General features: G+C 37.7%; 2 protein-coding genes across 4 annotated transcripts in view; both read right to left on the bottom strand.

Annotated features, from left to right (window-relative positions):
• The window catches only part of LOC122047421, a 3223-nt gene extending 2172 nt beyond the window's left edge, over window positions 1-1051 (bottom strand). The window contains exons 1-2 of the mRNA XM_042608709.1: window positions 703-1051; window positions 566-631 (exon numbers count right to left, since the gene is read on the bottom strand). Of these exons, the coding sequence (XP_042464643.1) occupies window positions 566-631; window positions 703-988 (352 nt within the window). The 5' untranslated portion in view covers window positions 989-1051. The remainder of the gene's footprint in view (window positions 1-565; window positions 632-702) is intronic.
• Window positions 1052-3284: 2233 nt separating this feature from the next.
• LOC122049593 (probable transcription factor KAN2) lies at window positions 3285-35748 on the bottom strand. Of its 3 annotated transcripts, none has more exons than XM_042610963.1 (6): window positions 35051-35748; window positions 34813-34889; window positions 34465-34510; window positions 34346-34391; window positions 4226-4310; window positions 3285-4150 (listed from the first exon to the last, which is right to left on the bottom strand). In XM_042610963.1, the coding sequence occupies exons 1-6, from the start codon at window positions 35517-35519 to the stop codon at window positions 4043-4045; spliced, it is 831 nt and encodes a 276-aa protein (XP_042466897.1). In that variant the 5' UTR covers window positions 35520-35748; the 3' UTR covers window positions 3285-4042. The 3 variants fall into 3 exon arrangements, with proteins under 3 accessions (XP_042466897.1, XP_042466898.1, XP_042466899.1); XM_042610964.1 differs by having other exon boundaries at window positions 4226-4307; XM_042610965.1 differs by lacking the exons at window positions 3285-4150; window positions 4226-4310 and adding an exon at window positions 32545-32955.
• Between the last annotated feature and the right edge of the window lie 28226 nt (window positions 35749-63974).

Below are 63974 nucleotides of genomic sequence, written 5' to 3'. Positions count from 1 at the left end.
ATTTTTATTCCATCTAAGAACTAACATATAGTGAAAAATAAGTATTAGATATGTAACCTAGTGAGGAAGATTAACTGAACCATTGTGCTTAGGCAATTCTATATTTTAAGCACAATGGCACAAAGAAATAAATGATACGCAATAATGTTCTAGAATAAATGCATTACTTGACATTTTAGGTTAACTCAGCATTTGTGGAAGTTCAAATATATCTCCAACTGATGTTTCCAGCATAATTGTATTTAATTCTATGAACTTGTTGATGGGAAAACAAAATAAAAGGACAAAATGCATCTTGTATGTACTTAATTATTCCGCATTAGGTCTAAATATTTTCTGGTTATCTTTCAGATGTATTTATAAGTCGCCAATAAAGCGTCAAATGGCAGACAAAATATGTAAAAATGAAAATTTCTCGACATCAGAATTCTGAGCTAAATTGACCGTGAAAGTGAATCCTCTTCTTCTGTTCAGGAGTGTGCTTTAAGTTAAGCGATCTAGACAACTTGTGGAACTCGAGATCAAAATTTAGCCGAAGGAAAAGCAGAGCTGAAGCCCCACAAACCTGATCTACCCCGTAGCATCCCAATCCAGTTGGCAAATCCCAAATCGTCACCATCGTCGCTCAAATCTGCAACCATAGGGGAAAGCGTCAACAAGGAAACCGAATAGCTTAATCATCCAGGCAAGAGTTCCAAATACCCGAAGGAACCAACGGGTTGGACTGCGATCCGGCAAGGCCGGCCTTGAGAAGGGCGTAGAAGATGCAGAGCCTGCCGACCCAGATCACAGGGGCTTCGAGCAAGGAAGAGGTCACCCTCAGGCAACTCCCTCCGCGCAATGACTTGAGCTTGGGCACCCTGAAAGAGGAGGGGATGGGAGGCAGGGGTATGACTTTGGACGACGAGGCGAGGCGCCTGACATGGTGGGAGAAAGGATGGAAAGGAGAAGATGCGTTGAGATGGGAATGGAGGAGACAGTGAAGCATGGCAACAGGTCAAAGACGCACGCACGATTGCTGCTTGGAGGAGTCGATAGTTATCGGAACTGGCACAGGCAACCTAAAGGAGTATTTTATACCATTATTATTATTTTAATGTTGTTGTAGTAATTATGGAATAATTATTACAATTTGTTGAAATAAACTAGTTAAGCTGATTATAAAATACTAAATGTAAAGTATTTTTATATAAAATCGGAATTAAGTAAACTTTATCAAAATTATTTTAAAACTATTAAACAACAATATAATGTCTAGTCTACTTAACTTACTTGATACATCATCTCCAGCATATTCTTACACATTACTCAAATATCAAAACACCAAACCTTGGTCAATCTAATAAGGGTCTAGTTATACCAATAATTAGCTAAATTGTTTTATTTTTGTTTTTCTAAGGAGCCAAAAAATGAAAGAGTATAAATAACTAAGTTGAGGTCCCTAGTCTAAATATCCTATTACCATTGACTGGTTTTATGACTCTCTATATACAAAGTTCAGTTATTGAAAGCTATTTTTGGATTTCTTATTGTAGAATCAATCAATTATAATTTACCATTAGTCAAATAATTTGAATCAATAAACTACCAGCTGACTCAATTATGAACAAAAATTTATTCATTGGCTAATCAACTTAAGTCGACTCATTAGTTAATTCAAGTTACTGCTTGACTAGAATCACCTCCAATTGACTAGATCCATGACTACGATCATCATAATGATCGAGTCTTTACTTTACTCTCTAAAGGATATAAGTCTCTCAACTCACACATGAGTTTCCCTCCTACAACTTGACTTTGTCACTAAGGCCATCTCTCACTAGGTCCTTAAGTCTCTCAAATGCATCAAACTCATTACTCACTACACATGTCATCCTTCACTCTTCCTCTATGTCTTCCAACAACTATCAATGATGCATCTTGATATTTCTTATCATGTGGTCCCTTGGATGCCCGATACTATCCTTCTTCAATGTCCAACATACTTCAAGTTATTAAGCCAACTAACTTGGTAGCGCCAAGGTGCTTGGCATGACCGTGTCACGCAAGGTACAAAAGGGAAGACCAGTTCGTTGAGAACAGGGCCGGCCCTGAGGCATGTCACTGGAGGCGATGGCCAAGGGACCCTTGATTTTTAAGGGCCCCCAAATTTAATATGTATATATAATATATATTATATATACTTATTATTTTAATAAAAACCTAAAAAATATATTTGATTGGATTATTTTAATAAAGGCCCAAAAATATATATATTGTTGAATTGCTTTAATAAAGGTCAAAAAAAAAGAAAAGAAAGGTAAACGATCTTTTTTTCTCTTTCCAATTAGATTTTATTTCTTGTACAATTCTTTCTTCATTAATTTGTTTACAGAAGTCATAAGACTCTAAACAGTAAAGTATGAATCTTGAACGTTAATTTCCTCCCTTCTTCTCCTTTGAATCTCTTCTAATTAAATTAGAAAAGTTTATTAATTTTAGTTTCATCAACATCATCATTCATCAATATATAAACTTACAACGTAAGTTACCTATTTATCTATATTTTTTCTTATTGTCAATATTCAATATTGATTTTTAATATTGTATTGGAGTCAATATTTTATGATTTTTCTTACGGATTTGAAAGAGTATAAATAAATCATCCCAATTTTAATCATCATAGAATAAATTATATTGATTGCTTCAGCACAAACCAAACTTTATTATTCTTTGACTATTATTTTCACTGCTTGTATTTGTTTCATTGTTAGCTTTGTTGCTGGTTTTGTGTATTTTATTTTTACACTTAAAATTTGTAATACAAACATGTTTCTAAAAAAATATCAATCTTAGAGTTAGAAAATAAACAAAAGAAAAAGAGTGAAACAGATTATTAAAACTTACAAAGGTGTTCTTCGTAAGTTTTTTAAAGCTAGCTCTTTAATTGAAGATTTAGTTGATGAATTCCAAGAAGAAAGTCAAGAAGAACTAAATGATCATGCAATAAATGAGCAACAATCGAGTAATCAAGAATAATTAAATAATCATGCAATCAATGAGCGGAAAGAATTGAGAGAAAATGATGATCATAATCATGCAACGAATAAGCAGGAAGAATTGAGAGAAAATGATGATAATGATTTGAATGTAAATGGCTTGACAATTTTATGTATAAAAAAATGAGGTGTTAGAAAAACTTGATTTTGAAGACCTTATTGATGATTTTGCTTCTCAAAATGCTAAAAGATATAGATTTTTTCAATGATTATTTATACTTTTTTTTTATTTGTAGGTATTACACTCTTTGGAGAACTTAGGAAATATATTTTGTATGGTGTTGCACTTTTTGAAGAATCTTGAGAAATAAATTTTGTATATAGTTTATTATATTTTAAATGAAATATATTGATTTTCAAAATTTTGTATTAAATTATATTCAAACGGTACGTTAGTAAATTTTTTTTATAGAGGTCATTTTACTTTTTTTCGCCCAGGGGCCTCCAAAAGTCAGGGCGGCCCTGTCTATGGATACAAGATAACATTTAGACCAATCTAAAAATATTTCTTCCCAAAACTGATGATTTTGTAATGAGGGTGACATGATTGTTCATATCTGAAAGAGGTTATTGTAGATTCTTGTCCCCCTAGAGGAGTGAGGTGAAAGGATCTTCTAAAGAACAATATGAGAAAATCATCAGAGTTGGGTCATCCCTTGTGGCTTGTTTAGGTGTAACAAGGATAATAAATATGCTTCTTAGTCTAGGCTCTTGCACCTGCAACATGTGTTTTTGTCATGGCAATTCATTGCCAGCTCTTTCTTTGTCATGAGTTCTGCTTTCATATGCAAAATATTCTGCTCTTTCTTTAGCTTCTATTGGAACTTCTTCACCGATCATGTTGGCCGATAGTATTTGTTTCACACATGAAATCAATTGCTAAAGATAAGAAAGTTGTGTGCATGTTCTTCAACTTCTCAGATCATAGGAACTAAGTCACTCTATTTATACAAACACCTTGAAGAATAAAATGCTGGTACCACTCTAACACCGATTACTTGATCCTACTTGAAGTTCCAATCTGGTCTTCCCAAGCAAAACTCCAAGCTAGGACTTCTATCATCGCAACGAGAAGAACTTGTGTCATTCGATCTGGAAGGATTATCAGAATCCTGTTTTGAAATCCAAGTTAATGAGCACACCAACCGTAGTCCGATTCATGTAACCATCCAAGTTGAAAAGTATACCTCGATCTGTGATGAGAGAGTCGAGGATAACGATCCAAGTTCATCTGTTGAAATCCTCTTTTGTTTTGTGTCTGTCTGAACTCTGCTGAATGTAGGAACTAATTTCAACAAACATAGAATATAGAAAAGGTACAATTTGGACAAGCTCAAACAATTTTAAGCGAGTTACGAGCAATCTATTATGGAAGTATTCCTTATCGATGATGGCCTTTTGGCAATGTCGATGTCATTTTAGATACGGTTAATGGGCATAATTATCCTAGTTACCATGTTTCTACACAACTCTGATCGAAGCTTTTCTCTCTTCTAGCGTTTTCTTTGTTGGAATCCTCCTCCTAATGATCATATAACGACTCGATTTTAGTTGAGACAAGGTATGACTCCTAGAAGACAAGCAAGATGAAGTCAATATGAATGAACAAAAATATACACTAAAGTGGAGAAAGTGATTTTGGGCTATGAATGCAACTGTCTCTAAATGAAATGATTAGACACTCTGCCCCTGCCATGGTGCAGCAGAGCAGCGTTCATATAGTCTCTTAAATATTTATAGTTCGATTTCTAGTTACAGTACATTATAAGATATTTTTCTCTATGGGATGATAAATTTGGGATGTTGGACTACTGGATCACTCATTATGAATATTTTTGAATTTACTTTGATATTAAGTAGAAAATTTTTATAGGATTGAACCGGTTATTTACAGAATTAATCGGTCCAAATAACTAGATACCTATCTAAAGAAATGATTACACACTCTAAATAGTAGGAAAGTTTTTGATGAAAATGACTTGGCTCTCTCTAACAACAATGGCATTAAGTGTGTTTAAGATGGAATAATAGTGTAGCAACTTTTAACCTTTTATTTTCTTCACTTGCAATGTAAGGATTAAACACACAAAATCAGAAGTATTTTTGAATTAAGATCATTCTTTGTGAAAGTCATTAACATGAGGACGGCCAACACATACATCATCCAATTTAAGTATATAAGTTTTTGATTGACCTTTAAAAAGACACGAGACTATTGAACATTCTAGAAGTGGCAGATTTTATAAAAAGTCTTTTTGCAACGACCATAATTGTGTAATAAAATCTTCTAATTAACTTATAACATGATATGCCATGAATTGGATTAGTGTCTCTCTTTAGATAATATATCTTAAATTATTTGATGTAGTTGTGATCCACTGAGAAAGAAAGCCGACTTGAGAAACTTTCTCATTTAGCTTTCACTATGCATAATTGTTTTAATTGTGATCTATTTTATTGATTACTCACTCATCTAAGTATAGCAACATGCCCCAACAACAAAAGAACATGCAAATTTTTAAGGGTCCAACCTACAAGTGTCAAAGTAGATTAGTTCTTAATGAGGATTTGAGATTTGACCTGTCATAATTTTTGATTCAGATATCAAAATGTGACGTATTATACATCAACTTAAAGTTCATTTAAAGATTTGCAATTAGTTATCGAATGAAACCTATAATAGCTCAGTCTAAGGTCAAAAAAAAAATCATTTAAGTCATTTTCAAAGGCTCTAAAATTTTGTTCCCTTTCGGTTAAGATTTTTTTTTTCCATTTTTAATCTTAAGATTTTAGATCTATTTAAATAATTATTTAATTGATGTAAGAGATTATCTTTTATTTTGAATCAAATTTATTTCTGTTAAATCTAAAGACTCTTCATGTATCAATTTCTTATGTTTTATTTTCTTTAAAATTTCTCAATGAAATACGGTCTCTAGAATAATCAATATTTTACTCACTATCAGTTCTCTTATGAAATGACCATATTTATCTCAAATCAAACGATCAATTTCAAACTATCCTTAATAAGAAACCTTATAACTACTAAATAAATTATCAAATGGATTCTTATGACAAGCTAGTTTGGTAGATTATTTCCAATATTTCTTTTATGCACTTGTTTAGATATTGATATAAGTATAGGTGTGAGATTATCTACTACTATCAATAGTAAAAAGATTGAAGGTCATACCATAAAAGTGATATATCTTGTTTTAAAATTGTATAACAAAGGACATTCAATAGTAGATCTTTCATGATTTTCAATCCATTCATATTATAATTGATTTTTCACTAACATAATAGTACTATTAAAAAAAATTATAATCTACCAATTATATGAAGTATAACTTATTGGCACAGGAGTATCATATAATCGAAATTGATGATGATAAAAGTTCAAGTTAAATATAATTATGATCTAAGTTGATCAAATGTGTAAGTAACTCAACCAAAAAAAATCCCAAATAAGTCAAGTTGACTGGATAATAAGTAAGTGAAAGTCATAGTTTGTCAACTAAACTAGTGACTAAGCATGGAAGTCTTAGTAGATCAGGGAGATTAGGTGGCTAAGTCTAGATGGTTCAGCAGATTGAATATCTAATAAGAAGGACTTGATGAGTCAGTATGGACTAGAGGTCAAGTCAGAAATGTAGGATCAAAAAGCGCTAAAGAGGGGGAGGGTGAATAGTGTTCAAGGTTTTTTCACATTTTTCATAAGAACTCAGAGAGAATAACCCAGAGTAATAAATGCAACAAAAAAAAAAAAACTTGACACGGGTTGATTTTACTTGATTCGGAGCTTGTGACGACTCCTACTCCAAGGCCTGCAATCATCGATCGCTTTGGTTGGACAATCCACTAATAGCTTGAAGAAATACAAAAGAGATCTCAATTACAATATAAATGCGAATATAAAATTTATCGACAACTAAAGTGTTGGATCAAGACGCACGTGAGAAGGGAGGTTAATCACGTGATTTTCTAAAAATATATCCTTTTTGCTTTTTGAAATAAGTACGTAATGAAAAAACTAAACATGAAAGTAAAACAGAAAATGCAAACTCGGATGGTTTTGCTTGGTTTGGAGCCTTCGACAACTTCTACTTCAAGACCTAGGTCCTGCGGACCTATCGATAGGTAATCCACTAATAACCTCTTTCGGAACCGCCGGAAGAGGGGATCGAGTACAAACAAAAATCAGGATAACTGTAACATGCTACACTTTCCTTTTCTGCAAAAATTAAGTACAATAATAACCGTTCGTTACCCAACAACTTTAAAGATGCTCAGATCAGGCTCAGTGTTGGACGACTCCTCTGTAGTAGTCGGAGTGCAACAGTGACGTATCATAGCAGCGGTAAGAAGTTAGAGCAGCCAGAACATCAAACGGACGTGTAGAAGCTTGTAGAAAAGTTGTGTATGAGTGATTGGTCGAGATGCTCTTTTATTGAGCGTTGAAGGCGCATTCCATAGCACTAAAGGCACCTTCAAGCCTAAAACTTTATCCCACAACTTTAGCTTCTTATCATTGCCGAAGTCTTCTGCGTTATCCGACTGAAGGCACCTTCTAAGCTCATGAAGGCTCCTTTCATGAATAGTACTAAAAGCGCCTTCTGTCGCATGGAAAGTGCCTCGGGCACTGTTCACCTGAGGTAACTTGTGCTCCTTTGTGTTGGTGCAACCTTAGGTCAAGGTTGACCTGAGTGACCCGACTCGAGTTGACCTGACTCGAGGTATATTTTGATGTTTGACAAGAATAGAGAAGTTGTATTTTGATGTTTGACAAGAATAGGAACTTGGGGGATTGTGGGTGCAACCTTTGGTCAAGGTTGACCTAGTTGACCCGACTTGAGTTGACCTGATTCGGGAAAAGTCCAAGTATGGAGACTTGGCACGGAAAGGTCCAAGCAGGGAGCTTGGCACGGGAAAAGTCCAAGGATGAAGACTTGGCACAGAAAAGTCCAAGCAGGGAGCTTGGCACGAGAAAAGTCCAAGCAGGGAGCTTGGCACGGGGAAAAGTCCAAGTATGGAAGCTTGGCATGGGAAGTCGGAGAGGGCTCGGTAGCTCGTTCTCCGGACTAGGTCAGAGAGGGCTCGGTAGCTCGTTCTCTGGACCGGACGAAGTCGGAGAGGGCTCGGTAGCTCGTTCTCCGGACTAGGTCAGAGAGGGCTCGGTAGCTCATTCTCTGGACTGGACGTGGAAGTCGGAGAGGGCTCGGTAGCTCGTTCTCCGGACTAGGTCAGAGAGGGCTCGGTAGCTCGTTCTCTGGACCAGACGTGGAAGTCGGAGAGGGCTCGGTAGCTCTTTCTCCGGACTAGGTCAGAGATGGCTCGGTAGCTCGTTCTCTATATCATGAAGGCTTTAGGTTTAAGGTTGGGAAATTGGATCGGTCTGCTGACCGATCCAGTGATACACTAGGTCATCTGATCGATCTGGTGACCGATCAGTAACCAAACAGATTGGGAGAAGGAATGGCATGATCGGTCCACAGACCGATCAGGGTTCTGGCAACTAACTCTCTGTGAGAGTTGGGATCGGTCTGGGGACCGATCATCCTAGGGCCTGATCGGTCCACAGACCGATCAGGGATCATAAACCAACTCTCTGTGAGAGTTGGGATCAGTCTGGGGACCGATCAGCCTAGGGCCTGATCGGTCCCCTGACCGATCAGATCCATCCTGGACCGATCAGGGTGGAGCCTGATCGGTCCAGGTCTAGCCGTTGAGACACAACGGCTAGATTTCTTTTCTCCTTTGTCTTCTTCGCAGGTTCAGGATATAAAAGGCCTTTGCATCAACAGTGCTGCTGATTTATTCTTCTTCCTCCTTGCGATCTGAGCTTTGCTGAGCTCTCCCTGAAGCTTCGTGTGAGCTTCCCTCGGCTGGGTTTCCAACTGAACAGTTGCTGTTGTGGTTGGCATCAGTGAAGTTGCTGCTTCATCAACAGTCGACGAGAAGGCAAGCAAACTAGTGTTTTACATTCATATTGTTCTTGACTTATTGCTGTATTTCTTGTACTCTGATCTTGCTGTTGCAAGAGAGATTGTGGCGAGGTTTCTCCACCCAGAAGGAGTCTTTATTAGCCGGTTTTTCGGGGTCTCATCCACCGACGGATTGCTAGGATTCGTCCACCTTACGGACACGCCGAGGAGTAGGAGTATCATCTTCGAACCTCGTTATATCGTCGCGTTTGAGGTTTGATCTTCTCCATTTTCGTTTCTACTTTTTATTTCCGCTGCGCTAACTCAAATTGTAGGAAGAAACGTGAATTTGGGGTCGGCTATTCACACCCCCCCTCTCTAACCGCGTCCGAAGGTCCTAACACTTTGGCCCTACAAGTTTATGTTAATCCAAAACAAATAATAACATGTAAAACAGAGTTAGCATAATAAATATATTATTAAATAAAATTAGATCATGTCTCCCCGAGATCAGAATCTATTCAAGATCTTAATTTAGGTTTTTAAAATAAACCTAAATTAGATCGACGCCTACTGTCCCCTCAATCGGGACGCGTCCTCATTGAGTCACTATTCTCCAGTGACTTACCTCTACTTACCAAGTGTCAAATTACCTTCTTGATGTTCAATCAGACTCACTAGGTCTTCCTGTGTGAATCACACATCCAGACTTCAACCCATCAGGAATAGAACATCTCGACCTCCTGCTAGAATCCCACATCTGAATTTTGCCAATTAGGAATCACAAATCCTGACTGGACTTCCTGCTTGGTGTCTGGTCCTCTTAACCCGTCAAGTTAGTCAACCCTACATACTCGGTAATAAGGTTAGGTCAATAGCACATCTAACTTTAATTCACTTGTCATTTATCAAAACTCAAGTTTGATCATTGGTGTCAAATGCACCAATATAAGATTCAGAAATTCATACTTTCGATCGTCAAAGCAGCGTTACAGTGTCGTTAAGTCATCTTTAAAGTAGTGCGCAAGAGAGTTAATCATTAGAGTTGTTATTCTTGAGGTGCTGGTTGAACCCTCTTTTGATAGCCCTTTTCGGGCCCCTGGACCGGTCGCGGGTGCCCCCACAAGGCTGACGTGGCGTGACTTCAGTGAATCTTTATCTGGCCAACTTTATCCATTTCCGGGCACCTAAACCTGTTCGGGCACCTGGACTATGACGTATGCTGGACAATCTGCGTGTGTCACCTCAGCTCATGCTAGTCATCCATTATGCCCCTTCCCGAGCGCCTGGACCAACTCCGGGCACTCGGACCTTCGAGCGCTTGAACTGTATCTAGGTGCTTGGAGCCCCTTTTTTCAGCCACGTGATTTCTTACATCGCAAAGTTAGCACAAAAAACAATAGTATGGATATAAAATATTTGATAATTTAAAGACTATTCGATCCTGACTTTCGGATTTCCATAAAACTCTAGGTCGAACCTATAGGATCGAGACATGTTGGGGGTGGGTGGGTGGGGTGAATAACACTTATGGCTATCACGTTTTTCACAAAACACAGAATGCACAATGAAAATAAAGAAACAAACACAACAACGACACAAGTTGGTTTTACTAGGTTCGAAGCTTGTGACGACTCTTACTCCAAGGCTCACACTCATTTAGTGTTTAATTTGGGCAATTCACTATCAATTCATAATTTTAAGTATAGAGATGAAGTACAATGATAAATTAGTTAAAATACTATGAACACTTGTACCGACGACTTTAGAATTCAGAGAGGTGTGCTTTCGATCGTCGGGGTTGCGTAGACTTGTCATTGGAGCTGTGCGCAGGAGCAATAGATGTTCAGAAATCATTATATCAAAGTGCTGGTAGAGGCCTCCTTTTAAAGACAAGTTGAACATGATCCGATCCACTGATCTCGGGATCACTATTTATGACTTGACTTTTATCGATCAACCGATCCTCTTGATCGATTGAGCGATCCTTCTGTATAAGCCTGATTTTTTGTCTAGATTCCGCTGCTTCGGGTGAGTTTTAGTTTGGTCAACCAATCCCACCATTAAGTTAACTGATCCCACTATCCTCGTTGGCTTATATGGTCCAATCAACTCACTGTTGATCCACCCTTCGGTCGACTGAACCTCCCTGTTCGGTGGACTGATCCTTCAATCAAAACTTCATCGCGAGTTGAAATCTAATCTTTTTTACTCGGAGGTTCAGTCGTCTGATTTGGAAGTTCAGTCGACCGAATAAGACAAAATCTGACCCTACAAAAATGTTAGTCTTCCTGTAAAATAGAATTAAAATAAAAGATAAAAAATATATAAAAATTAACTTTAACAACCTCCAGATTGTCCGGTCCTAACTTTGAGTTTGCTGAAACTCTAGGTCGGACCGATGTCTACTGTTATTTCTTCAGGAAATACGTCCTCACCTACTCCTCTCAGGAGAAATTATCTTTTGCCAAACCAGTTCTCCAGACCATCTAGAATTTTGCTCAGTGTTCAAGACTTTAGGAATTCATACTGAACGTCCACTCCACGACCCGCCTAATCTTCCACCTAGTGTTTATGACCCCCAAGATTTTTACTTAAAGTCCTAGACTCTAGGATTTTGCCCAAAGTCCTTGACCTGTCAAGACTTTGCCAAACTCCCAGACCAGGACTTCATTGCCTAACCGCAGCTAGGACTTTCCACTTGCCTAATCGCAACCAAGACTTTCCACTTGCCTAGTATCAATTAGGACTTTCTTTTGCCTAAGATCACTTAGGACTTTTTTATAAACTTAGTCAACCTTGTTAGACAACAAGAAACCTTAAGTTTGAACCCTTTTCCATAATCAAAGCTTAGGTTCAATCGTCTGGTGCTTTTTGCACTAACAAACTGATGCCTACTGTTTCCTCTACGGGAAACACTTCCTCACCTACTCCTCTCAGGAGAGTTTACCTAATGTCAAACCGGTCTTCTAGATCATTTAGACCTTTTGCATAGCATCTGAGACTTTAGGATTTTTTGCTGGACGCCTGATCCCCGACCTATCTAGCCTTTCACCTAGTGTCTGCGACCTCCAGGACTTTCACCCACTGTCCTCAACACGTAGGATTTTTTTGCCTGATATCCTCGATCTACTAAAACTTCTGCCCAGTTCCTCGGACCAGGACTTTCTTACCTAGACACAACTAGGGCTTTCCACCTTCCTAGTATTCACTAGGACTTTTACCTTGCCTAAACTCACTTAGGATTTTCTTCCACACTCAATCAGACTTATTAGAATCACAATAATCCTTAACTTTGAACTCTTTATCATTATCAAAACTTGGATTTGATCATCTGGTGCTTCCTGCACTAACAAGAAAGTCATGGGGGTTAAGTGGTCAGATGTTGAGCAAAGAAAGCCAAAACGGGTCTGGAGTGTTGGTGCAGGGAGCACTAGACAATCGAACCTGTATTTTGATAATGGCAAAGGGTTCAAAATTAAAATTACTTGTTGTCTAACAAGTATGAATGAGCTTGCAGGAAAGTCCTAAATATTCTTAGGCAAAAGTCCTAGTGATTCTAGGCATGTGGAAAACCCTAGGAGGAGGTAACTCTAGGTCCTAGGGGGTGATAACCCTAGGTTATGGAAAACCCTAGCTGCGGTTAGGAAATGAAGTTTTGGTCTGGGGGAATGGGCGAAGTCTTAGCAGGATGAGGGCGTCAGGTGAAATCCTAGGATCACGGATTGTAGATGGAAGTCCTGGGGGTTGCGGACACCAGGCGAAAGACTGGATGGGTCAGAGATCGGGCATCCAACAGAAAAGATCTGAAGCCTCGAATGCTAAGCAAAAGTTCAGATGATCTGGAGGACCAGTCTAGCAAAAGATAAACACTCCTAAGAGCAGTAGGTGAGGATGCGTTTCCCGAAGAGGGAACAGTAGGCGTTGGTCTGACCTAAAGTTTCAGCGAAACTTAAAGTCAGGACCGGATAATCTGAAGATTGTCAAAACTTATATTTCATTATATATTATTATTTGGACTAACCTTATTTTGTAGAAAAATGAAGTAGCAAAATAAGGGGGTCCGGGCACCTGGAGTTCGGGCTCCCGAAGTTAGTCCAGATGCCTAGGAAGCTTCCGCTCGGGCGAGGCTCCCCGACAAGCACCTTCTCGGTCCGAGCACTTGGAGCTAGTCCAGGCACCCGGAAAGCCGAAGTCTATCTCATCGCCAAGCTAGAGCGCGTTGATTGGACGGGCCTAAGTCACGGTCCGAGTGCCCAGAGGAGGTCCAAGTGCCCAGAACAACCTATACCAGAGGCTAAAACACAACATTCTGAACGACTTCTGCTCTTGCGCGCTACTAAGAAAATGCTTCCACGACGCCCAAATGTTGATTTGATGACCTTGAACAAGAATATTCAGATATGTAGTTGTCGGTATATTTTACTTTACAATCATTTTAATATTATAATTTCACACTTGTACTTATTCGGAATTGATAGTGAATTGGCCAACGGAAGCTATCAACCATCGCGGACCTTGGGGTAGGAGTTATCACTGGCTTCGAACCAAGTAAAGAAATGTGTTAGCGATTGCTTTGTTTTCTTTCTTTCTTTTTGCTGTATTTTACTCGATTGTTTTTAAACGAACATGAAAGCCACGAGCGCTATTCGCCCTTCTCTAGCGTAATGATCCTATAATTGGTATCAGAGTGGGGCCGCTTCGAATCGGTAAAACCACCATTCAAGCAAGTTTTTCGTGGTTTAGTCGTTGAATTTTCGGAGTCGATGAGAATCAGTATAATTGCCCCTTCCAATCATCTTTCTCACAATTGATTTTTTTCTCAAAGTTGGGCAACACCACTTGAGTTCGTTAGTTATTTTTATCTCCTGCACTACTAATCCAAGATTAAGTCTTAGAACAAGTCTTATTTGTCTATATGCGAGATTTTTTTTTCAATGGCCCACCAAGAAAGTTACAACACCGCACACCCTCCACTGTTCTCCAGTGAGGATTTCAACTACTGTAAGAGTCGAATGGACACCTTGAGACCCAAGTGGAAGTGTGGATCATAATCCAAACCGGATTCATATTTCCTACCGAAGATGGAGTACTCGTCCCCTGCAATAAATGAGACGCACGAACCTGTAAGAAGATCGAAGTTGATGCAAAGGCAAACCAGACCCTCCAGTGTGTCTTAACTAAAGAAGAATTGAATCGGGTCGGTCCCTGAAACAACACAAAGGAGTTGTGGGAAAAGTTGATCGAGCTGCCGACACTAAGGTAAGCAAACGAGACTTAATTTTGAATAAATTATACAATATTAAAACGCAGGATGGTGAGTCAGTAAGTCAACTCCACGCTCGGATCCAAGACCTACTCAACGGTCTCCATGCAATTGGTTAAAAGGTAGAAAATTGTGATATCATAAGGTATGCCCTCAAAGCTTTTCCAAGAAACAATTTGTGGGCATCCATGGTAGATGCTTACAAAATTTCCAAGGATCTCTCCTTAATTAGATTAGATGAATTATTTTCTGAATTCAAACTTCATGAACAGATTAATGCACTGTCAATTGAGAAAGGTATTACTTTGGTCGTAGGTACAAACAGAATGAGGAAACCAAAAGCCAAGTGTCGGACCAAACCCGAGTTCGAAGATGAATAAGACTCAGTAGGCCAATCCTGGGGATTGGTAGAGTACAAGATTTGGTTTCAATTTCCATGGTGATCAATATACCAATCAGGCGGATTGGTAGACCAATTAGGCAGATCGGTAGATCGATCATGTCCTATAAAAGAAGCCCTCTTCCTGAGGCTTCTTTATCAACTTTCAAGTGCCTCCACTCTTTCTTACCTCTGAAATGATGACACTCCGACTAATCGTTGCTCTAACATCTATGCTCATCTTTAGATCATTAGTTGTTGGTATAGTTTGTATTCTTTTCTTGACTTATCGTCTTTCATACTTGAATTTAAAAAGGAATGGTAAACGTGTTACCGTTCCTCGACTTTTGTAAAGATAAGTATCTTTCTCATTATGAGAAAGAGACTATTAGTGGATTATCCATCAAAAGCAATCCAAGATCGTTAACCTTGGACTAGCAACTGCATGCTATGAACCAAGGAAAAATAAATTTGCCTTTTGTGTTGTGTTTTCTTTTTTTATTCCATTGCTTACTTTGAAAATTGTAAAATAAGTTTTTAAATGAGAAAAAGTGAAGAGCGCTATTCAACCCCCCTCCCTCTAGTGCTTTTATGATCCTACATAATTGATAGTAAAATGATAAATTCATTAATATGTATGATTGCATAAATGTGATTCCCTTACAATTAGATTTTTGATACCACTATCATTAGAAATCTCCTATTTGTATTAGAGCCAATTAATAATGTCACATATACCAAAAATGATCAAATAGACATGATTCTCATGTTTTTGTTGTTGGTGCAATCATGCTCCAAGTATGTGTCTTGCATCTCATTTTTTTATGTTTGGTGAAACATTAAGTTAGAAAATAATTATTAATCTTATATGTATGTAGGTGCAAAAAATTTGATATGTGTTGTGGGTGCAATAGTAGAAGCTTAAATAGGTCAATGAAGATTTGATACTTAGTAGGTGAATGCCCAAATGGGTCACTGAAGACTAGAGACTTAGTAAATGAAAGTTCAAGTAGGTCAAGAATTAACATTACTATTTAAGGTCCTCTTGTGCATACAGGACTCATTGTAGATCAAATGGATTTATCACACATACTTGGCTAGAGAAGATATATCAATGTGGCAAGCGAGACATGAATTCCCCATTAATCAAGAAGATGTTGCTGATTTGTGATGGGATTCTAACATCCAGAGGCTCTCCCTTAGCAGCAGTATAGTGCTTGGTAAGATAGTATGCATGATTAGATCGAAGAGGAAGTTCAATATTCAGCCTATTTGCAGTATAAGTAGCACATGGGAGGCTACATTCAAGGGGCCCATGTCATATGTGTTATACAAAGCATGCACATTTTCTGGGAGTAGAGTAGAGAGATAGGAGCATATCTTCTTTAGATGCCCCATGACAACTCAGATATGGAGGAAGGTAAAGGATTGTCTTCTAAGGCACAAAGAGATGGCATCCTACAGGAGAATGTTCCGAGTCTTCAAGCAACATTTCAAAGAGACTCATATTTTGGTAAAGGCTTAGTACTTAGTCATGTCTTTTATGGTCCATCATATTTGGCAGGCTAGGAGCGAAAACCTTTTTAAAAGAGAAAAAATTGATGTAGAGAGTACTTATAGGAAAGTACAAATATATGTGATCATTTTATATCTTTGTAGATCTGACACTTCATCGGATATAAAAAGTTGTTCAAGAACTTCTTTATAAATCATTTTAGTGGTTAGTTACTAATAAAAAAAAAGAGAATTAGATACTTTGAAAATGAGAACAAAGTAGATTGACGAGGACTAGGCATGAGGAAGCCTAAGCAGATTGAGGACTGAATATATGGCATGTGAAGTTCCAGTAGATCAAGAGACAAGATATTAAGCAAAGCGATGAGACCTTAGGGGTGACAAAGTCTCTAAGAATGAAGACTTGTAAGCTTGGAAGATTCTTAGCATGACAAAGTCTTAAAGGCATGGAGAGTCTCTTGGTGCAAAAGTAACCTCCTTAGAGGAGAGTTGAGTGCACTTGTATTTGGGGTATAGGTGGGACTATACTGAACCTTAGAAGTGGTTGGAGTTAAATAACAATTGATTGAAAGAGTTATTTACTCAATTAGTTAGGAGTTGAGGGTTAAACAAAATTTGGAGGTTTATGCCTACTGAAATGTCATTTGGGCACAGGGGGATCATGCTTATAACTCAGCGGATGCCAGAGTCTAGATGTTTTTGTCGACAAGAAGGTTGTTAGAGCACGTGGGGACCACGCTTGTAACTCATAACGAATGTGAGAGTTAGGAGGCTTTTACCAACTGAAAGATCGTTGGGGCACATGGGAACCACGCTTATAACTCACAATGGATGTGAGAGTCTGGAGGTTTTTGCCGATTAGAAGGTCGTTGGAGTACGTGGGGACCACACTTATAACTCGCAGCGAATATGAGAGTCTAGAGGTTTTTGCTAATAGGAAGGTCGTTGGGGTGCATGGGGGCCACACTTATAACTTGTAGCGGATGTGAAAACCTGAAGGTTTTTGCCAATCGAAAGGTCATTTGGGCGCGTGGTGGCCATGCTTATAACTCACATCAGATGTGAGCATCTGGAGGTTTTTGTCAATTGAAAGGTCATTAGGGCACGTGGGGACCACACTTATAAGTCGCAACGGATGCAAGAGTCTAGAGGTTTTTGTCGACCGGAAGGTCATTGGGGCGCATAGGGACTATGCTTATAACTTGCTGTAGATGCGAGAGTCTAGAGGTTTTTATGATGTCGATCGAGCACGTTTTGTGTTTTGATTAAGGAGTGAAAAAGAGTACATGTCTCAGTATATATTTTTCTTAGTAACGCTAAAATATCCTTAAGTTCCGTAGGGCTACAGATAGTTGATTCTCTATAGTCGATCTAGCCTCCTACCACTAGGATCTTGAAGGTAGTAGGCCTCATAAACGAGCTTTTGAACAACTTTATAAGGCTCACTCCATTGGAGTTCCAATTTGCTAACGTTTTCGACTGACTTGACTTTTTTTTTACACTAAATCTCCTTCTTAAAAAAATCAGAGGACAACATGTCTGTTGTAATTTTACCTCATCCTCTATCGGTAGGATGTCAGCCGGGCGGCTGCCCTCTCTTAGATTTCACTGATGAAATCAAGCTTCAATAGACATCAATCAATATTATCTTGATCGTACAACAAATTTTGAGTGGTCTCTTCACCTACCTTGACAGGAATTATTGCCTCCCCACTATAGACTAAGTGAAAATGTGTCATCTCAGTGCTCTCCTGTGGGGTGGTCCGGTATGACCACATAATGCTTGGCAATTCCTCCACCTAGTTGTCATCCATATGATCGAGTTTGGTTTTGAGTCCTCGAATAATTTCACGATTTGTAACTTTCGCTTGACCATTGCTTTGAGGGCACGTCACAGAAGTGAAAACTTGGGAAATGCCAAAACCTTCACACCATTCTCGAATCCTACGCCCTTGGAATTGCTGCCTATTATCTTAGATGAGTTTATTAGGAATTTCAAACTGACATAGGATATTGACCCATAGAAACATGATGATTACATGCTCAGTGATTTAGGCCAAAGCTTCCACCTCTATCCAGTTAGAAAAATAGTCAACCGCCACAAGTATGAACTTCTTCTAAGTGGGGGTGGTTGGGAAGGGACCCACGATATTCATTTCCCATTGATCGAAAGGACAAGAGACCAGAGATGTCTTCAGGGGCTCAGTCGGTCAATGGGGAATATTTTGATGTTTTTGACAGGAAGCACAAGTGGCTACCAGCCAAGTGGCATTAGCCAGCAGAGTAGGCCAGAAATATTCTGCTAATAATATCTTTTGCGCTAACATTTGACCTCCTATATAACTATCACATAACTCTAATAATTTCTTGCAGAATATAGTCAATGTTGTCTGGTCCAATACACTTGAGCATTGGGTGAGAGAAAGCTCGTTTATATAGATGACCTCTAATTAGAGTGAAGTAGCTGACCCTTCTTTCGACGTCTTGAGTTGCCTCAATGTTGATCAGCAAGATTCCTTACTGAAGGTATGAAATTAGCGGGATCCTCCAATCAATTAGTTCTTTTATGTTTGTTTGTAGGTCGATTTGGACTATCAGCAGGGTTTACACCATGAATTTGTCCATAATCCAAATGGATAATGAGCTAGTCATTTTTGCTAGTTCATCTACTTTCTAATTATCCACTTGGGCCATCTAGTGTAAAGTGACCTCTAAGAAACTAGTCTTTAGCTTCTCATATGCTTCTATGTATATCTTGAGCCGCTCACTATTAACTTAAAAATTTCTAGCCAAATGTTGGGCTATCAGTTGAGAGTCTGAGTGAATGGCCACTCGAGTGGCTCCTACGTGTTTTGTTGCTTGAAGTCCAGCTAGTAGTGTTTCATATTCAGCTTCATTATTAGATGCTATAAAATCTAACCGAACAGATAACTGCATCATATCTTCTTGGGGAGATATTAATAAAATTCCTACGTCACTACCTTGTCGAGTAGAAGATCCATTAACGTATATTCTCCAAATTCCCTCCGGTTCTAAATTGTGAACCTCAGTCAAGAAATCGAATAGGGCTTGAGCCTTGATAGTTGTTCGGGGTTGATATTATATGTTATATTCACTTAGCTCTATAGTCCACTTGATAAGTCTCCCTGAGGCTTAAAGATTTATCAACACTCTGTCCAAGGTGCTATTTGTGAGGACTATGATAAGATGAGAGAGAAAATAAAGTCATAGGTGGTGAGCAATCAAAACTAGCCTATAAGCTATTTTTCAAGAGCTACACCGACACTCCGACACCCTTTAATAGATGATTCAAAAAAATATACTGACTGTTGTACATTGTTGTCTTACCTAACCAACACCGATCCCAAAACTTCTTCGGTAGCCAACAAATATAGTTATACTTGCTTTCCGACCACTGGCTTGGAAATGGATCCACTGGCTTGGAAATGGATGGTAGCATTTCCAAGTATTTCTTGAGCTCAGTGAAGGTTTTGTCATGATATTCGCCCCACTAGAATTTGGTAGTCCGACAAAGTATTTTGAAGAAAGGGAGGGTCTGGTCTACTGACCAGGAGATAAACCGGGAAAGTGTATTGATCCGACCTACTAGTCACTGGGCTTCTTTGAGATTTTGTGGAGCATTCATATTTATAAGTTCTTGGACTTTTTCCAGGTTAACCTCAATTCCCGCTTAGTGACAATAAACTCGAGGAACCAGCCTCCCCTTACTCTGAATAAGTACTTGTTTGGATTCATCTTGAGCCCATATTTCCATAGAGTGCTGCAAGTTTCTTCTATGTCTAGAATTAAGTCCGTCGCTGGGAAAATTTGATCAGGATATCATCCACATATACTTCAATATTTCTTCCAATCTGCTATCGAAAGATTTTGTCCATACGTCTTTGATATGTTTCTCATGTATTCTTTAGTCTAAACGGCTTAACAGTGTAGTAGAAGGTATCATCAGAGGTAATGAAGCTAATATTTTCTTGATCTTCCCGAGCGAGGGGGGATCTAGTCGTATCCTTGATAAGCATCCATTATGTAGATCTACTCACTTCCAGAAATAGAATCAACCATCTTATCGATGTGGGGAAGTGGGTAACAGTCCTTCAGACTTGCTTTGTTGAGATCCCTGAAGTCAATATAGACTCACCATTTGTTATTGGGTTTGGCTTCTAGTTGAAAAGCCAAGCTGGAAATTGCACTTCCTTGATATGCCCCGCTTCCATCAGTTTGTTGACCTCCATTCAGATAATCTTGTTCTGATTCGCCCCAAAGTCCCTCTTCTTATGTTTAACTGATCGGGCATCAGGAGGAATGTGAAGTTTGTGTTCCATCAAAGATAGAGTGATACCTATAATTTCTTGTAGCGACTAAGCAAAAATATCTCTATTATGAGATAAGCACGCTATCAGGTTTTCTTTCATCTCTAGAAGAAGATCTACTACAATCCGAGTGACTTCCTCTAGCTGATTGGAGTGGATTTTCCTTCCTCCCGCTCTTTAGTCGGCTAGGATATGAGCTTATTTTTATAGCATGCACTCTTGCTACTTGGGTTTTTGAGCTTTACATGCCTTCGATTCGATCATATCCACATAGCACTTTTATGCCACCAAGTGTTCTTCCTTCACGTCGCCCACTAGACCCTCTATAGAAAATTTTACCTTTTGGTAGAAGGTGGAGATCACCGCTCGAAACTCATGTAGGGAGGGTCTCCCAAGGATGTCATTGTATGCCAATGGAGGATCCACCACTATAAAAGCGCTTCTCCAGATCCTCATTAGGACTCAACTCCCAAGGAGATGGCCAGTTGAATTTAGCTGAGCGGCTGCACCTCATTTCATGTAAATCCATATAAGGCAGTGGTCATGTGCTGGAGCTCACCTTGGTCGATTTGTATTTTGTTGAAGGTTATTTTGAAGAGGACATTGGCAAAGCTTCTTATAACCATGAAAACTCTAGATACTTTAGAGTTGGCGATGATAGCTTTGATAATCAAGGCATCATCATGAGGGAGATCTATCCCTTCATGATCTTAGGGCCCAAAGATGATTTGGAGGTCCTTCGCTTGTTCTCGACTGGAGCCAACCGTATGAATTTTGAGTCACTGATCGTGGGTTTTTCACACCCGATTGAAATCTTCATCAGTGGGGCCTCCAAAAATCATGCCTACCCTTCTTACCACAATATTTCTCTAATTTTCTTCCTACCTAGTCTGAGTAGGATCCGCACCATCATGAGGGGCGGAAGGGTTGCCTGGTAGCGATCGTATATTGGTTAGCCAACTGGCTATACTGGGGCTCGGTGCCGGAGGTCTAATTAGCTGTGGAGTAATTTGGGGAGGCAACCGACCATGTTCAGCTATTTAGCGACTATCTTGGGCATATTTATGGCAGTCTTGATTATTGTGGATTTTGGTGGTAAGTACAAAAAGTGGGTATCCAGCTACGAAGCTCAATAGATGAGATCCGTGCCACTTCCATATGCTGCACTATCCTTCCTTCCCAAGCTACTGGGAGAGGACTCAGACAGGGGCTCTTTGTGTTGCATGGGAGGCGGAGGGGACTTTCACTTGAGTTGGACAGAGGGGCTGAAGCAGGTACTTCTTTTTTCGAGCGGCTTAGGCTTCTTCCACGTTGATGTATTTAACCATTCAACCCAACAAATAGTTAAAGTCCTTAAGGGGCTTTCTCACTAGGGAACAGAAAAAATCCTCATCAATGAGTCCTTAAGAAAAGACACTCACCAATATTTCAGAGGTGGTTGAAGGAATATCCATAGCCACCTAGTTGAACCACTTTATGTATGCCTTCAAGGATTCCCCGTTTGATGGTGAAGAGGCTTAGGTTGGTTTTATGGTACCTTCGGCTACTAGTGAAATGATGCAATAAAGCCCGCTTGAAATCTTTGAAGCACGTAATGGAACCATCAGGGAGCCGGTCGAACCACCTCTATGTTGAGCCGGATAGGGTAATTACAAATGCTCAACACTTAACACCGTCCGTGTACTGTTCCAGCAAGGCAACATTTTTGAATCGCCAAAGGTGGTCTTCAGGATCGATGGAGCCTCTATACTCTCTGACCAAGAGAGGTTAGACATGTTTTGGAAGCTTATCTCCAAGGATCTCTTGAGTGAAGGGCGCACTCAGCTATTCGGGTGAATTACTAGCAATAAGGGCATTCTCGCACTTAGGATCGCGGGGAGGTGAATATCCAACCGAGGATGCTTAGGACTGATTGGCTTTAACTAAATCCTCTACAAGCACTCAGAGCAAGGCCTTGGGGAACTCAACCAACTATCTTGGCTTGGATCTTCTATCAGTAGCTTGTGACCCTTCAGATGATGTTGCAGACACTTTAGAAAGGGGTGGTTCTACTCCTTGTTGCTTTTGTGCCAACGCATGTGCCAACGCTTGTGCTTTGGCCATTACAGCAAGTCAAAATACTCTTATGACAAAGTGACGGTTGTAAATTTTTCAACGTTGTCCATTCTCATGTTCTAAATCAAGCGGAGAGGTTCTCATAGATGACACCAAATTTGATCTTGTCTAGAAGTGATGAATTGTGGACTGTTGATGAGCTAGCTAGGAGTTTGACTGGAATAAGACTTCAATAGGGGAATGTCGGAGAATGCCTACAAACACCAATAGAATGAGGAGAGAAAAGATCGTCAGTAAGCAGGTCAGGTCCTTGGCATAACTACTTCAACGATCAAGTCAGAATCCAAAGAAAAGGAGAACAATGGCGTACTAAGAGAAAGGCAATGGACTTGTATACCTATGCTAGCGGAGAAGGACTCCTTTTATAATTAATACCTCTTGTAATCTCTACATTTATTAAATCATCATATCACTGCTTAATAATCTATCAAATCACCATGTTTCCAATGTATTCTGCAGTTCCATCGTAGGCATGGAGGAGTGTTGCGTATCTATATGAAGATATAATCTTCTAATTTTATGGCATGCCCACATGTTGTATTAATGTTTAAACGGGCTCATGGGTTGGGTGGTCTATTGGGTTGCTAGTCAGGAAATAGGCCATAAACAGGAGGCCCAGTCTTTCATGAGGAATGAATGAGCTATGATAATATCCAAAAAAGGAGCGGGGGTGAGGCTCATAGACAACCGATAGATTAGAGAGCTAGGCCCTGAGAGTGTGTCTGATCGATATTAGCCAATCGAAAGATGATAGGGAACAGAGCCCCGTAGGCATTCAACAAAGTTGGGCAGTTGGACCCCTGTGAGTCTGTCTGATTGACATTAGCCAATCGAGAGATGATGGGGGAGTAGAGCCTCGTAGGTGTTCGATAGAGTTGGGGAGTTGAGCCTCTAAAAGCTTGTCCGATCTGCATTAGCCGATCGGGAGATGATGGGGAGCAAAGCCCCGTAAATGTCCAATAAAGTTGGGGAGCTGGGCTGGATCGATCAAGCCAAGCCGATCGACGTGGGGAGTAAAAGAGATTAAAGAGAATTACCATAATTGACCGGATCAAATCATCAAATCAAATCAAATTAGTATTAAGATTATTCTAATAATTATGTTATAATTATTAGAATAATTCCTAGAATTATTCTTAGAATAATTCTGCTATTTATTAATTGGTCAATTGACCAAGTACTTTTTGAATATTATATACTGTATTGTTTCTAGGACAAATATCAATGAACAATAAGATTTATTATTGCTTTTATATTATTTCTTTCTCTCTTCCTATTCTTTCTCTTTAACATGATATCAGAGCCTTTATTTCTTCTTTTCACTACGCCACCACCACCATATCTTATTTCCTCTAATTATTATCCTTTTCCCTTTCTCAAGACAAAGTTTCCGTTTATTAATCTGATTTTTTCTTTTCTATCTTCACTTTCCCTTCTTCTTCATCTTCTGTCGTCGTCGCCGTCACCATCACCGCCTTCTCCGCTGTTACAGTCGCCTTCTCCGTCATCACCGCCACCGCCAATGAATTTTCCAACAACAGCCGAGATGTGATTTTCTCCTTTCTCTGCTGTCTATGCTAACTTACTACGGGTGCATCTTCTTCTGCCATCGAGTTGTTGTTTTGGCCAAGTTAGGCATGACTCCAAGCTAAAGAGCCGACACCCAACACCAATAAGCATGCATCCCCTTCTCCTTCGCTCCCACTATCACTGGTGCTGCCTCATCTCTCGGCACTAGTTTCTTGCCGCAACTCAGAGCTTTTACTCTTTATCTTCTTCGCCACACAACCACTGGAATCTCTGAAGAAGATGTTGGTACAGGTAGCATCAGACGATTGAACATGTATTTTGATAATAACAAAGGGTTCAAAGTTAAGTTGTCTTGTGATCTAACAAGTGTTGAACCAAGTGTGTAGGAAAGTCCTAAGTGTACTTAGGTAAAAATCCTAGTGATTATAGGCAAGTGGAAAATCCTAGAGGGTGGTAACCCTTTGTGGAAAGTCTTGGAAGGTCGAGCACTTTGGGTGAAACCCTAAAGTCGGGGACTCTAGGTGAAAATCCAGGTGGTCACGAACCAGGTGGAAGACTAGACAGGTCGGGGATCAGACGCCCAATGAAAAAATCCTGAAGACTCAGACGCCGAGAAAAAGTCCAGTCAGTCTGGAGGACCAGTTTGGCAAAAGGTAAACTCTCCTGAGAGAAGTAGGTGAGGACCTGTTCCTCGACGAGGGAACAGTAGACATTGGTTCGACCTAGAGTTTCAGCGAAACTCAAAGCCAGAACTGGACAGTCCGAAGACTATCAAAATAATTTATTATTTTATATTTTATTGTGCTAACTCTATTTTGCAGGATATGGTTGATATTTTGGACTAATGTATCTTGCAGGGAGCGAAAAGGACTTAAAAAGCTCGGATGAACAGTCTTCAAGGCGCCTCCCGGACTGTTGGAGGTGCCTCGGGTGCTTTAGGCGAAGGCTCAGCTCAGCAAGTCTCGAAGGGGCCTTCAAGGAGCTTGAAGGCGCCTTGGATGCTGGGTGGAAGGCGCCTTCCATGGAGCTTGAAGGCACCTTCGGAGAGATAGAGTTCGCAGAAAGCGGACCTTATCGGCGCCCGAAGCTATGGGGATAAAGTCTTAGCTGGAGGCACTTCCATGAAGGTTGAAGGCGTCTTCAATAGCCTATATAAGACTGGTTCAAACAGATGCACAACAACACTTGATCTTAACATTCTTTCTACTGCACGCTGCTCAAAAGATGATCTGACGAAGCCGTAAGATGACTCTGACAACCGGAAGCCCAAAATTCCTTGTTCTTAGTTATTAGTATACTTTCAATTGTACTTTAATTATTGTACTTGTAATTTCCGGATTGATTAGTGGATTGCCCATCGAAAGCACTCTCACATGCGGGTTTTTGAGTAGGAGCCGCCACATGCTCTAAACCAAGTAAAACCAAAGGTGTTAACTTGGTTTTTGTTCTTTTCGCTCTTTAATTTCCGTTGCACTAACTCTTACGTGATCATGTTTATCTAAAACGAGTGAAAAAGTCATAAGCGCTATTAACCTCCCTCTAGCACATTTCGATCCTACAGAAGACTACCGCTAGTTTCTTTGAAGAAGCCACCCCTTTCTGAAGAATCCGACTCGAGCAGCCTGTTGCCACCACCTTTTCTGAAGAAGTTGGCCCATTGCCACTGTCAATTGGCTTTCCTTCTCTACTACCGACACTAACCAAAAAGGGAATTCGCTTCTGCTACCTCTTTTCTGCCACCACTAGCCATAGGAGCATCTCCTTCGCAATCTTGCAGAGCCAACATCATATACAGGACAAGTTATTTTACTTTAGATGTCAAATACTCAACACCATCAAGATGACCAAAAATGAAATTCAAACCAATATCATATTTGTCACATAGTTGGTCATACTAGAAATCTATGCCCTAAAAGACTTAATTGGTCTCAGATAAAATGTCAAATTTGTCTTGGAAATGGACATTTTGGCATTCAATGCCCTAGTCAATTGGACTCATGATTTCATTGGTGGTCCTACAGCCTCAAGACAACCGTCTATTTCACAAGTATATCCTAAAGTTCTCTCGTCTGTACCTACTTGTGGTAAAACCCCAGAGTTTTCATCTACTGATTGGTATATTGACACTGATCAACTCATCATGTTACATTAGATTATAATATCCTTATAAACGTAGTGTCATATTATGCTCAGATATGGTTCAAGTAGACGATGGTTCAGGTTTGCAAATTGCTAATCTTGGAAACACATATATTCGATTATCTAATCGAACTTTTCATATGCGCATTGTCTTTCATGTTCCATCTATCACTAAAAATTTACTTTCTACATATCAATTTTATCTTGATAACAATGTCATTTTTGAGTTTTATCATAATCATTATCTTATAAAAGATAAAGGAGCAAATGCTATTGTGTTTTATGGAAGAATCAAAAATGGCCTCTACTATCTTCAGAGTTCTTCAATCAAAGCTTTTGTTGGTGAACACACAAATAAACTAACTTGACATGCTCGACTTGGTCATCCTTCCCTTCATATTGTTCAGTCAATCATCAATAGGTATGGTTTACCTACTTCCATTACCTTCTCGCCATCTCATTCATATAGAGCCTGCATGGAATCTAAAAGTTATAAGCTACATTTCTCTTCATCCAATCATGTTTCTAATTTTCAACTTGAAATAATCCATTCTAATGTTTGGGGCCCTGCACCTATTTTGTCTAATCAAGGTTTCCAATATTATGTTACCTTCATTGATAATTTTAGTAAATATACTTGTATCTATCCTATGAGAAAGAAATCTAATTTATTTGATATATTCTGTAGTTTTAAAATTCAAGTTGAAAGATATTTTAATAGTAAAATACTCTCTTTTCATTCTGATTGGGGAGACGAATATTAAGCTATTCATCGTCACCTTGTCTCTTGTGGAATTGTTCATCGAGTTTCTTATCTTCACACTCCAGAACAAAATGGATCTGCTAAGAGAAAACATAGACACATAGTTGAAACTGCCTTAGCTCTTCTTCATCAAGCATCGGTTCTGCGTAAATTTTGGGATGAAGCTGCTAACACTTCCGTATATCTCATAAATCGACTTCCTACTTCATTGCTCAATCATAAGTATCATTTTGAAAAACTTTATAATCAAACTCCTGATTACACTTTCCTTGGAATTTTTGGTTGTGCATGTTATCCATGGTTACACCCTTACTCTAAACACAAACTTGACTCTTGTTCACTACAATATGTTTTCCCTTGTTATAGTAATTAGCACCATGGTTATCGTTGCTTGCATATACCAATGGGATAAATTTATATTTCATGACATGTTACTTTTGATGAATCTCTATTCCCTTTTTCAATAGCTTCTTTGATCACTCCTCCAGATACAAATGACACCTTCTTAATGCCACATAATATTGTCAAAAGTGATGACATCCTAGGTACTTCTCCGGAGCTCTCTAATAACTTTCCTATACCATCAAAATCACCTCAGGTTGCTGCTCCAATCTTGGAAGCCTCGTCGGTCGAAGATAATATGCTCTCTAGTTCTGGATCCTCGGATAATGTAAGCCCGTCATCTATATCACCATGTCAGCCTACTTCCTCGTCGTCGTCAACAAGTGATTCAGATGATAATGCTCCTCGTCACATACTTCCCATTAGTGACATTTATGAACGTTGCCCACCAAATGCAACTCGATATCCCCTTTCACGAGCTCTAGTGGTCTCCTCAAAATCTATCCCCTTTCACGATACAGATTGGGCAAGTTCTCCTGAAGATAGACTCTCTACTAGTGGATATGCAATATTTCTTGGAAGAAATCTTATCTCATGGAATTTGAAAAAGCAATCTACGGTATCTCGTTCAAGCACTAAGGCAGAGTATAAAGCTATAACAAATACAACGTCAGAAATTATTTGGCTTCAATCATTTCTCTCTGAACTTCATCTTGCATCAAATATTGTACCAAAAATTTGGTGCGACAATATTGGAACAACATATCTCATAGTAAATCCAATCTTTCATGCTCGTACACCATATGTGGAAATTGATTTTTATTTTGTTCGTGAACCTGTTGCAATTCAACAGTTATCCGTCTCTTATATTTCTGCTGAAGATCAAATCGCTGATATTTTTACTAAGTCATTATTCAGACAACGTTTCAACAAGTTAGCAAGCAAACTCAACGTTAAAGATCTCCAGTTAAGTTTGTTGGGGGAGAGGGGTGAGGGGTAAAAGAGATAAAAAAAGAATTACCAGAATTGACCGAATCAAATCAATAAATCAAATCAAATTTTTATTTTTATTATTATAATAATTCTGTTATAATTATTAGAATAATTCTGTTATGTATTAATTGGTCAATTGACCAAATACTTTTTAAACATTATATATTATATTATCTTTAGGATACACATCACTGAACAATAAAATTTATTATTGTTCTCATATTATTTCTTTCTCTCCTCCTATTCTTTCTCTTTAACAAGGAGATCTCACCAAGAAAATTACTTAATTATCCTATCTTAAACTTTAACTATCACATACTATGGTTCGCTAACCTTCGGACCCCCTCCTGGGAGCCCCCTCTCCGTATTGTTGGTATCAATTAGCATTTTGTATTCCTTTTTTTGCTATGTATTAAGACATTTTAATGTAGGCGTAATGTTCTGGTGCAATAATGCCCCAAGTGGCCAAGGTTGGCAAAAAATTAAGTCAGAATATGTTGTGCTTACTAATATGTGGGTCAAGTGTATAAGTGGAGGAACTTGATAGGTAGATGACAAGTGTCAAGAGAAAGTAGATTGTTGGTGTAAGGATGATTCAAGTGGTTGAGGTTGATTAGGTGTTCAGTGAAGAGAAGTTGACTTCAACAAATGGAGAATACCAACAAGAGTTGGCATGAAACTCAAATAAGGTATATGCCAATGAGGAAGACCTGAAGGCAATGCCTCTTAGTATATGAGGAAGGATTGGAGGTGAGACATCTTTACAGAGGAAGATATAGGGATGCCTCTTGGCATATGAGATGTGAGAGATTATGAAAGACTTATATAATCTTTGTTTTGGTAGATTTTGCCAAAGTATGCACTCAACCAAGAAATAGGTATTCCTAGATCATAGTCGAGGATTGAAGTATTGACTAGAAGATTCGATTGATTGGAAGTGAAGTTCACATAAATGAATTAACTTGATAGTCGAACCAAGATGATCTACTTGCAAATAAAAGAACACCATTTCAACTTGAGTTGATTAAAAAGTAATTCAATTGATTGGATAAATGACTATTGGAAATATTCTGCTGTGTTTGAATAGAGTTATTTGAAAATGGCTTGACTCCACAACAATGGTTATCTTAGTTGATGGATTAGTGTTTGGTCAACTAGATTGAATTTACATTAATTTACATTGACTAAATATGTTTTGAGATGATTAGGATGTGATCTCCAAAAGATGAGCTTCCAATTTTATATAATTGAGTCAATTAACAACAGTTGATTAGAATGGATTTGAATTGACTATAAACATGTTAAGTTGAATCAAGATGCATATAACATATAAGACTTTTGTGATCAACGTTTTAGTCAATTGATGAAGATTTGAGTTGTTTGAAAATAAATAGAATAGTTGTGTCAAGCTTATCTAAACTCAGTTTGAAAGCTACAAATAGAGGGTGGTTAAGGGAAGCTTGACTAGCAACCATTGAGAAACCATCATGACACTATTCTACCAGTACTCTAGATCTATGAGTACTTTATTTTTTGTCTTTATTATTATCGTGATACCCAAAAGCTTAAGATTTCTATTTTCAAGCTCTTGGAAGGTTTTAGTTTTTCTTGCATGTTTTCATTGTCCTTTTACTATTTTATATTTCCATTAAAGAAAAGTTTTGTTATGAGGTTTTTCTAGATCTCGAAGGACATAAAGTAGTGAAATTTTGAAAGGAGTGACTCACCTAATGACTCAATAGACCATGGAGCTAAGAGGTTCATACCATGCTAAATCATTTTGTTATTACTTTGATTTATATTTATATTTGTTGCATATATTTGGTTTTGACTAACATGAATACTAACAAAGTAACAAGTGTTTAGGCCTTGCATTTGAAAGAGCATTAAAAATAATAAATTTCCACCTATTCAACCCCCTTAACACTGGGAGGAGGTGAGAGAAGGGGAAGGAATAAGAAACAAGGGGAACAAGAGAATTGACCATTTTTTTGGGATGGAGTGAGTTAAGGAGGCGAAGGGGAGAGAACGATAAGCTTTACCCCTGCATGCTCGGGAATAGGCACAATTTCTTACACCCCAAATCGAGGTGTAAGGAAGGGGAAGAAAGCTTGATGGTAGTCGGGTTTACCCTGAGGGATATAGTAGGTTCTTCTGAGCAATATAATTGAGTTTCTCCTCATGAGTTGAATAAATATTGCTGACCAATAATGTCAAGATTTAGCAGAGCAATCTCATAAATTTTTGTTGGGCAATAATGTTAAGATTCAACAGAGCAATAATACTAAAAGTCCGTTGAATAATAATGTTAAGTTTCTGCAGAGTGACCGTAGGTCCACTGAGAAATAATGCTTAGTTCCATAGAGCAACCGCATCAAAATTCGCAGAGTAATATCATCAAAGTCTAGCAGAACAATGTTATTGAGGTTCACTGAGCAATAATACTTAGTTCCACAAAGTAACTGCATGAAGGTTCACAGAGCAATATCACCAAAGTCTCATAGAACAATGTTATTGAGACTCACTGAGCAATAATGCTCCATTCCACAAAGCAATCGCATGAAGGTTCGCAGAGCAATATCACCAAAGTCTTGCAGAACAATGTTATTGAGGCTTGCCGAGCAATAATGCTTAGTTCCATAGAACAACATCATTAAGTGTCATAGGGAAATAACATTAGGATCTGCAGAGCAATATTATTAAGTGAATCTTTTATCATTAAGCTCCTGGTTAGCAACATGTGGTGATAGTTGAATGGAGAAGTGTCAAAGGCGGTTCCTTTGATCCCTTCCCCATCTTAGGTGGCGATTGATGATTGGAAAGGAAAGTAATGGATGTCCTAGACTATTTCCTTAATCCCTTCCTCATAATACATGGCAATTAGTGAATGAGGGATGAGTAATGGGTGTCAGAAGCAGTTCCCTGGAAGCTTTCTTCACTTTACGTGACAGTCAAGGATTGGAAGCAATGTAATGGATTATCAAAAACTGTGTCTTCACTGACTCAGGTTGGAAGAAGTAAAAAGACGCATGAGGTAGGTGATGTGGAGATTATCTTCTAACAACTATATAAACACCTCGTATAGTAGCTTCTAGGTACGATGGTTTTCTATTTCTGACTAGCGGAGGCAACTCTTTCTTCTTAAAGTTCTTCTCCCTTTACTTTCTCTTTATGTTCGTTAATTACTAACTTAAGAGTCGGAGGGGCTGTGCTGGAGGAGTCAACCAACTCTAATCAGTGTTACTTTCTTAGATCCATAAGATTATATGAGAGAAGAGGAAGTGCTGAGAAGGCGGAGCCTAAGCGAGTAGAAAAATGAGCTATCAAAACTTGTTCCGATTTTATCCCTCCTTCAATCGAAGAAGTTTTCCTGGTCAACTTTGCCTAACTTGGCATCCTAGGACTTGAGGTCCTCATCGAAGATCCCAGATCTAGAGGTGTGCTCGAAGGAGGATTTGGAGGTGGTAGCATTGTGCTTCTTGCAATACTCAACCACCTTGGTCATGATCTTGGAGAAGACGTTGGGAAGGAGGATGGCATTGTCGGCGCAGTTGTCCTCAATCATGTGCTTGATGGTTTGCGATTTCATTGCCACCGCCTCCTCCACCTCGAACACCTCATCGTCCGAGCTCCTCAGCGTGATCATCCTCACCATGCCTTCCACTATCCAAGAAATTGAACGAGAAGATTGAGGGAAGGAGAGATCAAGAAAGAAAAAATAAGAGGCAAGAAAGCCATGACATAGATGGGTTGTGGGGGGTCGAACGTGAAGATGTTGGGACTGATCGACGATTCCTATGTTGAGGTCTCCATCATCATCGTGACTATCAAAGTTCACAACAAGAGGAAATGCATGCTATTTTTCTAACTTTATATATTTAACCTTCGTTACTCTCCTTATTAATCTTCCCTCCCTCCCAAACAAGGGGAACATAAATATTTTATTTTCCCTCCCTTCCCCTTCCAATGAACCTTCCCTCATTCCATCCAAACAGAAGCTAAGTCGCTCCACTAGTCCTACCATGACAAAGATAATGAGTCTAGGGATGAATTAGAGGCAGACTTAGCTTACTATAAGGAACACATGGCATCTTTGTTAAGTCTTGTTCTATTAGACGAAAAGGAATCTCATTTCACTAAGTTAGTTAGATTTAAAGTAGTATGATAGTAAGCAACTAATTGAGTTTTGAGAATGACTTATGACAGAAAGACTTATATCATATGAGAACAATCCTAAGAAATATAAGATTTATTTTACATGTAGTGCACCTAGGTGGCACAATGCATTTAAGGATATCAAGTAGACAAAAGAGTTTTTTGTTTTTTATTAATTCTGACATCTCGCTCTTTGAACCAACTAATTCTAGAGATAATCGACCGGGTTCAACAGAAATTTTCCACTGACTACCAAAGTAAATCTGAGAAACACAAATGGGCCCTAGTGAATGACCCAATATCACAAATAGTTCTAGCACCACAGGCATATGATATGCTCCATGAGAGAATTGAACTCTCTTACCATCACATCGAATCCAGGGGTGACAAAAGAGTATACTTGCATCTATAGGTGGAGGGATCTAGAGGGTCTTCCTTCATAGTCAGTAGCTCCATCGACTACATCAACTGCACATGGGTAAAGTCAAATACATTGATCAAATTACTTAGGTTGTGCATAGTTGTAAGGCAAGCGACTGTAGGATCATCTTGGAGGATCACTTTGGAGTTTTAGATGAAGCAATGTATAGAAATATGTAGATGAGGTGGCGATTGTTAGATTAAGCAGCATATTTAGCCCAATGGAATTAAATATGATCTAAATGACAATTTTCAATATGGTTTTTCATGGTGACAACTAGATATGCGAATTTCTCACCATGGAACTTAAGAAAGCCTAAGACACAATGTGAAGATGTATTTGGAGGATATGATACATAAAGAGACTTATAGAGAAGATGATTTTATTCTTTGAGATTCTTTTTTGCATGGGCAACATAAAAGTGTTTTTTTCCCTACTTTTCTTCATTGAAATTGCTCTTATCTTTCTATGAATTGTTCTACCAAGCGAATTACAAGTTAATGATTTGATGCCAGATTTTATTCGAATTAATGAAAGGAGCAATCTCCAATCCGATTTTAGGCTATGATACACTAAGAGACTTATAGAAAAGATTTTATTCTTTGAGAGTCTTTTATGCATGGGCAACATAAAAGTGTTTTTTTCCTACTTTTCTTCATTGGAATTGCTCTTATCTTTCTATGACTTGTTCTACCAAGGGAATTACAAGTTAATGCTTTGAGGCCAGATTTTATACAAATTGATGAAAAGAGCAATCTCCACTCCCATTTTATGATATATAAGGCTCATCTAGTATATATATATTTATATATAGACTAACCCATGTAGGGTAGCCCTATATTTATATATAGTGAGTTTCATTAAACTTATGGAGGTTCTCATGGATACTCTTGTTAAACTTTGGCAATTCATTCCCTTAGTTTAAGTAAAAATAGTCATGCCCTTTTACATAGCCTTATGGCACTCATTTCATTGCTAGAAAACTCCTACATAGCCTTATGGCACTTTTACCATGCATAAACAACATATGGGCCAAACCATTTCCCCAAAAGACAAACATTCTTTAGCAATAGAACAACATGTATGCATGAAGGGTGAGAGGGTATGATCCTTTTGGGTGCCTGATTCTCACCAAAGGGGAAAAGAGAGCTTAATGTCCTCAAATTTCACTGACAAAAGTGGGACATCCACAAAATAAGGCCTGTGATCTACTTGTTATCAGGTGAGTTTTTTTTATTTTACTTTTTTTTTAGTCTTTTGCTTTAAATCTCCCGTAAGATCTTAGAGAACTGAAAAAGAGAGACCAAAAGAAAAAGCTGCCATGCAAGTCAGTAATAGAGTCAATGCTTGATAATTAAAAGCTAAGTACGCATATAGTACCCTACAACACAAAACTAACTTCACTTGTATACATACAGTGATGAAATGAAACCATACCCGGATGACTTGTTTCCAGGTTCCAAATCTTCCTGAACAGAGCAATCTGATTGCAGTCATCGTTAGAGCCACGTTATTTTGTTAATCCAGTGAGTATTAGTAAACTAGTAAATGACTACCTGAGGAAACTGCAGGCTTGTCGGTGGATTTAACTGTTCTATACATCTGCAAACAAGGACGAAGAATAAAGAAAAAGTTAAGTAGAAAGGAAACGATCAGCTAAAATATGTAACTGATAGATACTTCTGAATTTTTTTTTCTTTCTTTCTGATTTCCCTCATTTTACTGTTAACGAGGTAGATGCTCGTATTGGGGTTTCTACCAGATTATTAATCTTCATCTTATTATTGCGAAATGATGCCTACTTTTTTTCTGGTCTCCTCCTACTTTTGTGCCTTGATACTGCATGCTGTTTCTCTTTCATTACTCGTGTATTTTGAGAGAATAGAGTAACGGCCAACAGTCACCTGCAAATGACTCTTTACGTGGGCTAGAGTGAGATCTGTCACGTCCATAAGCTCCAAAATAGACTTCGGTGTAGCTCCTGACGCCAAACCATGATTGAAAGAAGGTACAAATTACCATAACAATCTTGTAAACGATTGCTAAATTAAACAGTAGTTGAACATCGAAAGCGTGAGATGGATGTAATGGAGTAATTAAATAAGGGGAATTAGTAAGTTTGGGTGCAATAGTGAGGCATACTCTCGTGGCCGCCGAGGAGGTCGACGGCGTGGACGAAGCGGGCGTGGAGGATGCTCGTCCACCGCATTCTCGGTGTCCTGCTTTTCCGAGGCATCATAAACTTTGAACTCACTAACTTGCAGGGGTGGAGGATGTTCGTCCCAGTCACGCCGAAGGGGTGAAGCTGGTGGCCGTAGCCCCCCGCCGTTGGAGACTCCGGTCTCAATCCCAGGAGCCACGTCGAGCCACAGCAACAAGGAAAAGAAGAAGGCATCCGGTTGGATGGATGCAGAGGAGGTGGTGCTTGATCAGTCGGGATGAAGCTCGAGGGACGGAGGTCGGTGACGCTGGTGACTGAGCTTTTCGGAGGGCCGATTTGAAGAGAGAGGTCAGGGGAGTCGGCGGGGGTTGTAGCCTCCCCAAAGACGACTGGCGATAGCATCATAAGATCTTCAGTTATGGATGATAAAAGTGTAGGAGGTAGGTGCATAGGCAGAGAAGAATAATTCTTCTTCTTCCTCCTCCTCTTCTTTTGATGTATGTGATGTGATTCAAGAGAGACAAAGACAGTGCAGCAAGAAAAGAGAGGTTGATGGACTAAGTGCTTCTCCCTTGATATTTAGCAAATGTATGAGAGAATGGAAACAGGATAGAAAGAGTGAAAAGGAATAATAATTGGTCAAAGCGACTTCAAGAACATGGTGGGTGGAGTTCTGAGTAATTTTGGTTAACCTGACAAGTCATTTTCTAACTTTATTGACAAGCTTGGAACAATTTATTTCCCAAGATCAAAAAAGAATAAAGGAAAGACGAAGAAAAGTGGAAAAGCATCTACTGAAGAGAGTTTCTAATTAAAATTATTACTTGGCAAATCATAGGTATTGTCTAAGCTGATAATAGACATTTAGATCTATGTCTTGCATTATGGTGCCGTGGAGGTGGTGAAAAAAAAGCACCTAACAGTTGACCATTGAAAAGTTAAAAAAATTGGATAAATTGAATGACTTTGTCATATATATATATATATATATATATATATATATCTAGCTCTTCGAGCCGGTTATTCCTAGAAATAACTATTTGACACTATTAAAATTTTGTATTGACCATAAGAGTAAATCAAGAAACACAAGTGATGGACGACTCAACAACTCAACATCCTAGATTTTTCATTCCACTAGAAGAAAATATCATGCAGTGTATCGTAATTGGAAATCGAATTATGAATACTTATAAAACTATATAGGCATCCTATCACTTCACCCTAGTCCAGGGCACTTGCTCACTATTGATACTTATCCGAATGAGTAGACGAGAGAAATGTTAGTGGAGTCATATCCTAGTTAGGTTCAATCTTAGATTTTAAAATTTATTAAAAAAAAATTAAGTTAGGTCTTACCTATTGATTTGATATTTGTTTGAGTGTGCAGGAATTTACAAGACCCATGAAATTGGGAAAGTTTATGAAGAGGCTCACTTGCATTGGCTTAGTGTACGATGGATGATGACTTAGTGTGGCCAAAACGCCACTCACTTGCATTGGCTTATAGATTTGTGGAGATTTGAAAAGATTTTATAAGGCAACCAAGGAATCACAGGACGAGGAGCATGGATAGGGAGTTAGAGAGCATGACTTAAAAGAACAATCAAGTTAGAAATTTAGTGAATCAAGTCTGTATAGATAAGTGCAGGATATAATGATGGTGTACAATTCAGAGTTTTAATATATGATTAAGATTAAAGTTAAGTTAGTTGTGATCTAACTAATTGTATCAAGTTTGCATGTATATGTACTGGACAGATGTTAAACTCTTAGTTGTGAACCAGACAATGACTAAGTCATAGTGGATTTAGGCATCAAAAGTCCTGATTAGAAGTCAGACATGGGCTAAGTCTTGGTTGAGACCAAGTAGACAAATTCCTAACTATATAGAGACTAATTGAATCAAGTCCAAGTGATTAAGGTTTGGTAGACAAATTCCTAGCTGGAGGCTAGGTGAATTAAGTCCAAGTGATTAAAGCTTAGCAGACAAATTTCTAGCTGAAGGCTAGGTGACTCAAGTTCAGGTAGAATCAACTAGGAGCTACATTCTTGATAAATAAGCCTAAGTGGAAGCAGTTGGGAATTGTAACTTGACAACTCAGTCTAGATGAGTCAGCTGGACGCTAAACATCTAGACCCAACGTAAGTGCAAGTAACTTTATATCTTATATCCTACTCATTATGTGTAACCACTACAGGGAAGCATGTTCGACAATTCCTGACAATCAGATGGAGTTTGGGGATGACTGGCTGCTAATAACTCTTGACAAAAGGATTTTGGAGGGTCTATGTGACCGTATAGGATCCAAGCTAAGCGAAGTGTACCGACGACCGGAGCAGCTTCCAGGCGACCGAGAGATGTCATTATCAGCAATGTAGCAAGACAGTCAAGATGAAGTTTGACCCTTGTCCAGATGACTAGAGGGTGTACGAGCAATTGAAGATCTTTGTTAATGTTATCTTATGGATATAAATTGTAGCAACATCGGCATGGATACATGCAACTGGAAAGGCTCCAGGCAACTGGAGGAGTCCTATATAAGGAGATTCGAGTCAGAGTTTGAAAATAACTCATCTATATAGAATTCACTCTTGTTCTCGTTCTCTAAGTACTCCTTCACCTTCTATGCTGCAACGAGCTATGACGCGTGCTTCATTTCTAATTGGTAATAATTAGAGTAACATTTTCATTTGTTTTAGTGTTGCCTTATTTGTTTTATTGTGCTTAAACTTTTTAGATTTTTTCTGTGAAGTTTCTCCACCTAGGAGAAATTTAGAAATACGAATCATATTTTATAATTATTGTGTATCTATACTTTTGGTTTGATTGATCAACTTGCATGATTAAACTGTTTGCTAAATCTATTACATGTTTTTTATTTCCTTTATCTTACTTGATTGAATTAATCTTAAAAAAAATTATTTTCACTATGCTAACTCTAATTAATTCAACTATTTTGTTTACTATCTCCTCATTTTTAAACTTATAATACTATTCCTCTAGCATCGAGTTCAATCATATAATTTGGTATTAGTGCGGGTTGAGTTGATACTATGCTAGGAAAGACTGGTTAAGTGCATGTCTATATTGGGTAAGGAGTACCCTACATGATGCATCTAGTCAAGTGGAACTAGAAAAAACTAACTCATCTCACACTAAACCAGTTAGATCATGACATTGTATTAAAGTTGATTTAGCACTTGTTTCTTAAAAAGGTTTTATCTTAGGAAATAGTCATTTTTTTAGATACTCAAGAAGACCTCTGTGTCTCGCCATGACTTGAAAGTTAATTTCCAAAACTTTTTCACAATTAGCCCAAAGCAAAACTTAAATCTAATATAAGGCAAACTTTGTGCTTTGAGAAAAGGGACAAACAAACAAATTGATTAATTATCCGAGTCTATCCCATACCCAAATTCAAATCCTAATTACAACCATACCAAAACTAAACCAAACTCCTATTCTATCCTAAATCTTAATATAACTTGAACAAATTTATTTTTTTGAGATCTCTTTGCAGGAAAGATTTAGCACAACCTGCCTCCTCTTTATAATGGCAAAAGTTTGGTCAATTAGAGGAGAAAGATCGAAGACATTCTTAAAACTAACTCAAAGTATCCAAAATGAAATTGACTTACCAAGAGACACAAAAGTTGAGCTATGCAGGTATGAGTCATGGACAAGTAGAATGAAACAAATAGCTCAGTCAAATGTAAAGGAAACAAACATAATTCTTTTGGTCTGACTTATTCTCAAGTTGAGAAATCAAATCATTTAAAGATACAAAATAGCTATGAGAAAAACTAATTACTAAAGTTAAAGAAACTGAGTTAGAACAAATAAGCTGCACCACACTCATTGCTAAGTCAGACTCAAAAATCTTGATAAATCAAATTCAACATGAATGGGTCCTAGACAACGACTGCTCTAAACACATGACTGAAAATCAAGAGATGTTTACATCACACAAGCTAAAAGTAAAGGAGACAGTTTGCTTTGGAAACAACGAGAAGCTAAAAGTACTCGGGTCAAGTAACATTGTATTAAATTCAAAGTTATTAATTAAAAAAGTTTTATTTGTAGAAAAGTTAAGTTTTAATTTGCTTAGCATAAGTCAACTCTGAGATACTAGATATAAATTAGAATTTTTATCTAACAAATGTATTGTTAACTCTACTAAAGAACCTGAATTAACTTTAATAGGAACTAGATAATATTTATACCATTAGTTTACCTTCATCTTTGTATACATGCTTTCTTTCACAATAAGAGGAAACTAAGTTATGGCATAGGAGACTAGCACATACTCATGCTAGATATTTATTTAAAATCAGTAGAAATAGATTAGTTAGAGGTTTACCTACCTTAACCAAATCAGATGACTTAAATTGTGATACCTGTAAAAAGGGTAAACAAACAAAATCAACCCATAAATTGACTAATTCAAATCAAACAAGTCGCATCTTAGAAAGAATTCATATGGAATTATTTGAGAGTAATAAAATTAAATCATTAAATGAAAGTCAATATTATTTAGTAATTATTGATGAATTTTTAAAATTTACATGGATATATTTTCTAAAACACAAAGATGAAACTTTAAATAAACCTATACAATTTATTAAACAAACAAAAAAAATCAAATGAACATTAGAATTTAAAAATTATAAGTGATCATGGAGGAGAATTTAACAATCATTTGTTTAATAAATTTTGTCTATACAATGGATAAAATATGAATTCTCATCTCCTAGGACCCCACAACAAAATAACTTAGTTGAAAGGAAAAAAAATCTAGCTCTATTAGAAATGGTCAGGACAATGTTAAATGAGTTTAATTTACCAAACTATTTTTGGGCAAAAGCTATTAACATAGCCCATTATGTTCAAAATTGACTTCATATTATCAAAACTCAACAAAAAACAACTTATGAAGTATTCTTTAATAAAACAGTGTCAATTAAATACTTTAAAATCTTTGGATGCAAAGCCTATATCTTAAATAATAAGGATAACCTACCAAAATTTACAAGTAAAATTAATGAAGGAATCTTTGTAGGGTCAACAAATAGTAGAGGATATAAAATTTGTAATAAGAAAACCCTTAAAATTGAAGAAATCTCAAATGCAACCTTTAGTGAAGAAAATTCAACCAAAATAGACCAATCTATTCAACTAGAAATTGATCAAGTGGTTAACAATAACTCAAGAGAAGTTAGACATGAGTCAGATGAAGATCTTTCTCGAACTCAAGTTGAAAAATCAAACTATAAGAACATCTAGGACCAACACTAATAATCCAATTGAACAAACTATAAGAGATCCAAACTTAGGAGTCAGAACTAGATCTACTCATCGAAACTTAAGTCTGATAGATTTAATATCCAGAATATAACCAAAGAACATAGATGAAGCTCTACTTTACCCAGTTTGATCGAAATCAAGTTTTGGGATTTAGTACCAACACCAAATGATAAAATTGTTATAGGGACTCGATGGATATTTAGGAACAAACTAAATAAAAAAGGAGAAATTACTAGGAATAAAGCTTGTCTCATAGCTTAAGAGTTTAGTCAAGTAGAAGGATTAAACTAGAGACTTATGCCCCAGTAGCTAGACTTTAGTTAATGAGGTTGTTATTAGCCTTTTCCACTCATAAAAGATTCAAACTATTTCAAATAGATATAAAATTAACATTCTTAAATGGTTTTATTAAAGAAAAAGTATACGTAGCCCAACCACTAGAATTTGAAGACCTAGATAAACCTAATCATGTACTAAAACTCAAAAATGCACTTTATGGACTAAAACAAGCTCCTAGAGCTTAGTATGAAAGACTATCGACCTATTTAATTTCTAAAAGATTTAGACAAGGTAAAATTAATCCAACTCTATTCATTAAAACTCATAATAAAGATATTTTTATTGCTCAAGTTTATGTTAATGATATTATTTTTAGATCAACTAACAGTTCATTTTTAAAGGATTTTAGATTCACTATAGAAAGCAAATTTCAAATGAACCTAGTAGGTGAACTTAACCATTTTCTAGGGTTGCAAGCCAAACAAACCAAGGAAGGTATTTATGTTTATCAGACTAAGTATGCTAATGAACTAACTAAAAGATTTGAAATAGAAAATTCTAAAAACTTAGCAACCCCAATGGCCCTAAATGTAAAATTAGACAATGACCCAAGTGAAAAAGTGTTGATGCAAAATAATATATAAGTCTCATAGGTGGACTCTTATACTTAACTACTAGTCGACTAGATATTTTATGTAAGTACTCCATTGTAGTTTTGATATAGTCAACCAAGTTAAGTTAGGTCCTGTGTGTGTTTGATCCTTATGTCTAAGTATACAGAAGCTTAGGAACACAAGTAGTCAAGCGGAAGACGCAGCTAGTGAGAAGGATGGCACGGGAAAAGAGTCGACGGGCTCGGTGTATCCGAAGGACGAGGTACTGCAGAGTACACCAATGGACGAGAAGGACGTGCGCCACATTCGAGGGACAAGAAGCCGGGGAGGAAGTCTACTTGAGGAGAAGGCTAGAAGATGGGTCCGAGTGAGCCCAATTCTGGATGGACGAAATCACTCAGGCGATCGGAGCAGTGGAAGAGCCAACGGGGAGCTGCGGAGCTATTGGAGGCGCCCTCAATTTGGTTGGAGAAGCCTCCGCACCTTTCTATAGGAAGGCGCCTTCAACCACCCATGGAAGGCACCTTCAACCCTTTGAAGGTGCCTTAGACTGGGCAAAATGTAACCGTTAGCGAATGTAAAATCATATATTCACTTGCCTCGCTGGAGGTGCCTTCCACCTTTTGGAGGCATCTTCCAGCCTTGAATAAGATTTTCCAAGGACTATAAAAAGACCCCTATACCTAGAAAATATTCAAGAACTATAACTACAACTTTTGTACTCTTTCCTAGTCTATTTCTTGAGCTGTCAACGTCTGTAAGAGGCTTCTCCACCTACAACGAAGGGAATCTACTAGTGCTTTTCATTACCTTGGATTAACAACTATCTAGGTTGTAACCGAGTTAATTTCTGGCCTTCTTACTTCTTTCTTTTAAGTTGTTTAGTTTAGTTTTATTATTATTATTGTGCTACTAATCAAGTCCAAAGATTGAGAAAGGGGTTTATTTTTCTTATAGGAAATTCACCCCTCTCTTGCCTGCCTCCCCTGGACCAACAAATGATATCAAAACCAGAACGCCTCAAAAGGACTAACCACTGATTGAAGCATCGAGACGATAGCCGAACCGAGCATCTAGCAACTAAAGTTTGAGGGAGAATTAGCAACATGGAAGAAACGCATAGAGGTATTCTTTAAAACAGAATTTGAATTCTAGCTCCTAAAGACTCACAAGGAAATGAAAAAGATGAATACCAATAGACCAAGAAGGAGCAAATAGACTTCATAGCAAATGGACGAGCCAAATTTCATCTGTTGAGCGTGCTACCTCTGTAAGAAGTCAACAGAATCAGTGCCTACAAATTAGCAAAGGAACTTTGGGAGAAGTTCCTGGAGCTACATGAAGGTACATCCAAAGTCAAACTTACAAAATGGGATCTGCTCCAGAACCAACTGACCAACCTCTAGATGAAAGGAGAGTCAGTAGCACAACTTCACGCCAAGCGGAAAGAGTTAATAATTGGACTTACGAATTTCGGAGAACAAGTAACAAATCGAGATTCATTAAGGTATGCCTTAAATGCTTTCCCTAGGACATAAGACTGGACGTCTATAATAGACTCTTATTATATTTCAAAAGATCTAGAAGTAAGTACTTTAGAGAGTTTATTTTTGACTTTAGAACTTCACGAATCTAGATGTGCAGAATTGAAAAAGGAGCCCAGTCAGAACATTGCCCTGAAGGCAAGATTAGATGGTCAAGACTTTGAAGCATCCATCGACGAAGATGAAGCTGCCTTATTGGTAAGGAAATTTAATAGATTTATTAAATATAATAAATTCAAGTCGTAGACGAAAAAGGACTTTTAGAGCAAAAGGAATGTATGATGCTACAACTACTAAGGAGAAGGACACATCAAGGACGACTACCCCAAATTGAAGAAGAAGGAGAAGTACAAGGGAAAAAGACCAACAGGATCAAAGCACAAGAATCTGAAGGCCACATGGGATGAATCGTTGTCCTCTGAGGTCGAGATCAAAGCTTACGCTAGACTAGCTTTAATAAAAAGCCACCAAGGAGAAGATGAAAGCAACTCAGAGATGAGCATCGATGAAGGGGGAGGATCATCAGAGGAAAATTGCGATGAAGAGGGAGCATCAGAACATGAGGTAAGTGAGGTACATGCGCTATCTCCCAAGCAATCTTTTGAATTTATCAAAATGTTTTATAAAAATATGTGCAAATTAGAAAAAGAAAATGTTGATTTGAAAAGACGGTTAGCTAACACATGTCCACTAGAATTGTTTGATAATTTAAAATTAGAAAATAAAAAATAAAAAATATAAATAGAAAAATTGAAAGATAACCATGCATATTCTAACTACTTTCAAAAATCAAAAGTTAGAAATTATAATAGAATCAACTGGTACATTAGAAATCACCAGGGACAAATTAGGAAAATTTTTAAAAATTATGTACCTCCCAAATTTTTAGTAAATCCAGTAGGCAAGAACCTATATTGGGTTCCAAAATCCATTTTAGATTAAAATCCATTTTTATTTGGATAGGAATTGTCTCAATTAGAAAAACTTTTTATATTTTGAATTGAAAATTTTTTCTATGCTACTTGATGATTTAATCTACAAACAGAGACTTTTTCAAAATTTTATTTACTGTTTAGTTATTTTTTGAAATTTAAAATTATTTTACAAAGGTAAATTTTGAACAGAAATATTTTTTCTATGATGAAATATGATATTTTCTACCCTTATAAATTTTTTTGAATTTTTTAGAATATGTTTGAAAATTGTTTCTAAAAAAAAGCCTTATTAATAATTCTTGTTAAGTACCCCTAGAAAAATATTTCAAATTTTCTAATAGTTTATTTTATTTTTATCAAATTTTATTTTGATGTGATCAAAGAGGGAGAAGTAAGCACAAGTTAAGGGAGAGTAAGAATTTTATTGCTTATTGCTTAATTCATTACGAATTTTATTCCTTAATTCATTACAATATTTGATTCTAATTGCATCTTCTTTACATAAGTTATGTTATTGTATTTTTTTACTCTAGCTTGAACTTGAGTTGATGCACATCAAAAAGGAAGAGATTGCAAGTACCCCGTGGTAGTTTTGATGTGGTCAACAAAGTTAAGTTAGGTTTTGTGTGTGTTTAATCCTTGTGTCAAATGTACAGGAGCTTAGGAACACAAAAAGTTGAGCAAAAGATACAACTAGCAAGAAGGATGACACGGGAAAATAGTCGACGGGCTCGATGCATCCGAGGGGCGAGGTGCTGCAGAAGAGTACACTGGTGGACAGAAGGATGTGCACGATATTCAAGGGATGAGAAGCTGGGGAGGAAGACTACTCAAGGAAAAGGCCGGAAGATGGGTCCGGGTGATCCCAATTCCCGATGGACGAAATCACCCAGGTGATAGGAGCAACGGAAGAACCAACGGGGAGTTGTGGAGTGTTGGTGCGAGTAGCATCAGATGATCAAACTTGTGTTTTGATAATAGCAAAGGGTTCAAAGTTAAGTTGTCTTGTGATCTAACAGATGTTGAACCAAGTGTGCAAGAAAGTCCTAAGTGTACTTAGGCAAAAGTCTTAGTGATTCTAGGCAGGTGAAAAATCCTAGGGGGTGGTAACCCTAGGTCCAAAAGGGTGATAACCCTAGGCGGAAAGTCTTGGAGGGTCGAGCACTTTGGGTGAAACCCTAGAGTCGAGGACTCTAGGTGAAAATCCTGGTGTTCGCGAACAAGTGGAAGACTAGACGGATCAGGGATCAGATGTCCAGCAGAAAAGTCCTGAAGACTCGGACGCTGAGCAAAAGTCCAGTCGATCTGGAAGACTGATTTGGCAACAGGTAAACTCTCCTAAGAGGAGTAGGTGAGGATGTGTTCCCAAAGAGAGAACAATTGGCATCGGTTCGACCTAGAGTTTCAGCGAAACTCAAAATCAGAACCGGACAATCTGGAGATTGTCAAAATAATTTATTATTCCATATTTTATTGTGCTAACTCTATTTCTTTAGGGTATATTTTATATTTGGACTAATATGCCTTGCAGGAAGAGGAAAGCACAAAAGAACCTTGGGTGAACAGTGTTCAAGGTGCCTTCCATATGAACAGTGTTCAAGGTGCCTTCCATGCAACTTGAAGGCGCCTCCAGTGAACAGTGTTCAAGGCATCTTCCATGGAGCTTGAAGGCACCTTTGGAGAGATAAAATTCGCAGAACGCGGATGTTATCGACGACCAAAGCTATGGGGATAAAGTCTTAGTTGGAGGCACCTTCGATGGAAGCTGAAGGCGCCTTCAACAACCTATATAAGGATGGTTCGAGCAGATGCACAATAACACTTGATCTTCACATACTTTCTACTGCACACTGCTCAAAAGATGATCTGACAGAGCCGTAACGCGACTCCGACAACTGGAAGCCCGAAATTCCTTATTCTTAGTTGTTGGTATACATTCAATTATACTTTAATTATTATACTTATAATTTCCAGATTGATTAGTGGATTGTCCATAGAAAGTACTCTCACGTGTGGACCTTGGAGTAGGAGTAGGAGTCACCATAGGCTCCGAACCAAGTAAAAGAAAAGTGTTTGCGCTTGTGTTGTTTTGCTTCCGCTCTATTTCTATTTTCTGCTTCGTTCTCTGCGTGAAAAAGCCATGAGCGCTATTCACTCCCCCCCCCTAGCGCATCTCGATCCTACACGAAGCTGCTGGAGGCACCCTCAATTTGGTTGGAGGAGCCTCTATGCCTTTCTATGAGAAGGTGCAAGGCGCCTTCAACCCTTTGAAAGCGCTTAGACTAACCAAAAGGTAACCGTTAGCAAAGATAAAGCCTTATTTTCACTTGCACTTTCCACCTTGTTGGAGGCGCCTTCCAGCCTCGGATAAGATTTTCTAGGGCTTATAAAAAGACCCTTGGACCCAGAAAATATTCAAGAACTGTAACTACAACTCTTGTACTCTTTCTTAGTCTATTTCTTGAGCTATCAACGTCTGTAAGAGGTTTCTCCGCCTGCAATGAAGGAGATCTGCTAGTGCTTTTCACTGCCTTAGATTAACAACCATCTAGGTTGTAACCAAGTTAATTTCTAACCTTCTTACGTCTTTCTTTTAAGTTGTTTAGTTCATTTTTATTATTGTTATTGTGCTACTAATCAAGTCCAAAGATCGAGAAAGGGGTTTATTTTTCTTATAGGCAATTCACCCTCTCTTGTCGGCCTCCTTGGACTAATAGATTATATACAATTTCATTCCTTTGTTTGCTATATATTAATGACTTAACCCATTTTGATATATGAAAAAGGAAAAGAAAGGTAAAGGGTTAAAACATATTTTTTTTAATTAACTTCTCAAAATTATTTCTCATCTGATTAAGGAGGAGTAATAATTAAGGGAGAATTAGAGTTTGTTATTATATTCATGTATGACTGCACTAATCCTATTTTGTTTCTTTCTTACATTAAATATAAATTCAAAATCCAATGTATATTTAATTATTGTTTACTAATTTTAACTTAGTTTTCATATTATCAAAAAAGGAGAGATTATTGGTACTAGGTGCACAATATTTAACCCATAGTTTTGATATATAACTAAGGTTAAATTTAGGTTGATTGTGATCTAACCAGTTGTGTTAAGTTTGTAGTTGCAGGATATTTGATAGATGTTAAAGCCCTAGTTGTGAAGCAGACAGTGACTAAGTCATAGTGGATCTATGCATCAAAAGCTCTGATTGGGGGTCAGGCATGAGGTAAGTCTTGGTTGAGACCAAGTAAACAAATTTCTTGCTAAAGATTATGAATCAAGTCCAAGTGATTAAGTCTTGCCAGACAAATTCCTAATTAGGGGCTAGGTGAATCAAGTCCAAGTGATTAAGGCTTGGCAAACAAGTTCCTAGCTTGAAGCTAGGTGACTTAAGTCTAGATGGAGTTAGCTAAGAGCTGAAGGCATGGAAAATAAGTCCAAGTGGAAGTACCTGGAAACTGTGGCTTGGTAACTCAGTCTAGATGAGTCAGCTGGAGGCTGCACATCTAGATCCAATGTAAGTTTGAGTAACTTTACAGTTTTGTATCCTACTCATTACATGTAACCACTACAAAAAAGCATGTTTGAAGGTTCTTAGCAATAGGATGGAGTTCGGGGGCAACTGATTGCTGATAACTCTTGATGAAAGGATTTCAAAGGGTCTAGGCGACCATGTAGGGTCCAAGCGATTGGAGTGTATGGGTGACTAGAGAAGCTTCTAGGTGACCAAGAGATGACATTATCAGCAATCTGAGCAAGGTGGTCAAGATGAAGTTTAACCCCTGCCCAAGTGACTGGAGGTTGTATGGACGACCGGAGAGCTTCGTTAACATTATCTTACGGATAGAGGTTATATCCACATCAGCATGGATGCATATGACCGGGAAATCTCTAGGCAATTGGAGGAGTCCTATATAAGGAACTTCGATATAGAGCTTGAAAATAACTCATCTATATAGAATTCTCTCTTATTCTCATGCTCTAAATGCTCCTTCGCCTTATGTGTTGCAACACGCTGGGACACATGCTTCATTTCTGATCAATAACACCTAGACTAATATTTTTATTTATTTTAGTATTGCCTTATTTGTTTTATTGTACTTAAACTTTTTAGATTCTTTTTCTGTAAAATTTCTCGACTTAGGATAAATTTAGAAATAAGAAGCATATATCTGGTTTGATTGATCAACTTGCATGCTTAAATTGTCAACTAAATTTATTTCATGATTTTATTACCTTTGTCTTACTTGATTGAATTAGTCTAAGTAAATTTTATTTTTACTATGCTAACTCTGATTGATTCAACTATTTTATTCACTATATATTTTTTTAATTCATAATGCTATTCACCCGCTCCTCTAGTGTTGAGTTTGATCCTACACACTGCAGGGTGTTTTCCTCCAGTGGGATAACAATCCTGGGATGTTGGTTGTGTTGGTGCAGGAAGCATCCGACGATCGAACCTTAGTTTTGATAATGACAAAGGATTCAAAGTTAAGTTAGTGTGTGATCTAACATGTTTGAATGAGTGTTTCAGGAAAGTCCTAGCTGCGGTTAGGCAGGTGAAAAACCCTAAGGGGTGGTAACCTTAGGTCCTAGGAGGTGGTAACCCTAGGTGGAGGAAAACCCTAAGGGGCGGTAACCTTAGGTCCTAAGGGGCGGTAACCCTAGGTGGAGAAAAACCCTAGGGGGCGGTAACCCTAGGTCCTAGGGGGTGGTAACCCTAGGCGAAAAGTCCAGTCGGTCTGGAAGACCGGACTGGCATCAGGTAATCTCTCCTGAGGGGAGTAGGTGAGGACGCGTTCCCCGTAGAGGGAACAGTAGGCGTCGGGTCGACCTAGGGTTTCCGGTAGGAAATCCGAAGTCAGACCCGGACAGTCTGAAGACTGTCGTTTATTCTTTACTATGTTTTATCATATTCTAACGCTGTCTTGCAGGGTATTTTGCTCAGACTAACCTTTGTTTGCAGGTGAGGAACCTGCTGAAAAAAGGTGGTCCGGGCGCCCGGGATGGATCCGGGCGCCCGGGACCAAGTTTTATCCCCTGCACGACTTCGCCACGTGGAGCATCCTGGTTGGTTGGCCACGTCACACTCCAGGTGCCCGGAAGGGATCTAGGCGCCCGGAATGTCATATAAAAAGAGGGTCAGGGGTGCAGCCAAAGAACAACAAGACATTCTAAGCTTTCTTCTGTGAAGTGCTGCCATCTAGACGACCTTGAAGAGCTACGACTCGACGCCGACGACCCGAAGCTCAGACTCTTCGATCTTTCGTTGTCGGTATTAGTTTTAGCTTTACATTATTGCAATCTCTACTGTATTCCAGTTGTAATATTTTACGAGCTTATAGTTGTTGTCCACGGAAAGCGATCAAGGATCGCGGGCCTTCGAGTAGGAGTCGTCCCAGGCTCCGAACGAAGTAAACTCCCTGTGTCGTTCTGTGCTTGCTTTACTTTTTCCGCTGTGTTACTTAATCTTACGATTCCGATATTTCGAGAAAAGAAATAGCCACGAGCGCTATTCACCCCCCCCTCTAGCGCTTTCGATCCATCAATTGGTATCAGAGCGGGGTCATTTTGAATCGGTGCAACCACCATTCAAAATAATTTTTTCGTGGTATTTATTTTTTTCGGAGTCGATTAGAATTTAGCCTCATAGCTATATTCTAATTCTTTTTCGCTCGAATCGGTTTTTCTCGGAATTGGTGCAACACCACCCGAGTTCGTGGTCCATTTTTTTTCCCTACCGCACTACTAAGCCAGGACCAAGTCCTGGGTCATTTTTTTTGTGTTATTTTTTCGCTCTAGGTAAAACTGAAATGGCCCTTCAAGAAGGCTACAGTACTGCCCGCCCTCCGCTATTCACCGGACTGGAAAGGTCGGATGGAGGCATATCTCCAGACTCACTTTGAAGTCTGGATGATTGTCAAAACCGGATTCAAACTGCCAACTGACACCACCGGCAAACCACTACCGTACGAGGACTGGGATGCATCCTTGATCAAGAAAGTAGAAGCTAATTCCAAGGCAACCTGCACCCTCTAGTGTGGCCTATCAAAAGAAGAACTCAACCGCGTCGGCCCCTTCAACAGCGCCAAAGAATTGTGGGAGAAGCTAATTGAACTTCACGAAGGGACATCCGACACCAAAGTAAGTAAAAGAGACTTAATTTTTAATAAATTATTTAACATCAAATTGCAGGAAGGTGAAACAGCTGCACAACTCCATGCCCGAATTCAAGATCTGCTCAATGGTCTTCATGCGATTGGACAGAAGGTAGACAACCGCGACATCATAAGGTATTCTCTAAACGCCTTTCCAAGGAACACCTTGTGGGCATCCATGGTAGATGCCTACAAGGTCTCCAAGGACTTGTCTACCATTAAATTAGATGAACTGTTTGCAGAATTCGAACTTCACGAACAGACTAATGCACGCCCGACCGAGAAAGGGTTGGCTTTGGTTGCAGGAACAGGTAGATCGCGCGAATCAAGAATCAAGCGGAGAACCGAACTTGAGTCAGAAGAAGAACCAAATTCAAAAGACGACGATGAACTTACCACCGAGATAGTCAACTTAGTTAAGAAGCTCTGCAAAAAGAAGGGCTTCAACAAGAAGGATCTCAGAAAGGCCATCCAGTCTAAAGAAGCCCAGCCAAGCTCGAAGGTTAAATTCGAAGTGACCTGCTACGGGTGCAATCAGAAGGGTCACATAAAGGCAAATTGCTCGAACCAGAAGGATCCAAAGAAACTCAAAAGAAAGAAGGCATTGAAGGCAACATGGGACGAGTCTTCTTCCGAAGAATCCGACGACGAAGAACAAGAACAGACGAACTTTCTTGCCTTGACAGCCCGGGACTTCAACAACGGATCCGGAAGTGAGGACGAATCGGAAGCCGAGTCCGAGAGAAGCCACGGATCCGCATCCATTTCCGAAGGGCCGAACCCCTCAGTAAGTAAAAGTCGTTTATGCAGTTTAATTAATTATTTAATGCATAAAGTAGCAAAGTCCAAGATTCGAATTAAAGCGTTTCTGAAGGAGGTAACACTTCTTAAAGAAACGCCCAACAACGAATCCTTAACTGATCAAGTTCAGTCTGGAACCTCAACTCAAGTTCAAAAACTTGAGGAAGAGAATTCCAATCTGAAAAGTCAAGTCAAGGATTTGAAAACAACTCTAGAGCGTTTTTCCTTGGGTTCCAAGAATCTTGACTTGATTCTTGGAACACAAAGGGCAATCTACAATCGAACTGGACTAGGAAATAAAAAGAAATATAAATCTTACATATCCTTAATAAACAAACCAAATAGAAAAATGGTCCAAGCATGGGTTGCCAAGTCCAACCTGATCAATCAAGTTGGACTTGGACAATATTGGGTCCCTAAAGATCAAATACATTACCTTAATAGACCTTATCGAGGCTATGATCCAGGGGGAGCTAAAATAATTAAAATTCAATATTAAACTCAAAATTAAAATTCAAAATTAATATTAAACTCAAAATTAAAAGTCGAAATTAATATTAAACTCAAAATTAAATCCGAAATTAATATTAAACTCAAAATTAAATTCAAAATTCTTAAATTCAAAATTCAAAATTCAAAATTATAAATTAAATTCAAATTCGAAATTAAATTCAAAATTCTTAAATTCTTAAATTCAAAATTCAAAATTCAAAATTCAAAATTCAAAAACTCAACAATAAAAATTCCAAATTAAATTCAAAATTCAAAATTCAAAATTCGAAATTAAATTCAAAATTATAAATTCAAAATTCAAAATTAAATTCAAAATTCAAAATTCAAAAACTCAACAATAAAAATTCCAAATTAAATTCAAAATTCTAAATTCAAAATTCAAAATTAAATTCAAAATTCTTAAATTCAAAATTCAAAATTCAAAATTCAAAATTCAAAAACTCAACAATAAAAATTCAAAATTAAATTCAAAATTCAAAATTCAAAAATCAAATAGAAGGAGGGTCCAGAATAGCTGGCAACTCCGAAATCTATTTACCCGACAGGGTAACCGAACTTAATCTACCCGAAAAGGGTAAACAAGAGTAGATTACCCGGATGGGTAAATAAGGATAGATTAAAGAGGGTTAAGTTTTAACTTGAAGCACAGTACTGGTGAAGTTTTTGGATGATAGTACGTTGGGAAAACTTGGGCATCGCATGTCTAGGAAGATATGACTTCGACCTGGTGCATTTGGCCAAGTGGAACTAACCGAAGCTACCCTTAAATGGATCCTAACTAGTTAGACCAAGGTTTAGTATTAAGCTCAATGGGTAGGACTATTTGGGAAACCTCGAAGGCATGGTTACTTTAATGAGCTCCTTGTGACTCACCATAGCCCAGAAGTTTATCCAAAGAACGCTTACTTGTTGAATCCAAAGCTAAACCCGAATCTAACATAAAGTTAAACAAAACCCTATAAATTGAACTAATTCATCTCAAAAAAAAAAAAAAAAAAAATAGGATCCCCTGATTGAAAACATACATCGGGTGAGATGACTAAGCAAAATTAAAATTTAAAAATTCCTCCAAAATTACTTAAACTAAATTTCAAATCAAATTAACTTAAAAAAATTCAAAATTGAATTAATTTAAAATAATTCTCAATTAAATATCAAATCACCAAACAAACCCCCATAAAATTAACAAAGATTAGGTAAGATGCTAAATTAGGGACTTACTTCAATCAAACTGTCTTTTGATCCATCAACTACTTTATGTGTAGGAATTGGATCAATGGATGTTGGACAGTGGGTGTTCCAGACATATGACTGGAGATCGATTGAAGTTCACTAAGTTAAAACTAAAGAACCTAGGATCAGTTGCATTCGACAACGATGGAAAACTGAAAGTAATCGGAAAAGGTAATATCGAACTTAATTCTGATTTTATTATTCGAAAAGTACTGCTAGTTGAAAATTTTAATTTCAATTTATTAAGTATAAATCAACTATGCGATACTGGTTATTCAGTCAATTTTACCAAATCTGAATGTATAGTCAAACATGTCGATAATCCAGAAATCATACTTAAGGGCACTAGAAAAGATAATGTCTACACCATTTTTCTATCATCATCCTCAATAAAGTGTTTTCTAACACAACAAGAGGAAACTGAGCTATGGCACAGAAGACTCGGTCACACTCACACAAGACTCATTTCAAAAATGAGTCAAAATGGACTAGTTAGAGGGTTGCCCAAATTAAAAGTTATTGAAAACTCAATCTGTAATGCATGTCAACAAGGAAAACAAACCAAGTCCACCCACAATTCAACCAATACAGTTAGAACTACCCATCTACTTGAGCTCCTTCACCTAGATCTATTTGATTCACATGGAGCCAAGTCACTAAGCAAGAACCAGTATTGCTTAGTAATAATTGATGACTACTCCAGGTTCACCTGGGTAAAATTTCTAAAAACAAAAGATGAAACCTTTGAAATATTTAGTAATTTTTGCAAATTAACAGAAAATGAAAAAGATACTAAAATTAAAAGGATAAGGAGTGATCATGGAGGAGAATTTGAGAATCACCACTTCACTGAATTTTGTGAGATAAATGGGTACAAACATGAATACTCCTGCCCTAGAACCCCCCAACAAAATGGTTTAGTAGAACGTAAAAACAGAACCTTACAAGAAGCTGCTAGAACCATGTTAAACGAATATAATCTATCTAATCAATTCTGGGCTGAAGCAGTTAGTACAGCATGCTACATTCAAAATAGAATCTTAATTAACAAATTTCAAAATAAAACCCCCTATGAAATTTATTATAATAAAATTCCTAACTTAAACTATTTAAAAGTATTTGGGTGTAAAGTCTTTATTTTAAACACTAAAGACTACTTAGGAAAATTTACATAAAAAACAACCCCAGGAATATTTTTAGGGTACTCAACCACTAGTAGAGCATATAGAGTATATAACAAGAATACCCTAAAAGTAGAAGAAACAACAAATATAAAATTTGATGAAGACACTATAGATGAAACTGAAGATACAGAAAATGCTAATCCAATAAACAGAGAAGATGACGAAACTCAGCCTGAACCAATTGAATCTGAAGAACAAATCACTAATTCAAGTGACATACGACCAACTAGAACAAGCACAAATCACCCATCTGACCAAATATTGGGTGATCCAACTGTAGGAGTAAGAACTAGGTCATCCTATAGAAATCATAGTCAAATAGCCCTAATTTCAAAAATTGAACCCAAAACCATAGAAGAGGCCTTACCAGACCCAGATTGGACTATAGCAATGCAAGAAGAACTGGCCCAATTTGAAAGAAATCAGGTATGGGAATTAGTACCTAAACCCATTGACAAAACCATAATTGACACTAAATGGGTTTTTAGAAACAAGTTAAATGATCAAGGTGAAATAGTAAGAAATAAAGCCAGGTTAGTAGCCAAAGGGTTCAATCAAATAGAAGGGCTAGACTATGATGAGACCTATGCTCCTGTAGCAAGACTTGAATCCATTAGGATGCTGTTGGCCTATGCAGCACACAAAGGATTCAAGCTATTTCAAATGGATGTAAAATCCGCATTCTTAAACGGATTTATTAAAGAAGAAGTATACGTAGGTCAACCCCCAGGATTTGAGGACATAGAACATCCAAATTATGTCTTCAAATTAAAAAAGGCCCTGTACGGACTAAAACAAGCACCTAGGGCTTGGTATGAATGACTGTCCAACTATCTAATATCAAAAGAGTTCAACCAAGGTCAAATAGACCCAACCCTTTTTGTAAAAACCTTTGAAAACGACATCTTTATAGCACAGATTTACGTCGACGATATCATTTTTGGATCAACCAACTCAAAATTTTTAAAAGAGTTTACCAAACTAATGGAAAATGAATTTGAAATGAGTCTAGTAGGTGAACTAAATTTCTTTTTAGGTTTACAAATTAAGTAAACCAAGGATGGAATTTATATCTATCAAACTAAATATGCTAAGGAATTAATTAGTAAATTTGGAATGGAAAATTCAAAAATCATTAATACACCAATGGCTACTAATGTTAAAATTAACTCAGACTTAGAAGGAAAACCAGTAGACTTGAAATACTATCGAAGTGCGATAGGAAGTCTACTGTACCTAACTGCAAGTCAACCAGACATCATCTTTGCAGTAGGTATGTGTGCAAGATACCAACTTGTGCAAGAGAGTCTCACTTAACATTAGTAAAAAGAATCCTTAGGTATGTTAAGGGAACCCTAAACGTAGGACTTTGGTACCCTAGATCGTGCACCCTTGATCTAACCGGCTAAACTGACTCTGACTATGCCGGGTGCAAGCTAGATAGAAAAAGCACAAGTGGTAGTTGTCAATTTTTAGGGCACTGCCTAGTAAGTTGGTCAAGTAGAAAGCAACACTGTGTTGCCTTATCTACCACTGAAGCTGAATATATAGCACTAGGTGAATGCACATCTCAGTTACTATGGATGATGCATACCCTTAAAGACTATCAACTTGAATATCAAAAAACAAAAATCTCAATTGATAACATAAGTTCAATAAACCTAACAAAAAACCCAATTCACCACTCAAGGACTAAACATATAGAAGTAAAGCACCACTTTGTAAGGGATCATGTAGCTAAGGGTGATATTGTACTCAACTATGTTGAGTCCAAATCAAACCTAGCTGACATCTTTACAAAACTCTTACCTGAACTTGAGTTCAGTACACTTAGAAGACAAATAGGAATGTGTTGGGTAGAATAGATACCTTCAATTCAGTCTTTTTAATGTTTTTTTTTAAATTCTAGGCAAAACTGATTTTTCAAAATCCCTACTTTACTAGACTCTCAAAAATTAGATTTAGCCTAGGATTTCCCCTAGAAATCATGTTCCCCCAGGACTCAGCCAGAGCATCTCACAAACACCTAGGTTTACCTTGATTGTGTTTGTAAAACATAGAACGGTGTGAGATGCATAGGGTAAAGCCTGGACTCGAGAATGCTTATTTCTGTGCATCAATATGAGTCTGGGCGTTAAATATGTGATTAACAGTAATCAAATCAAGTCTTCCAGCCTTAGTCAAATCTAACTGGATCAATTGACTTGACTTGACTAACCAAGTGAACACTGTTGCCCTCTAGGCAATCAGCAAGTAGCTAAATGGTTAGACAGTGGGTGAAGGACATAATAGGTTTAAGCATGTCTGTACTTAAGGGATCTGATACATGATCAAAACAAATCTTTACTCATGCTTGGACTTTAGGGCTCTGATACCTTACTAAAACATAATGACAAGCTATTAAGAAATAAGGTTATCGCTTCTCCCTTGCCTTAAGTATTTTTGAAATACATTTCAAAAACATACCTTAAGCAGTTTTCTCAAAAACTTTCTCCAAATTTAAAACTTTCAAGTGTTCTCTACTTTAAAACTTTAAATTTTTTTTCAAGTATTACTTTTAAGTTAAAAATTTCTAAAGCGGTATTATTTAAAACTTTGAAAAAAATTTTCCTTGGAAATTTTCTTTAAACCTGAATATTTTCTTTCAAGAAAATTTTTGAAGTTGAACATCTTGTTTGAAAATTTCTGAAGCTGAATATTTTCCTTCAAGAAAATTTTTGAAGTTGAAAATCTTGTTAGAAAATTTCTGAATTTGAAAATTTTGTTTGAAAAATTTCTGAAGTTGAAAATTGTGTTTTTCTAAAGTTGAAAATTTTGTTAGCAAATTTTTGAAGTTGAAAACTTTGAAAAATATTGCTATGTTATCTCACTCCTTGCCTAAGTTAAAAGGTTTTCTGCTAAATTCTGTCTTGAAAAATAGCTCATTTTTTATATATGGCAAAGGGGGAGAATAGGGAAATTCAAAGAAAGAAATAATAGAAATTCAAATTCAAAGAAAATATTTTAAAGGGAGCTTGTATTAAGGGGGAGCTATGCTTATTTTGCTATCACACCTATCTTGTTCTTATATATAACTGCATATTTTTTACTTAACATTGAATTTCGGTTGCCATTATCAAAAAGGGGGAGATTATTGGTGCAGGAAGCATCCGACGATCGAACCTTAGTTTTGATAATGGCAAAGGATTCAAAGTTAAGTTAGTGTGTGATCTAACATGTTTGAATGAGTGTTTCAGGAAAGTCCTAGCTGCGGTTAGGCAGGTGAAAAACCCTAAGGGGTGGTAACCTTAGGTCCTAGGGGGCGGTAACCCTAAGTGGAGGAAAACCCTAAGGGGCGGTAACCTTAGGTCCTAGGGGGCGGTAACCCTAGGTGGAGAAAAATCCTAGGGGGCGGTAACCCTAGGTCCTAGGGGGTGGTAACCCTAGGCGAAAAGTCCAGTCGGTCTGGAAGACCGAACTGGCATTAGGTAATCTCTCCTGAGGGGAGTAGGTGAGTACGCGTTCCCCGTAGAGGGAACAGTAGGCGTCGGGTCGACCTAGGACTGTCGTTTATTCTTTACTATGTTTTATCATATTCTAACGCTGTCTTGCAGGGTATTTTGCTCGGACTAACCTTTGTTTGCAGGTGAGGAACCTGCTGGAAAAATGTGGTCCGGGCGCCCGGGACCAAGTTTTATCCCCTGCACGACTTCGCCACGTGGAGCATCCTGGTTGGTTGGCCACGTCACACTCCAGGCGCCCGGAAGGGATCCAGGCGCCCGGAATGTCATATAAAAAGAGGGTCAGGGGTGCAGCCAAAGAACAACAAGACATTCTAAGCTTTCTTCTGTGAAGTGCTGCCATCTAGACGACCTTGAAGAGCTACGACTCGACGCCGACGACCGGAAGCTCAGACTCTTCGATCTTTCGTTGTCGATATTAGTTTTAGCTTTACATTATTGCAATCTCTACTGTATTCCAGTTGTAATATTTTACGAGCTTATAGTTGTTGCCCACGGAAAGCGATCAAGGATCGCGGGCCTTCGAGTAGGAGTCGTCCCAGGCTCCGAACGAAGTAAACTCCCTGTGTCGTTCTGTGTTTGCTTTACTTTTTCCGCTGCGTTACTTAATCTTACGATTCCGATATTTCGAGAAAAGAAATAGCCACGAGCGCTATTCACCCCCCCCCCCCCTCTAGCGCTTTCGATCCATCAGGTTGTTGATAATGAGATGCTTGTACTTTCATATTTACCTCGATGTCCAGTGGAAAACTTTCATGAGACCGACCTAGTCATCTCTAGGATTAGTCAGTTCAAAGAATTAAAAATCTGGATTATCAAAGAGAGAGAGAGAGAGAAGGATATAATGAGATATCTGGATATATAACATTGATGACAACAAGTGAAAGTACCCTACATAAGTGAAGCATGAGCCATCGCACATGAAGCAAGTCATGAGCTTGATGCATCTAAGGGATGAGTAACCTAGTAGGAGACAAACATGATGGTGAAGTCAAGTCATGAATGTATGCTCTAGTGAGTTATGAGAGTTAATAGTCTTGTACTCTTTGACAAGGGTAGTCTTCAAAATTAGGATGATTATAAGTGGGTTCCAGTTGAATAGAAGTGAGTCTGGTTGACTAAAGGATGAGTCGTCAACTACAGAGTTAAGTTAGGATGATTAGTTATTGAATATAGTATTACTATTTGGGGCTTATTAGATTAGCTGTCAGCTAACATGTAGTCAGTCGACTAATGTTACAAGAGAAAATCCAAAAGGAGTTATTGATCGGATAAAATTACATTGCAATGGTTGAATGACTTAATAGCTAGAGTGCCTCAATTGAATCATGATGGAACTAAATTTACTCAAGTATTCATTAATAGACTAAAATAATCGTTCACAAATTCAAAATGAAGTCATTAGAGGAACAAGTCAACTAATGAGCGGATCCAAGAACAAATGAGCAAAACAACAGGTGGAGAATGAAGAGGGATTAAATGCTATAAAAGGATACTAAGATGGAGGTGTGAAGGTCAACAAAATTAGATTTATTAGATCTATATTAAACCTCCCCATTGTGACCTTTAAGTCTACCTCTTTAATTTTCATAGTGCTTCTAATTGTTAATGTTGTAAGAGGATTTTCCACCTCCAATAGTTCATCATGAATAAGAAAGATGCATGACAACTTTCCAAGAGTGACTCACAAATGAGTCATAAGTCATGGAGTAGAAATGAAGGTACTGAAACCATGTTAATAATTATGGTATGCTTGCATTCATATTTTTGTTTATGAATTAGGAGAAGTCTAGTTTAGAATTAGAGTGAGAGGATAAAAGGTTATGGGAAAACCTTATTCTTCTCTAATGAGAATTTTTAAAATTTTCTAACTCTATGGAGAGCTTGGGTGAAGGAGGAATTTAGATTTGGGTCCCATTGTACTTTGTATTTTATTATAATTGGTTAGTTTCTTAACTTACATGAATTTTTGGTTACACTTAAACTTAGATTTTGATGTTAGACCTTGCATGTTGATTTGAAATATGTTTGAGTGTGTAGGGCCTTGTAGGACACATGGATCTTAGAGAACTAGGTTGAGTATATGGTGGATGATGACTTGGTGTGCCCAAGGTAACATGTTTAGTGTCTTGGAGGTTTATGAAAATCAGAGAATGTTGAATAAAGCAACTAGGGGACAATAGGATGAGAAACATTGAAGTGGTGTTTGAGCAACTCATGGAGCATGACTTAGAATGGCTAAGTTGGTAGCTCTGTGGCTCAACATCTTTAGAGATCGAAGAAGGAAAATACGAGACATCCAAGGGACTATAGGATGAGGAGCATTAAGGGTGAAGTGTGAAGATGACATGTGAATGTGAAGTGAGCCATGATTTTGGTGCATCTAAGGAATTTGGTACATAATTATGAACTCTATGTATAAAGATAAGCTCTAGTGAGATATGAGAGTTGAGATTTATACTCCTCAAAGAGAGTAATCTTCAACTTAAGTATAGATTTAGTTCTCCTGATTATATAAATGCCCTCAAATATTAATTTGAGTCAATATATTACGATTAGTGATTTTAACATCAAAATGACTCTAACATGTTCAATCAATTAAAAGTCATCTAATTGACTTAGCTATGAAAAAAATATTGTATTAATAGATGTTTAAAGGCATGGATATAATTAGAAGAATTAGACGAACATATAGAAACTAATTTTATATCATTTTAAGCTCTCTAGATCCATCAGTCGATTTTGGACACATTTATTTTTATTTTTAAATTTTAACCATTGTGCGAATAGTCAAAATTTAAAATAAAAATAAATATATATGAAATTGGCTAATAGACCTAAAGTGCTCAAAATTATTAGTGAAGAATGCACTAATAATCAAACTTGTATTTTGATGTATATCAATACTTAATTAAAGTCAGAACACATATATTTGATATGCTTGTTAAGTTTCCAGATTGAAGTGATGTGATGGACCTTGAGGACCAAATACCAAGCAGAAAGTCTAGATGGGTCGAGAAGATTAGAATGGCAGAAAGTCCAGATGGGTTAGAAGGACCAAACATCTGTCAAGAGGACTAAGTGGGTCAGTGCAGACCAGACATCGAGGCAAGAAAAGACCTGGTGGGTCAGAGATTGGGCATCAAACATAGAAGGTTAACATATGGTAAGTAAGCTAAGTCATTGGAATGGAGAGAATCAGTGAGGATGAGTCTTAATTGAGACTTAGGTGCTGGTCTAACTTAAAGTCATCTTGGAAGTCTAAGTTAAGATCAGATTAAAATCCTAGTCAGGATTATCATACATATTTGTTCTAACTTTATTTTAAGGACTAATACTATATTTGTTCTAATTTTATTTTGCAGGATAAGATACTATATTCTAACATTATTTTTTAGGTGTTCGATCGATGGAAAAATAGGTTTGGTCAATGGATCCTCATAAGGTTGTGTCGACGGATCACTGACTTCATCGAGATAAGATCAGAGAAAAAAGAAACAATGGGTTCCTTCTATGGATCATATGGATCAGTCAACGTATCAGTGACTTCATCGAGACAAGATCAAAGAGAAAAGGAAACATTGGGTTTCGTCGGCTGAAAAGCATGTTCAGTTGATGGATTATCAGATTTGTCGAGATCAGAGTTGGTTAGCTAAATCCAACGAAAAGGAAAGCTCAGGTTCAATCGATAGATAAAGTTGCTCAGTTGACAGATCAAGTTGATTTCATATCAATAAGCTAAACGTGAACCTAGGAAGATTCTTTAGGTTCTGTCGAAGGATCAGATCAGCATGATAGTCAACGAAATAGTGACAATTTTAGAAGATCAATTGATTCAATGGAATTTGACCGGCTGGTGGTTTGGCTATAAAAGAAGCCTTGAGTTCATAGGCTTAATATCAGTTTTTTTTAACAAGAACCAACTCTTCCACTTTGTGCTCTCATTCTCTATGCTAAGATCTTCTTTAAGCAAGCCTCCGCACCGAGAGCAATGTCGACAACAAGCTTCAATTTCTACTCTTCTATTATTGGTAAACTTTGTTTTTATTGCATAATTAAGAGAGTAGTAAAATTGTTACTATTTCTTTTATTACGTATTCAATCTCTCCTTTTGAAGTTTCGGAGGAGATTCTGCTAAACTGCCCAACATATACAGTCCAAGGAATCATGGATCTTGGAGTAGGAGTCTATTGGGCTCCGAACCAAATAAACACTCAAGTGTGATATTTCTGTTTGTTTTTTTTCTTATTCCGTTGTGTACTCGAATTTTCCAAAATATTTGCGAAAAGAAAACAAAACAAAACAAAAGCTTTTAAGCGATGAGATTCCCCCCCCCCCCCCCCCCCCTTGTTCTCAACGACCCTACAATTGGTATCAGAGCAAGGGCTCTTGATTTTGGTACAACCACCAATCAAGAATTTACTTTTCTTTTCAATTGTGTTATTCATTGTTTTTCCTTCTATCACACTACTTATCCTAAGACGAAGTCTTGGAAATTATTTCTCTTTAAAAGTTGTTGTTGCAAGAATAATGGCATAGTCCGAGGGATATTCCACTATACGTCCTCCACTCTTCAACGAGAACAATTTCCCATATTGGAAAAGGAGAATGGAAGTCTTCCTCAAAACAGACATCGACCAATGGTTCACTACCTGGCGCACAACACCGGTTAACGAGATTGGAGAAATTTTTTATCAAGAGAAATGGACAGACAAAATGAAAAAAGAAAGCACAAATTGACTCAAAGACACTAAACACTCTACAATGTGGCTTAACAAAATAGGAACTCAACCAAGTCGGCCCCTTCAACAACAAAAAAGAATTGTGGGACAAGTTAGTCGAACTACATGAAGGGACAAATGATACAAAGGTAACAAAATGTGACCTTTTATTAAATTCCTTACTAAATATTAAAATGTTAGATCGTGAGTTGGCAAACCAACTACACACAAGGATAAAAGATATCTCAACGGACTACATCTCATCAGCCACCAACTTGAGAACCGTGACATAATCAGGTACTCTTAACTCATTCCCTCGGAACTCCTTATGGGCATCTATGGTAGATGCCTATAAAGTCTCAAGGGACCTTTCTAAAATTCGATTAGATGAACTTTTTTGCAAACTTAAACTACACTAGCAATCTAACTCAAGTCAAACCGAGAAAGATATTGTCTTTGTTGCAGGATCAAGCAAGGAGCCAAAACCGAAAGGCCGATTCAAGCACGAGTCTGAAGACGAGTCCGACTTTGACTCAACTGAAGAACAACTTGTAAACATAGTCAGAAAGATGTTTAACGAGAAAAAGAAAAGATTTTCAAAGGATGATCTCAAAAAGGTGACACAATCTACACCAACCAAATCAATATCCAAAGTGACAAGTTACAGATGCAACAAAAAGGGACACTATAAGTCTGATTGCTCAAATCTCAAAAAAGACCACCCCAAATCAAGAAGAAGGAAAATACTAAAGGTGACTTTGGATGAGTCGTCATCAGAATCATACATTGATGAACCAAGACAAAAGAAATTCTTGGCACTAATGGCAAGAAAGCAACCTAATTAATGAATCTAAGTACGAGTCAGAGTCGAGCCAAGAAGACGAATCTGATTCCAACGATGAATCAAGTAACGGATCCATATCCATTTACGAAGGTTCCCATAAGGTAACCACTAATTTAGAAATTAAATTTTCTAAAATTATTGTATGATTAAATAGGAAATTAGTTCAATTTGAGAAACAAGTTGACTCCTTAAGGAAGTCAAAAACCCTAACGAGCAAGTTAACCCAGAACTCTCAACTAACCAAGTTCAAAATGGAAACCTGAATCAAGTTGCAAGACTTGATGATGAGAATTCTATATTGAAAGGCAAAGTTGAGAAACTCAAGGGAATATTGGAAAGATTCACTTTGGGATCCAAGAACCTTGGCATGATACTTGGATCACAAAGGGTCATGTACAACAAGTCCGGTCTCAAATATCAATCGAAATCAACGGACAAATATTATCACTTGTTAACTAAAATAAGAAACACGTCAAAGCATGTGATCTGAAAAATTACCTAACAAAGAAAATACACTAAATCAATACTATATACCTAAAAACATAACCTACCCATCTGGGTATTTAGGACTAGTAACACTAAGGAGAATTTTTAACTTTGTACTAGAAAAAATTGGGATGATAGTAGGTTAGGTTAGGGAAGCTAAGTCGAAATCATGTCTAGGAGAATCATATATTTTCAACCTGGTGCAATCGTCTTAGTGAAACTAACTGAAGCTACCCCAATCTAGTCTAAACTAGTTGGACCAAGACTTTGTTAGCTAGAGCCCTAGAGCCAATCATTTGATGATTGTATTTTTGGACTTGTTGTATCATATTCTATATAAATAAAGGCATTTGGTTTTTGGTTATTATACTTACTTGTATTGGTGCCAAATAAACTAAGTGTAATAACGTCCTTGAGTAGAAGGTTCTTACCTATATCAATCGATTGGTTGAATCGATAGTGAGATGATATAGGAAACACTACTCTAAATCATTCCTAGTCGAGTATTAACATTCAGGGACAATGTTAATGCAATAAGACTAGCATGTAGGTCAACTTGATGACTTGATCTCACAAGTCATGGATATAGAGATATCAAGTTGACACATGGGTATGCATTGGAGAATGTATACTGAATGGCCCGCCATGAGAAAGTATCATGGATCGTTATATAAGTGTCATATACTTTCTCATGTGGCTATTAGTATGACTACTAGTTCTTAGACCTGAAGTCACCATGGTTCCCTACATAAGGAGTTATGTACTTTGGTTTCGT

The sequence above is a fragment of the Zingiber officinale genome, chromosome 2B, assembly GCF_018446385.1.
Source record: "Zingiber officinale cultivar Zhangliang chromosome 2B, Zo_v1.1, whole genome shotgun sequence".
NCBI lineage: Eukaryota > Viridiplantae > Streptophyta > Magnoliopsida > Zingiberales > Zingiberaceae > Zingiber > Zingiber officinale.
This window is presented reverse-complemented; position numbering and strand designations above follow the sequence as displayed.

Coding starts and splice junctions, on each gene's coding strand:
- LOC122049593 (XM_042610963.1), bottom strand. CDS start 35,519: ATGCACCTACCTCCTACACTTTTATCATCCATAACTGAAGATCTTATG. Junction 34,511..34,812: donor ACGTAAAGAGTCATTTGCAG/GTGACTGTTGGC, acceptor CCTTGTTTGCAG/ATGTATAGAACAGTTAAATC. Junction 4,311..34,345: donor CCTGGAAACAAGTCATCCGG/GTATGGTTTCAT, acceptor TCCTACATTCAG/CAGAGTTCAGACAGACACAA.